The sequence below is a fragment of the Cryptomeria japonica genome, chromosome 3 (assembly GCF_030272615.1).
Source record: "Cryptomeria japonica chromosome 3, Sugi_1.0, whole genome shotgun sequence".
In the NCBI taxonomy this organism is placed as follows: Eukaryota; Viridiplantae; Streptophyta; class Pinopsida; order Cupressales; family Cupressaceae; genus Cryptomeria; species Cryptomeria japonica.
This window is the reverse complement of record NC_081407.1, coordinates 345,783,292-345,855,380: the sequence shown is the minus strand read 5'-3', so window position 1 is coordinate 345,855,380 and position 72,089 is coordinate 345,783,292. Positions and strand designations below refer to the sequence as shown.

The window sequence follows — 72,089 nt, the reverse complement described above, 5'->3', positions numbered from 1 at the left end:
CAAACATAGAAGCCAAAAGGTCCAAATCCAGAATCCCCATAATACAAAATGATGAGAAAAAGTCTTAAAATATACCCAATAAATTACAAAACATTGCCCAAACCCACTTGCGTGCTTTGTCTAAGCACTGGTAATTCCATTACAATATTCTAATCAACAATAAAGCTATCACATAGCAAGATTCTGCCAAGCGCTAAGCATGCATCTCTAAACTCTTAGTGATTGACTTACATACCTATGTGTTCCATTCTTGGTTCAAATTGGTGAGCAAAACTCCATGTCACTCGCAATAGACTCGTCTTCTTGATTGTGATGGTTATTCTTCCTCCCTTTGACTATAGCATATTTCTTTTATCCTTTCCAATTATGGACTAAAGCAAGAATACTAGCTTCCCATTTTCCCTTCCAGTAATATTGTCAAAGTTCTCTTAGCAAGGTTGTCTATGAATTTTTCTTACTTGGTTCAATCGACTCCCCCAATTGAATTCTCTTTCTCGAGCCCTCAGATTGCCCTCTTTTTTTTCTCCTCATGAACCGTGTCAAAAGAAATAGCTATTAAAAAAAAGGAAGATAATTTGATTGTAATAGGAGATAACAAATATCCCCCAAAATGATGGACAAGATTATAAAGACCCCCCCAGTTTTCTAATCGATTTCCCTATTCCTCTTGTATTTTCTCCAGTTATCATTTTTACCACTTGATGCACGTTGAATTTTTCTGCATATGTGGCACTCCTAGCTTCCTTAATGTGTGCTCGGATCTCTCTCTCACTCTACACACGTGCACGCGCGCACACATATATAATTCAATTATTTTTCAAAGACATTCATAATCTAAACTAAAATAATATATCTATTTGATTAGATACCAAATGTTGTTTTTGCCATTTTCAAATAATGTAAAAACAATTAAATTATTAAATTTTAAATACACGGATAATTAAGTGTCATGACATCCTCCCTCCCTTAAGACGTGCATCGTCCTTGATGCATTATCAAAGCAAATAATTATATAGACAAGATCAAGAAGTTCCATATCAGACATGAATAACAAATAATGGACTTTAATTTTCATCAATTATTAATTTCTAAACACTCAAGAAGATGAAAACATACACATTCATAAAAGCAATCATCATTGAGGACAAATTCTACGTGAGTGTGTGGATTCCATCACTACCATTCAGTTCATGAGGCTAGACTACCTCTCTCCAACAATGTTCTCTTTCTTTGTGTTTTGGTGTGTTGACATAACTATCACACTTATAGAAACAACACTCACAAATTAGTCCGTGTTAGTGTCCAAAATTCCAATTGAAATGAAATATTTCTCAAGAATTTTCTACTTATCAAATAACATTTAAATTATTCTATCACACGTACTTGCACTTACCTTTGTAGTTCCATGATTTGCCCGAGTCTTAGGTACTCTTTAACTTCACTCTTGTTATATCCTTTATTTCTATACCCACTTGAACTATCTTTAGTTCATTCATAAATATCAACACTTCAAATCAAAATTATTTCAAGGTTCAATATTTCAATGTATAAAGGTTCATATATAGATTATAAGAATTCAAATGAGAACTACAACATGTTTGATCACAACTTGATCATATATAAAGAATAATTAATCTATTATTCATATGTACCTTTTTGAGTGTGATATGTATAGTCGTGTACCTATCTCTTCCATGCATACTCGCATATCACCTGAAAGATTAGTAGTTTCACTTGGCTAACTCATGTGACCTAGGCATTATGCCCCATCTCATCAATATCTAATCATGTGACCTAGGCACCATTCCCATCTTGTCACTATCTAATCATGTGACTTACACATCATTCCCATATCGTCACATCATGCATATAGCATAAAAAAATTAATATTAACATCACATTCATGCAGACTCAAATGCAATCGTAACATCATTATACCAGAGTTAAGCTATATACACTCACTTCACTCAAAATTAAGCTCATAGAGCATCTATATCATTTTATGACTATCCATGCAATGCATCTCACAAATCAACATTTGGCATTCACATCAACATGCATTTCATTCAACATTATTCACTTCATGCATTGTATTTCATCTCTTAACATTTCACAAACAAAATATTTCTGGTTCAATTAGGATATTAATATAAGTTTACAAGATTGCCACATTCTCCACTATCTACTCCCTTGGACAATCTATCAATGTTCATCGTGAACAAGATAGGGAACGACAATTTCACATCATAGGACTAGCAACATAAAATACATTAGCCTAGTCACCATCGGAATGAAAAAGAAATCTCAAATGGAAAATAACTCATAAACAACTCAAAGTTGCAAAAATGTGTGAAAATCAATAGTAAATAAAACGTGTCCAAGAACCTTGAAATAAATGAATGAAAAATCTTTCCAGTGACTATTTATCGTAATAAAGTTCAAAAATTTCATAGCTAACCCTTATAACAATTCAAAATTTCATCAATAACCGAAAAAGAATCATCAAATTTGTAAAACAGTTTCACATAAATTGTGACTAACTCTAGTCACACGAGGGAGTAGAAGCTACACAACACCTTGCGTCCAAGGTGCGTTAGAGAACATGCCCATTCACACATCAAACGAGTCATAAGGTTTCAATGTTATGCATATCTATCAGTTGTTCTTAATCAAGAATTCAAATTCAATTTTAGACACTTATATAGCCTTAGTGCATTATAATGATATTACTATGCAAGAGAAAACCATCATTTGATCATGCATCTTAAAGCTTGATGTGTCTATCAATTTCTATTTACCGACTTTAACAATTTCATGCAACATGCAAGATGAAACAAACAAACACATTTATAATCTCTTAATGAGTTTTCATTTATTGTATATAATATGCTAAGTTCTTTTCCAAAGAAACTAATGAAAATATGAGATCAAAGTCCTTTCTTAAATGATCTATCACAAAAGGTTATGCTCTTTCTTGCATCACACATGTAAAATGCATCCATATTAGGATTAATACAAGCATAACTCAAACATTTAATTTGTGGATATTGTAAAAGTACAATCATCATTCATTACCTTAAGTGCATTATTCACCAAAATGCAATTCATATTTTCAAATCGTCATCTATGGATATGCTATTTAAGCAGACAATGCACAATCACAGTAATCAATAGAGTGCACAAGTTTAAGAAAACATTTCAAGGTTCTATCTAACCTTCACAACTCACAATCAAGCAAGGGCAATCAATTAATCACACACACAAAAAAACACGTACGTATAAAGTCTTAGCCAAAACTTGTATGCAAAAAGGGTTTTGCCCCAGAAAGCTGTTATTTTAACTTATAAGGGGTTTCAAGCAAGGGACACTTTGCCTTCTTGTCAGGTGTAACAACATGTAGGAGGCTCACTCCTTCATTTCTCAAATTGATCCACATTGATTCAACTATAGACTCAATCTCTAAGTACTTGCGCACACATACACTAAGCACTGCCTAATTGGAGGTTCATGCGATCGAGTGTCACAACTTAATTTGGTGAAGTCCAGTCCCTATTGCGGAACCTAGAGCTCTGATACCAAATATAAGGACCTTTGTATTATTAAAATATTAAATTTACATAATTACACAAAATTACAGACACACTTTATTGATTAAACCATTATGCTCAATATAGAAAAGAGTAGATAAATAATATTAAAAAATTGACATAAATTTAAATTACATGAGCCAAGAGATTGGCAAAACACAAGGAAATTATTTTAGTTACAAAAGACCATGAGGTTGATTACAATGAATATATAAAATGAGGTTGATAATCATCCTAATAGCGGCTCCTAACATCTATCTCCTACGGACATACCACTGGTGAGAACACTATTAGAGCGCTTTACCGCCCAACTGCAAAGCATTTACGCTTCCTCGGAGTTCTTCCCGACACACATAACTACCAACCCTGCACGAGAATGTTTAGCGACTCGAAACTGGCAAGAGATAAAATCTAGTGCAAATTAATGTATAAAGTTTAAGCATCATTTAAATTGGTTGATAAGACTTAGACCTTTACATCAAATTTATGACAATATGCCTCTAAGAGATACAAAACTTTTATTTGTTTATACCACTATACAATAACATGAATTGGAATATAATACCTTTTTACTAGATAAGGTAAGGAGCAACAGCTTTACATCGACAATAGAATGGATTAACCAAAGGAAATCATTAAACTAATTGACAAAGTGCGATAATGTAACAGTCTTATGTAATGCTATGGTTGTGGAAATTTTTTTCTCGTAAATGTGAACCGATTCCATCATTTTAAACACACATTATTCTTATGAAGGTTACTAGAGATGCTAAATGAAACAACTAAAAATATGCATGTGCTACCCAAACGTGCGTTGTTTCAAATATCTCGCATAATGATATCAAAGGGACATCTACCACAACATAATAGAAGGTGGATTTTTGTTAAAAACTAGAGTTGGAAATGCACTGGTAGATATAAATGCAAAAGTGGAAGCACAAACAAGGTACGTGAACAGTTTGACAAAAATGTTAATGTGATGGCCCTATGCAAAATGTGCACATAATGGATAGTTTTTTCAAAATATGGAAGATGATTCGGTTGCAATAAGAGAGAGCGAATATTCCCCAAAATGATGGACAAGACTGTAAAAATAATTCCCCCCAATCTTCTAATCAATCTCCCTATTCCTCTTCATCTTTTCTCTAGTTATCATTTTTACCAGTTGATGCACGTTGAATTTTTCTGCATACGTGGCACTCCTATTCCTCAATGTGTGCTCAGATCTACTAAGTGGTGCTTTTAATTCTGTTTCCTTATAAATTTCCACTTCAGACTACCAGGTGAGTAAATGATAATATTCCTTAATTAAAGCTCAATTACTCTTTATCAAGTAAGTGGTACTATGATACATGTTCAAAATGATACAGTCATTTATGACTTTTACTCATTAAATAAAAATGTAGTTAAACACAATAGAACATTTAATCTATATATATTATTTTTTTCCTCTTTCAAATATTTTCCAAATACAATCATAATCTAACCTCAAATACAATATCTATTTGATTAGATATCAAATGTTATTTTTTGCCACTATCAAATAATTTAAAACAATTAAATTATTAAATTATTAAATATATAGATAGTTAAGGGTTGTGGCATTCTCCTCATTCCAGGACACCAAAAGTGGATTTAAAGGACAAAGGGAAAGCCCCTATGATGGATGGTGGTCCAAATAAGGATGGTTTCATGCCTGTTAAGCCTCGGGCTAAGGGGAGGGCTCAAAAGAGGTCTTATTGGGATAGACAAAATGATGAGGGCTTCAACCATTTTGAGGTGTTGGAAACTTTGGCCTTGGAAGAAAGGATTTTAGTTGATGTGACTTCTAGGGCTACTATTTTGGGTATGGATGTTGTGCAAGAGCCGAGCATTATTTAGGAAGTTCATTCTCCAAATATATTTTGTGTCCAAGAGACTAAGCTTCCAGTTGATAGTATGCTTCAATGTGCCTCTAGTATTTGGCATTTTGGTTAGTGTTATTTTAGTGGTTCTTTGGGTTGTTCTGGAGGTTTGGCCCTTTCTTGGGACTCGAGAAAGATTGTTCCTATTTGGTGGCTTTCTAGTCATTCTGCTATTTCTGTGGTAACCTCTAGTTTGGAGTCATGGGGAGGTTTTTTTGGTTGCTAATGTGTATGCTTCGATTGATATGTGTGGGAAAGCTTTTCTTTGGTCTCATACCAGGTATGTTAGATCATGTGCTCCATATTTTCTTTGGGTTTTAGCTGGTGATTTTAATTCAGTGTTAAGTTTGGAGGAGAAAAGGGAAAGGGGGTTAGCTAGTTGGGTCCTTCTTCTCATCTCTTTTGTGAGAATGTGGAACTCCTTGCTTTAACTTATATCAAACCTTCTAATTGGCTTTGTACTTGGACTAATCCACAATGTGGTGAGGAAGCTTTTTTTGAACGGTTGGATAGATTTATGGTATCCTACTACTAGGTGGGTGGTGGTTTGGTTACAACTTCTACGATCCTTGACTAGAGGGGTTTTAATCATTGGTGAATTAAATTTTCAGCAACTTCTTTCTAAGTTCCTAAGAATCCTCCTTTTAAGTTTCAGCTTATGTGGCTTCGTGATTATTCCCTAGATTACTTAATGGTTTAGTGGTGGAGAGATGGTGGTCCTTCCTATGGTATTGCTATGTATTATTTTGTTAAGAAACTGTACTTTGTGAAATTTCAACTTAAATGATGGAATTGGTCGTTTTGTGGTAATCTTCACACTATAAAGAGGAATATTCAAGAACAGCCCGATGTTATCACTATTCAAATTCGAGATTATGGTTTTTCAACAAATTTAGGAAGAGTTGAGTCTCAGGTTGTGAAGGAGTTGGAGGAGTGGGAACTTTGTGAGGAGATTTTTTAGAAGCAAAAGGCTTGGATTAATTGGCTTCAGGCAAGTGATAGGAACACGACTTTTTTTCATAATTATGTGTAAGCTTGTCTAAATAGGAGTTTTATTTTATCTTTGGTTAGTTCGGAAGGGATTCGGTTGTCTTCTCTACAGGCATTGTCTCATGAGGCTACACAATACTATTCTTCTCTCTTTACTAAAGATTCAATTCTTGCTAAAGATGAGGAGAAATGGTTCTTGCAAGTTTTCCCTTTTTAATCACCAATGAGATGAATGAATCCTTAATCCATCCAATCTGTCTATTTGAGTTGGAAGAGGTTGTTTTTGAGATGCGCAAGGGCAAAGCTCCTAGTTCAAATGGGTTTCCTATAGATTTTTTTTCAAGAATTTTGGGATTTTATTAATTGAATTTTCTAGAGGTGGCTCAATAATCTCATGGTAGCAAACAAATGCTTCAAGTCTTGAATTCTACTTTTCTTGTCCTTATTACTAAAAAGGACGGAGCTAATCGATTGGATTTCTTTAGGCTCGTCACTCTTTGTAATGTGGTGTACATAATCATTTTTAAATTGATTGCAAACCGGCTCAAAAGTTGGCTCATATCTTTGATCTCGAAGGAGCAAGGGGGATTTGTGGCTAAGAGACAAATTGTGGATGTGGTGGAGATTTCTTCCAAACCCATCCACTCTATGGTAGAGTCTAAGGAGAAATCTCTGTTCATCAAACTAGATATGGCCAAATCTTATGATAGACTTAAGTGGCATTTTTTGCAAAAGATTTTCATCGCCTTTGGTTTTAGTTAGGAGTGGGTTAGTTGGACGATGAGTTGTGTTACTTCTTCGTCCTTATCTATTGTTATCAATGGCAAACCTTCTCAATTATTTGGGGCTTCTATGGGTCTTTGCCAAGGCAACCCTCTCTCTCCCTATTTATTTATTATTATGGTTGAAGGCCTGGGTAGACCTATTAAGTCTTGGGTCTCCCAAGGATTGATTTGGGGTTGGAGCTGGGGTAATGGGTTGCCTACGCATTCTCATCTCCAGTTTGTGGATGACATTGCATTTATGGGGGATGCTCATCTTTGTGAAGCTGAATCTTTTAGGCGAACAATGGATATTTATTTTGTTGCTTCAGGTTACAAAATCAAAAAATCAATGAGCACAAATATTCTATTTACTCTGTCAACACTCTAGAACCTATTTAGAGAAGGATTGCCAATATTTTGAGGTTTCTAATTGGTTCTCTCCCTTTGCCCTATTTGCGTATCCCTCTAGTCATTGGAAGGCTACTTAGGCCATTTTGGTAGGACTTTTTTGATAAGTTGTGTCAGAAGGTTAATCACTGGACTCATCATTGGCTATCCACTATTGTTAGGATGACTCTTCTTCAATTTGTGATCTAGGATCTTCCTATTTACAAGAGTTTTGTTCCGGCGGCTCTCGTGTATTTCCTTAAGGAATTTGATGCTTTCTTGCACTAATTCCTTTAGCGTGAAAATTTGCATGCTTCTAAGTGGAGTTTAGTTAAGAGGGAGTTTGTGTTTAGTTGAAGAAAGAGGGTAGCCTTGGTTTTCGTTTGACAGTCTTGAATGGGCAAGTTCTTGCAACTAAATTATATTGGCGATGGTGTACCAATCAAAATCAGGTTTGGGCTCACATTCTCACACATAAGTATTTAAAAGGAGTTAACATTTTGGATGTTCCTCGTTTTCCTTTAGAGGGAAGGGGTTCTATGATTTGACACACTCTAAAAATAGGAGCTCATTTTATTAAGAGCATAATTTTTTTGATTTGCAACACCCTCTCAGAAGCTATTTTTTGGTTTGATTCTTGGGATGGTCATCCTCCTATTCTTTCCAGGTATCCACACTTACAACCACTTTGTGATAATTTTACTATAGCTGGTTGGAATACAGTCATGAATTATAAGACTGCTAAGAATATAGGTTGGTTGCTAGTTATAGATGGAAGGATTCTTGTGAATGGTCATTCAATGGGTTGGAGGAGGCTCGCAATGAGTTGGCTTAGATTCTTGCTTGTCATAAGTGCAACTCCTTGGCGGGGAAGGACATTTTGACCTGGGATAGAGATTCTTTTGGTAAATTACTTTGTTTCTATGGGGTACTTGGAGCTTGATAGATAGCTATTTGGAGGATTAGAGGACCCTTGGTGGAAACAAGTGTGGAACAATTTTTATTAGCCCAAGTGTAACTTTTTTTCATGTGGCTAGTGGTTCAGAATCAATGTCTTACTTGGGATAATTTGTGCAAGTGGGGCTTCCTTGGTCCCTCTTTGTGTGTTTTGTGTCATAATATTAAAGAGTGCGTCTCTCATCTATTCTTTCATTGCTTTTTCTCTAAGGAAACTTGGCACTTCTGGTGGAGCGTTTGGAATTAGTGTTGGTGTAAATTATTTCTCATAATTACACTTCACTTAAGTTGACTTAGGATAATGCCTCTCATAGTAGTTTGGATATGAGATACTTAGGGAAGTGTGCACATAGGGAAGTTGCTTGTAGGATAAATTCCACCTTTTGTGTTCTTATCTTGTTGTTAGATTCCAAGTTTGGTGGGTGATCCACCTCTTGTAGAATATTTTATTATTTCACCTACCTACCTTCACCTACCCTTGTTTCTCATTGGGCCATATGTCATGATTGTGTGCTCACATATCCATATGGCCTTGCCTTTATATGCAGGCTCATCTTCCTTGTATTGGTTGATCTAGTTGATCATATTTTGCATTTTTATGAGATTACAATTTGTTCTTATCTATCTTCTATCTCTCTTGTTTGTGTTATTCATTGAGCTCCTGATCTTGGTTATTTTTGAAAAATTCTTACATGGTATTAGAGTCATTGGGGCTTCATTGAGTAGTCTTTTTGGAGAGATCTTTGTGTGTTTTATTATCTAAGGAACAATGAAATTTGGGAGCATCCTATGCCAATTTCGACCTCACCATTGAGTCTGTGAGGCTATTTCCATGAATTTTGAGTATGGATTCACCTATTTTGGGTGAAAGTGCATTTAGGGGCATCAGAGAAAAAAATTAGCCTATTAGACTATACAGTACAATTTTTTTAAATATATATATATATATATATATTCTACGATTTTTTATTATTTAAATTTCTTATTTTTCAAAATTGCAAATTTTTATTGATTGTAAAAGTTTTATTATTTATAAAAATAAAAGAAAATGGTTTTTTTGTTTGTTTGGGGGGGTGGGGGGTTCGTTCACCCCCACCCCCACTGTACTTGTCCTTTCCACCATTGTTCTGCACGATTATTCCTGTACATCCTTGACAACCTTGGTTTCTACTCCTCGCATGCATCATCCTCCAGAGTCACCTCCTCATCGCTCATTGTGCTCCCACCGACTCGTGCTACCTACCGCCGATTCTTGGCCCGAGGTCCACCTCTACCGCACTTCATTTTCTAGCTGACCACTACATCGTGACCCCCACCGCCGCGCGCCATGCCACCCGATGGTTCTTCGCATGTTGGAGCCACCACCACCAATAGACCCCCTGTCTTCCTGGCTACCGCTCAAGCCAGCTTCTTGTCACCACCGCCTGTCTCTACTCTGCCTTGTGCACAACCCCAATCGAGGCTGCCATGCGACCTATTTTTTGCCATGGAAGCACCACATGGTGCAACTTGATTTGCTGGATTTGTACACATGGCATCCATCTCAACTTGTTCGTACATGTTACACAAGCACCACATACGTAAATTGTACGCACAACTAGCTTGCCACACAAGCATATTAAACCCCCATCATTGTGCCATGTCATCAACCTTACAGGTCCACACCAACGCCATGTCATCATGTCCGTACGGGCACTCTAGCACACAGTCAGCGATTCGTACTTTGCCACGTCATTATTTCGTATAGTTGAAGTCAACATTCCATACAACCACGCATGGGTATTTTGCCCATAACGACCATATGACCATCAAATTTAAGCTCATGAAATGTTGACGTTAGCATTTTTGTCAAAAAATTTGACCCTTCTCTAATGAGGTTTTTGACTTTGCAGTCTAACTTTAAAGGCTCATATCTTGGTCATTTTGAGGCCTTTTTTGGTGCAATTTTTTTTATTTGGACTAATTTTTCATGCTCTCCACAATGGTGTGGTTAGTTCCTAATTTTATTGGACAAATTTTTCAAGATTTTTAGATTTTCACAACTGTACTTGTCTAATCCTCAATTCTGCAACTTCTTGGGCTCCGTTTAGGCTCATACAACCTCCTTTTCAAGTGCTGTTTTTTTCAAAAGTGCATAATTTTTCATTTGTATTTACATGGTACTATCAGTTTTTCACCATTTTGAGTAGAAAGTGTAATTTTAGTATTTGGTCCTTTTTAGCCTATTTGGTACTTGTAATTTGCTTGGATCTCAATTTAGATCTCTTGCATTATTAGTCTTAAAATTAAAAGCCCACTTTTCCCTTGTTTGCAAGTGGCCCATTGCACTCGCACTAAGTATAAAGTGTTGAATCATCATTTTTTGGAGGGGGAGGGGTTCTTTGATTGAGTGAATTTGGAAGGGGGGGTGTCTTGTATGATTGTGCCTCTCTCTATCTTGTGCTCTTTCATTTTGTTGCTATGGGTTCTCCTAAATTTCCACTTTTAACTCCACGTAATTATGCTTCTTGGAAAATTGATGTTTGGAGTAAGTTAATGGAAAAATGATTAACTCACTATATTGATGGAACTATTACAACACCAACTAATCCTAAAGTTGATCCTAATGCTCACATGGAATGGCTCACTGAAAACATTATGGCTCTCGAAACTTTGAGGAAGTATGTATCAAAGGATCTCATCTTTCACATTGAGAAGTGTACAACAATTAAAGATGCTTGGGATATCTTGGGTAAATTAAAATGGCTAAATTGATGAGATTAAGGGCTATCAACTTGATAATGATCTCACTATGTTGGATCCCAAGAATTTCGATACAATCCAAGACTATATCACCAAGGCAAATGAGCTAAGAGCGCAACTTAAGGATTATGTCATTGACAAGAAGAATGCACAGTCGGTCTACAATTTGTTGACAAAGCTTCCTTCAAAATATGTAACATTCATTTCTAGCTTCCAAACCCATCACTTAATAGTGGGTAGTTCTTTCACTATGCCCTCATTTGATGCATTCATAGAAATGTTGATGTTAGAGAAATCAAAGTTGATGAGCATGGGGATTCTCAAGTCTTCAAACTCCAAGGCTTTGGTGGTTAATCAAGGGAACCAAAGGAATCAAGGGCAAGGCAAGAACCAAGATCAGTCTAAGCCAAAGCCACAACAAGATAAAGCACAATCATTCTCTCTAAAACAAGGCAATTCTACATCCTCACCTAAGGGGAAATCATATAAGGAGAAGATTTTTTGTGCATATTGCAAGAAGTCAGGACATGATGAACACCATTGTTACAAGAAGGATATTGATTAATTGAAACATCTTCTTGAGAAGAATAAAATGAATTTTCCTTCTAGAATGTCTACTTTAGCTTCTTCTTCCAAAGAAAAGGAATTTGATAAAGGAAATGATCACACTTTTGGGACAAGTAAAGGACAAGCTCTTTGTGCTACTACAAGTCATGATTCAGGGAGATGGCTTCTAGATTTAGGAGCTTCTCATCATATGACATCTTCACGGACTATGTTCTCTTCATTTGAACCTTACAACATGCCACAAATTTTGATGGGCAATCATACATATATGAGAGATTGCATTGCTTTGCTTGCGTTGCATTTGTACATGGGTACCTAATATGACATCGTAGTCGGGACCCATCTTGCATTGTTAGCTTGAGTCTACATTCCCCTAAGTTGCACTTAAAGGGGGGTGTTGGTGTAAATTATGTCTCATAATTACAGTTTACTTAAGTTGACTTAGGATAATGTAGATCTCATAGTAGTTTGGATATGAGACACTTCGGAAAGTGTGCACATTGAGAAGTTGCTTGTAGGAGAAATTCCACCTTTTGTGGTCTTATTTTGTTGTTACATTTCACCTTCGGTGGGTGATAGATACCTCTCGTGGAATATTTTATTATTTCTCTTACCTACCCTCACCTACCCTTGTTTTTCATTGGGCTACATGTCATGATTGTGTGCTTACATATCCATATGGCTTTGCCTTTATACACAGGCTCATCTTCATTGTATTGGCCGATCTAGTTGATCATATTTGGTATTTCTATGAGAATACAGTTTGTTCTTATCGATCTTTTGTCTCTCTTTTTTGTGCTATTCATTGAGCTCTTGGTCTTGATTATTTTTGACAAATTCTTATAGTTAGGCTTGCTAGCTTGTCTCCTCTTTGGCTGAGGTTTGGGCCCATTGGGGTAAGCCCCTTGTAAAGATCTCATTTCTTTAGGTCACCTATGTTCTAGGACCCACTCTCATTATTTGGCATATTTGGTTGGAGAGGAATCATAGGTTTTTTCATGATGCTAGGATGGTTGTTCAACACTTGTGGTTGAAAATTATTCACTCTTTTCGTGAGACTGTCTTGACAAAGTGTGACTTTGTTTGCGGTATGGATCTTGGAGATGTTGATATTTGCAATTGGTTCATGTTCCCTCTTCATGGTGATGACCCTTCTCTTGGAGGAAGGAGTGGTAGGTAGGTCACGAGGAATACATGCAAACATCATTTGTGAAAGATCAATTGGGAGGGTCGATGGACCCCTCAGGGAGTTTAAAAAATTAATATTGATGGCTCTTCTCGAGGGAATCCTGGTCATGCTGTTATTGGCGAAGTAGGGTGTGATAGTGCTAGAGATGTTCAGTTTCTTTTTTCTATTTATAAGTGCCTTCATATAAATAATTACATGGAGGCTCTCACCATTTTCTATGTTATAGAGCGTTGTTGTATTTTGGGCTGGAAAATGATTATTTGTGAATCTGATTCTTAGGTGGTGGTGACTTTGCTAAAAGAGCAACAACTAGATGATATCAGTTAACACTTAGCTTTGGTTATTAGACAGATTTCTAGGTCATGTGACTCTTTGGAAACTGTTAATTTTATTCACATTCAGGGAGTGGAATGGAGTAGTAGATTATTTGGCCAAATGAGCTTTTGATCGAATTTGGGGTTGGAATATCATGGATAAGGAGCAATTATCTTGAGAATTTTCTCACATGTTGGATCAATTAGTGGATATAGACAAGGTTGTATAGTTCTCTTTTCTCTGCTAGACCGTTGACCCTTCTTGCTTTGTGCTTCTCTTGTTTTAATTAAATTTTTACCCATATTTTGATGTCAAAATAAAAGAATTAATCTTTAACATTAATATCATTTATTACATATTAATACAAATTTAATCTTTGTAATGAACATGAAATTACTTTTTAGTAGAAACAATCAATGTTCTCTTTTTAAGAACATTTAAGAATGCACAATAAATAGAGTTCGATATCATGGACACATTACATTAATTACCATGGCTGCAATGAATGCCTCTGATATTTTGTCTTGAAATAGGTTTTGAAGCAAAATTGGGTCATATTTACATAAGGCATGTTTTACAGAGATTATTATTACATATGCTTGCCTTCTCTCCTTTCTATATAGAAGGTAAGATTTTGGAGAAGTTAAAAATTAAATCATTACTATTCAATTAATTTATTTGTTATGATAGATAATGCGAGAAGTGTTTCATGATAATGGATTTTTCTCTGTATTTTTATTTTGAAGACAATTAGATAATCAATTTATTAGTCCCGCCTATCTATAGGCGGAGACTAATGTTTTCATCTCTTTCAATTAATTTTGCTTCGTAAACTGTGTCAAGGATTTATTCTAAAGTTTATCTTATAGTTTAGGGTAAATTATTTTTTAATTTCATTTTTCTTTCTACTTTTAGATTTTTCTGATTGGTAGGATACTTTTTCCTGGGGTTTTTCTTTTTTTCTTTAAAAATGAAAAGAACTGACCAATCAAAGGAATTTATTTTTTCTTCCTTATTGAGAAGGGCGACCTGACTTCGGCCATCAACGGCGTGCAACAAATGAAAGACCATTTGAGCATCGGTAGTCGTTAGATTTTTTTTAAAATTTTCCGTTGTCGTTTTCTCTTTATTCCAGTTTCTTTGTATTCCATCATCACCGGGTTTCTCCATCATCATTGTTTTCCGTATATTTCTACCTGTTTTCTGTGACGGGTTGCACTATTTCCACTGTTGCGAGAGAGTTTTCACTTTACTATGCTCACTTACGGAGGAAAGACTGGTGTGCCAAAAGGATAGCATTTAATGAAATATTTTAATTTTTAACTTTTAAGATTTAGAACTTTATATTATTTTTTTACATAAGTATCACATTGTTTTTTTTTGTCTTCTATGAACACGGAAGGGATATATTTTCAAGTTTGAGAATAATTTTTTTTAATTTTTTTTTTAAATTTCTTTTTTAAAAGCTTTTATCAGTGAAGTAATAAATATAATATATTAATATTCGTTTTATACTTAAAATTTTTAAATAATAAATTAAATGTTTAATATTTTAAAAAGCATATTCTTATTTATTTTAATGATTATTATATAAATAATTAAGTGATTTTGAAATGCATATTATATAAAAAGTTAATAATATTATTATTTAATTTTGATAGATATATATAGAAAATAGTAAATTAAATATAATTATTCTTTAATTATATATTTAAAACTTTCACATAAAATATTGTATGTTTCAGATTTTTGAAATTTTGGTTTTTATTCATTTTAATAGTTATAATATTATAGCATCTATAATATATAATTAAATTATTTTTAAGATATATATATTATATGAAAATATTCAATAATACAATATATGAATATGAGTTTTATATTATAAAAATAATAATTAATAATTATATATTTAATATTTTAAAAATATATATTCTTATTTATTTTAATCATACGAGACACACACATATACATACATACATACATACATGTCATTTTAAGAAATATATTAAATGTAAGTTTTTACTATATATATTTAAAAAATAATAATTTTTTAGTTATATGAATAAGATTTTTGAATCTCTTTTATTTTGATTTATTTGAATAGTTATAATATTATAGCATATATAAAATATGATTAAGTGACTTTATATATAATAAAAAATTAGTAATATTATTGTTTCACTTCTAAAAATACAAATAGGTAAATAATTGTAAGTTTATAAGAAAGATAACTATTTTTTAAAATAGTAATATGAAAAAAAAATATTATGAATTGATAATTTACTTTTTCAATAGGTTTCATTTCACTTTTAATTTTTTAAGTATTTTGGGTTTACTTATAATTTTTAATATAAAAAATAAAAATTTTGGGTATACTTGGCATATGGATGTTGACTACTACACCTTACATCTATTTCCTCCCTTATTTTCATTGTATTTTTTGTTTTTTACTGTGATTTTTTTAAATATTTTTTTGTATTTTTTAGTTTTTAATTATGATTGTATTTATAATTTTAAATGTAAAATAAGCTCTTGAATCTAATAAAAAGTCAAAGAAAGAGACTATTTCGAACAATCAATAAAAAATAAAATGAGAGTCTATAGTCAAACACAATCAAATAACAATTACACCCCAATATAGAGAGTAATCATAATAGAAGCATATAAATACATTGAAAATGATAGATTATATCAACTCAAAAAATCAATGAAAGCTAGATTATATCAACTCAAAAAATCAAAGAAAGAGACTCGCCTTCAAACATAAAAAAAAATTAACAATCAAACAATCAAATTACAATTAATAGTCTAATAACAATCAAACAATCAAATTACAATTAATAGTCAAACAAATATTAGCAATTACCGCCTTCAAACAAAAAAAAAAAATTAACAATCAAACAATCAAATTACAATTAATAGTCTAATAACAATCAAAGCACCGTTTCATTGTTAACCATGTATTATCTTAACTAGCTGCAAATATAGAAGGGTAATTTTGTGTTTATAGATGTCGTTTCCCAAATCTCTATTTTAGCAATTAACACAAGAAATATTATTGGCCTAGAAGAACACGGTACATGTGCAGTAAATACGAACAATTTACATGAAATATTCTTTTGAATACATGATGTATCCATGTTGTTTTATCCTCTCTATTGTTACAAGTTTTCTTCGTATATGGCTGCAATGCAAACTTAACCATTAAGTTCTAACCATTAAACTCTAAATCGTGAAAAAATTTGAGTAATTCTAATTCGTCTATGTCTTTACAGTATAGTTAACTATCTCTCACAACAAACATTCGATATTTATACTACTTAATTGTTCTCAACAATTCACTGCATTGCTAACAAACATTCGATATTTATACTACTTAATTGTTCTCAACAATTCACTGCATTGCTAGCATGTTTTTAGCTAAAGGCAGGGACTCATGCTGTCTCACAGCTCTTGTTGCTGCTGCTTCCATCAAGAAGCAATCCTCATTTCGTCTAGAGAAATTTTACTGGGGAGTCTCTTCGCAAAACTATACCTATATTTGTCTGAGCATCTGGCTTGTCTGAATTTAACATCCATCCACCTAAATCCCCAAAATATTATGCCAACGAACAAAATGACAACTACAAAAAGTTTTTAAACTGTTTTCTTTTGGAGGCTAAAACTGATAACAAAATTGGGCGATTTCATTCCACATTGCTTTTTTGTTTACTGTGCATATATGATCAATCTCGTTCACATGTTGAGACATGATGGCGTTGGAAGCAAGAATTGGGAATAAACCATGGTTAACCACAATTAATTGCCGTTTGACACCAGACCTGTGCTGAGTGAAACTGTGCAGGTGGTTTTTTGAGAAAATATTTTAATTGAAAACTCCACAAAAAAGCTGCAGGTTGTTGAAGAAACCACGAATTATTTGCATATTATTGAATTGATTGTGAGTTTTGTCTGTTTTCTCAAAATTGAAAAAATCACCTTTACTCACTCATAAATACTAGGTTGTTTAATTTTGGCTTCATTTTCACAGTTTTTTACTTGAGAATGAAATTTGTTTAGAACATAGCTAACTAAGAATTCATTGATCAGGGATTCAAAGAATTGTTTTCTTTAAACACTTATGGTGTACCCTACGGCACATCTTTTCAGTCGTATTTAGTTTTTCACATCCCTTTAGACATCATCTGATGTGTTATTAGTTTTTTGGTTGTCTTTTGAAAAAAACACCTCCACTCACTTATGCGTACAGAGATTTAAAGTTTTACTTTCATCTTTTACAGTTTTGAACTCCAGAATTTTTTTATTAGAGAAAGTGAATGGAAGAATTTGAGATCGAAGATTTGAATAATTGTTAGTCATCAAACAATTGGGATGTACGCTAGGGTAAATCATTTATTAGTTGATTTTAGGTTTTCACATTATTTCTAGCATTTTTTGATAATGAGGATTTGATCATCTTGCATGAGGTATTTGCTGATCGTGACTGCATTTAAAGGGAGAACCAGGATATTGAAGTATCGATTTCACATTTTGACTTCTTGTAGCTTGGAGGCCTCATAGGCTAATTGTGATTTCAATTTTTTGTTTTGTACTCTAAATTATAAGTTATACCTCATTGACCGAGAATTTGAGTTTGGTTGGGAATTTGAGGGTCTAGGCCTGAGACAGTTTTAATTGGCGACATTGAACAGATTCTATTTTTATTTCCTATGTTTGTTTCTATTTCTACTCACTGTACTTGGCATTAAATAACAATAATAGATTTTTCTTACCTTTTTTCAGATTATTTTAACTTTTTTTATATTAATTTAGGTTAAATACAGAGATTATTCGCTGAGTTTCATAACATTCAAAAAACACCTGCTCTCAGAGAACCCAGCATAACATAGTTCCCTCAAACGACTGGAAACCTTTAGGCTTATGATTTAGCCATTTTATCAGAGACATCAAAAAATTTAATAGTCTGGAGAAAAAAGGACTATAAACGATAATGGCAGATTTCCAACTGCCTAGAACCAGAGTATTTAAACATGAAAGTATGAAGCCAAAATAAAATATATACAAATTTATGATTAAGTATCGGGTAGGGAAATTGAAGTATCAATAGAAGAGGGCCTAGCTTGCAGTGGGAAGGTCGGGTTGCAGCGGCTCCAATCTTGCTCGACCACGACCCACGCTCCTACGACCTCTGCTCGAGCCACCTCTGCAACTCTGCTCAGGTTTTGTTTCTGCTTCTGCAGCTTTCATAGGCAGGATTCCATTCATCTTTGCAAACTAGAAGAGATCCTCCTCTTTTCCTTGAGCCTCTGGGTCGTCTCCTAAGAATCTCCACTTGAGATAGCTCAGACTTACGCTGGCAAAGACTCTGTGTCTATCCAGTTCTTTACCCTTCAGGTCAAGTAGGAATGGATAGTATTTGATGAGCTCTCCGTGGGCATTGAAAAGAATCCGGTTGCTTGGCCAGGGTGCGCCAGAGTCATGGAGGGCCTTATTCAAGATTTCTTGAAATTCTTGGAGAATTTCCACTGGAAAGAGCTCCCTGGTGAGATTCCAAACCGATTGCTTGGGTAGCTTCTGGTCCAACAGAGAAGCCACAAACCTGGAGGAGATGCTGGTGTTGTCTCGCGGGTATTCATCCCTGCTCAAATGGGCACTACCCAGAATCAATTTGACTGCAAGTAAAACTGGAGGATCCGCATGGATAAGGAGACGCTTAAGTCTCAAATCTATTATCCTTTTGAAAGAGACTTGGCGAGTGGAGGCACTAAGTGATATAGGAGTGTTTGCGTCGAAACAAGAGGTAGGCCTTGGGTAAACACTCATGATAAAACCAAACGGAGGCTCAGAAGACATGGTGGCCGAAGGAAAAGACAGGCGAGAAGGGAAACCAAAGAGAAAAACCAGAAGATGCAGGAAGGAAAGAAGGAAGCGAGAGGAGGACGCTTCGGCAAGAAAATCGGGTGCACGACTCAACAAGTAATAATGAAGATTAGAGGGGCAATAAAGGCTCACGTGAAGGTGGCGGAGAATAAATGCCCAGATCGAGCCAAATCTACTCAAGTGCAGATAAAAGGATTAACCTGTGGACAACTCATGCAAAAGGATTGAGTGACGGTGCTCTCCAGCTGGAGCTTCGAGAATCCCATTTTTGTGGAGGCAAAGTTTGATTTAGCGGTTTGTTAGCAAGGCTAACCCGGACCCACCATGAGCCCTAGGTTTAAATGAACACTTTAATTTGAAGAAAGGAGATAGCTGTTGGGATCAACCGCCAAAAAAGAGCGGGTCATAAGCGTTCAAATTTAAATTTTGCGATCCACCAACCTGCTAGCAAAGAGCGGCCCCAAAAACCTGTATGAACAAAGCTTGTTAGCTTGTCCGATCTGCATTACCAGTAAGTTGAATGCCCTGAGACCACCAATGAGTGAAAGTGCCTTGAGCTACTGATTTTGATAAGGCATCTGCCACTTCATTCGCTTCCCTGTAGATATGTTTTGCCTCAAAATGTTCAAGGCTGTTCAAATTTTCTAGGATTCTTTCCAATAATGCTTGGAGCCTCCAGTTGGGGGTTTTCTTTTTCCTTATAGCATTTATTACTATCTTCGAGTCTCCTTCCACTGAGACATTTCTAAGGCCATGGTTGATGCAGTCCTTCAAGCCAAGTAGCAGAGCAGTGAACTCTGCTATGTTATTGGTGTCTGGAGGGATTGACTTTGCCATTTTCCCAATAACTGCTCCTGTTTGATCTCTGATAACGTAGCCTATTCCGGAAGGGCCAGGATTGCCTCTGGAGGCCCCATCAAAGTTCAATTTTACCCAATCTGACTTTGGGGGGGACCAGATTGCATCTTTTCTTGCCTTGGTTTTTTGGCAAGAGGATGAAGGGATAATAATGCCTTGCCACTTTACATTGATATTTTCATCCCATGAAGAAAAAACTTTGGACTGGTCCAAAGAAAAGGTTGTTCTGCAGTTAACTGGGTCCACTATTGCCGATTCAATTGAGTTCAAAATTGATTCCTGTCTCCTAGCTTTGCCTTCAAATAGCCTGCGGTTCCTTTCTTTCCAGATTTCCCAATGATGGAGACACTTCCAAAATTTGGCTCAGAGAGCTCTCCTTAATATGAAGGGGCCAACTTTGGAAAAGAGATTTGATTTCATTCGGCAAGGCTATGATCAGATCCAATTTGGCACAAAGCCATCTCCAGCAGTTGGAAGCAAAAGGGCAATTCAAGAGGAGGTGGTTCACTGACTCTGATTGAGCTTTACATAAAATGCATCTTGAAGGACCTTCATAGCCCATTCTTGTGAACTTATCTGCAGTTAGAATTTTTTTCCGGACTGCCAACCATGCAAAAATGCCCGCTTTCGGTATGACTTTGGAACTCCAAAACATCTTCAAAGGGATATTGTGATTGCTTTGCTCTGCAAGGCTGACTAGAATTCTGTATCCATCTTTTGAATTATACTGTCCTGTTTTGGAAGGCGCCCAGATAAGAGGGTCTTCTCCTCTTCTGGGGTTGATGTTTCTTGCTTCTAGATGACCTAAAAGTTCATCTAGATCCTCCCTTGGAATTGGCAAGCCCTCCATTGATTTCCATCTCCAGCTTTGTGGGTTCAACATGTCAACCATTTCCAAATAGTCTTCAACTCTGGAGCCCCAATTCTGTTTGAACCAGTGTTCTGTAACAGGGATATGGATTAGATTTGCCAGAGGTGGATAACCACCCCAGGAGTCCTCCCAGAATAGGCTAGATGAGCCCTCATGAATATCCCAAGAAATCGAATTTGAAACCAGATTTCTACAAGAGATAATGAAGTGCCATGTTCTGGACCCCTTGGGGAAATTGCCTGATCTGAGGATGTTAAGATAATTCTGATCTGGGAGATACTTTGTTGCCAACATTCTAACCCAAGAAGCATTAGGGTTTTTGATGAATTTCCAGACTAGTTTAGCCCCTAAGGCTATATTTTGCAGTTTAAAGTCCTTGATGCTTAGACCACCCATTGGTCTGGGCTTGATAATTTTGTCCCAAGCTATTAAAGCAATTTTATGCTTCTCTTCGGTGTTTTGCCAGAAGAAATTTCTCATCTTCTTGATTATGAAGGAATTGGCACTAGATGTTAAGGATAATATAGATAGTAGATAAATTGGAAGGGCCGAGATCACTGCTTGGATCATCACTAGTCTTCCCGCCCAAGATAGCCATTTGCCCTTCTAGGAATTTGCACTTTGTTCAACTTTAAGTTTTAAGGGATCCCAAAATTTAGAGTTCCTTAGACCTCGATCTATTGGAATGCCCAAGTAAGTGCATGGAAGACATCCTTCTTTGCAGTTTAGAATTCTGAGAATTCTGGTCTGTAGTGAGATTGGAGTTGTGAAGAAGTAGACTTTAGTTTTATCCTTATTTCTTAATTGGCCTGAAGCCCTTCCATACATCTCTAAAATCTGATTGAGATGGGTGGCTTCCTTTACATTTGCTGCCCCCAAGAGAAGATTGTCATCTGCAAACTGCTGGTGAGTAACTACAAAATCTTTAGTTATTTTGATTCCCTCTAACTTATGGTTGACATGACTAGCTTTGATTGCCCTTCCCAGAGCCTCCCCCATTATTATGTAAAGAAAGGGAGAAAGAGGATCTTCTTGCCTAATACCCCTTGAGAAAGAGAAAAACCCCGCTGGTTTACCATTAACCAGAATTGAAAATTTGGGCGTTGAGATGCACTCAAATACCCAATTTATCCATTGATTATCAAAGCCAAAAGCTTGCATGGTTTTACAAAGAAAATGCCAATCTACACTATCATAAGCTTTTGTAATGTCTAACTTTATTATCATACCTGGCCTATTTGTGCTTTGGAGGGTGTGGATTGCTTCTTGCGCTACGATCACTCCATCAAGGATTGAATGGCTAGGAACAAACCCTGTCTGTTCTTCTGAGATGATGTTGTTCATGAGAGGCTTCAGTCTGTTAGTCATCACTTTTGAGAGGATTTTATAGACTGTGTTGCATAGGGAAATAGGCCTATAATCTCCAAGATTTTCTGTTTTCTCCTTCTTTGGAATGAGAGCTATGAAGGTATTATTTACTTCTTTAAGAATTTTCCCTGATCTTCTTGAGCACTCTAGAGCTTTTGAGATTTCCTAACCTAAGATATGCCATCATTTCTTATAGAAATCTGCAGGGAAGCCATCCGGCCCTGGTGCCTTACCAGAGGGGAGCTGGTTTAGAGCTTGGAATACTTCTTCCATTTTTATTTTCTCATTTAGCATCTGATTTTGTTCATCTGATATAATCTTGGGGATCCCAGACAACAACTTTTTTTGGTCCAGTAGATGAGATCCTTCATTGTTGTTCAGGAGATTGGAATAGAAGGAAATAATCTCTTCCTTTATTTCCTCCAGGTCCTCTGAGATTTGGTTATGTCTAGTTTGCAATTTAGATATCCAATTCTTTCTTCTTCTGATTTTTGTTACGTTATGGAAAAACTTAGTGTTTTTGTCCCCCATTCTGAGCCAGTTCTCTCTAGATTTTTGCTTCCAAAAGATTTCTTTTTTAGAGAGGATGTCTTCATACTCCAATAAGAGGGACCTTTCCTGTTGAAAGGATTCTTGATCCATACCAGCCAAGATAATCCTGTCATTTAGGGCTGCTAATTGCTCTTCTATAAGTCTTTTTGATGAGAAAATGTTTTTAAAATGCTGGGAGTTCCATTGGAGCAGTTTCTGTTTGACTAGTTTTAGCTTTGCAATGAAGCAAAAAAGTTTTGAACCCTCAAATGATCCTTCCTTCCACCAATTTTCTATCAGTGTAAGGAAATTTGGCTCTTTCATCCACATATTTTCAAACCTAAAAGGAGTCCTGGATGATCCCCGAGTGCCTTGTAAAGAGAGCAAAATGGGGTAGTGATCCGAGCCTGAGCAAGGGAGAACATTGCAAGAGGGAGTAAAAGGAAAAAGAGTCAAATCCCCTTGCCAGAAAAATCTGTCTATTTTTTCTGCTATATTACTGAAACCTTTCCTTCTGTTTGTCCATGTGAAGGTGTCTCCTGAGTCTATTTCCAGAAGGCCATTCCTTTCAATCCAATTATTGAAATCCTGCTGGGCATTCCCTAAGCGAATGATTCCTTCCCTCTTATCTGAAGCACTCCTGATAGCATTAAAATCACCCCCAATAAAGACTTGTTCTTCAGATAAGGTGGACAAAACTCCATCTCAAGAGGACCATGTGAGTCTCTTTTTGAACGAGGACACTGGGCCATATACATTGATAATGAAGAAAGAAGTGTTTGACTGAAGATGAGTGGTTTTGGCAAGCATCCAATCCCTACTAGATGCAATGCCTTCAGCTTTAATTTGAGAGGACTTCTAAATTATCATTAGTCCTCCAGAGGCACCTTCTGATGCTATTGTCATTTGGAGAGAAGCTTGGAATGAGGAGCTAATCCCATTTCCAAAGGCAACTGCTAGCTTTTCCTCCAATTTAGTTTCTTGCAATAGGATTAAGTCTGCACTGACCAAAAAAATTTGTCTTTTGATCACCCTCTGTTTGTTAGGGGCATTGAGATCCCTAACATTCCAAGAAAGGATTTTCATTGTTGTTCAGGAAAGGGGTTTCCCTTCCCTACTTTCCATAGATCCAATAGTTTAGATTGATTCTCCGCCATTCCATCCTGAGATCTGGTCTCTATGAAAGACTTGCGGCCCTTTTTGGGTGGGGTTGAACCAAAATCCATCTTCTCCATGCCCTCCTGGTTCTGATGGAGCCCTAGCTTCCTTTTTTCCTTGATCTGTGAGTAGAGAACTGCCAAGGAGGTGTCCAATATTGCATCCTGGTCTTCCTCTCCTATCATGAGATTCTACAGAAGATTCTGAGCATCGTGATCAAGAGGCAAATCCAGACTGTTTGACTCAAATGGCGGGGAGAGCAGAAAGGGGAAAGGAATTTCCGCTGAGAGGTTAAAATGATGCTTGGGGGGGGGGGGGGGGGACGGTCTGAAGAAGGAGAAATCTCTCCCTCTGATAAAAAAGTCTCAATATTCTCCTCCATGTCTGCTTTAAGATCCTCTTCAATAACCTCCTCCTCTTGTAATATTTTTGAAAGATGAATATTTTTCCATTTAGTGGATTTTGCTGTGTGGAAGGAACCCCTGGAGTTCTTGCGCTTAATGCAACTTTTCCTTTTGGAGACCTTAGTTGGAGGTTGTGAGAAAATATTGAAGGCTCCTTTGCTCAAGGCAGGGTTTTTTTTTTGCCCAAACAAACTTCTAACAACCTTTTGGGATTGAGGCTTGGCAATCGGTGATAAAATGAGAGGTGGTCAATTAACAAGGGAGGGTTGGGAACCTTGAGGAGTGAGGCGTGAAGACGGGGGATCCAGGCATGCAGGCTTATTTCTAAGACGCAGACAAGAGCAAGGAGGGTGGAGGGCCAGGGAATCTAGAACCACAATTGAGACCGGGAGAGAAGTTGAGACACTACAAAGGGGCTGGCGAAGGGGCTTTGATAAAGCTTGGGCCGATACTTCAGCTGCTAGGTTCGGTGCAGTATCCTGATCCAAGGTCCTCTTTTGAGAGTTTGGGCTAGCAATGAGTGGTTCTGGGTGCTGAAGAGGGAGGTTGAGGGCTCCCAAAGATGCTGCCAAGGAGCTATTATTAACTATTTGGTTCCTTAACAAGCATTTGCCAGGTACTCCATTACCCAATCTTATCACCTTTTGTTTCCATCTGCCCAGTTCCGAAATGATCTCAAGCTCACTATAAAAGCCTTTGGAGAGATCAATCTCTACATAAATATTTGCTATATCCTCATTCTGACCTTCAAAGAAATTTGCTTCAATCCCTACCAGAAAACCAAGCGCATCACCAATCTTCAGGGGTGACTCTAGGCACCAAAACTCGGATGGAAGGCCTACTAAAGATAGTCAAATAGGAGTTTTCTCAAATCTGTGCTGAGCTGGATCAAATCCTAGTTTCTAGTCAAGGAAGTGGAAGGTGGAGCCTTGAAAGAACAAAGGATTGCCTTTTGTGATTGCTTTTTTTAGTGCCGCATCCACATATTCTATGAACAAGAAGTCATTCTGCATTTGTCTAACTACTATAAGATCCGGGAAGGAAGATTTCCACCAATCCAGAATGTCTTTGCTTGTCCCACCAGTGCCACACCATTTCGCAAAGAAGGCATTCTCCTTGAGGCAGGCGAGCGAGGGATTTAAAGAATTTGATGGAAGCACAAACAGTTTGCTTCCCATAGATTTCCTGGACCATTTATGATCCTTGCGCTCAAAGGAAGGTTTAGGCCATGAGGAAAAGGCATTTCTGGAGCCTGTGGCACGCGAACCCCTGTTGGGCAAACCCATGGCACGCGAATCCCTGTAGGGCAGCCCTGTTGTAAGGGGAAGACGGTTTTGCAGTCTTTGGCAATGAGGTTGCTGCTTGGAAGAAAGAGGTTGCTTGATAGAAACAAAACTCTTTTTACAGGTTGCAATAGGGATGCAGTTTGAACCCGTCGCAACTTTCTTTGCCTAGGAGTCTAAGCTTTGAAACTCCGCAGAAGAATTTGGCCGAAAACTCTAAAATTTAGTCTGCTGAAAGGAACTCTGGAAAGGGGGGCTTCCTCGGAGGTTGAGATTATATTGGTGGCTCGGAAAAAACTTACGAGGATGACGATTAACCAGGGTTTGAGGCCGCGACGGATTTCGATTCCTCGGTCTATTTTGGAGAGAAGATCTATGGGGAAGGTGAGGAGGGAAGAGACCACGAGAAGTCCAGCCATGGTTTCTCGGAGCAGCCATGGTATATCTTCAGATAAGGGTTTGATTTCCTTGGAGGATCCTCGATACTGCTAGTTTCTTCAGATGAGCAGATATTATGATGGCATTTTTTTTAACTTTTTCTAGTTACCTTTACCTACTTATTTTTTCTTTTACTTCTTGTGAGTGCAGATGAAGTTTGCTTGGATGAATATAGCAGGAACCGGAGAGTAATTTTTCAAGGGTCTTTGGAGCAAACCATTCCACAAGAATTTCAACAGTATATTGAAATTCTTTATGGTTAAGAAACCAGCGAAGCGTCTGAGGAACTCTTCGAGAAATTAAGTTATTAACTCTCTTGCTGTGAATGGTGATGAGTTTGACAAGATTACTTCTAGTTGTCAAGTATTCTACAGATGAACACTACTCCAAAGAAAACATTTAAAGTGTTGTACAGAAACCTTGCATCAATTATCTTCAGGAAACCCTTGTATATTCAAATCTGTAGGTATGTTTTGGATTGCTCTGCACTTCCAAAAGACAAAAATTACATAATTCAGAAGTTGACGAGTGTTAGTGTTTTTTTAGGTTGAGATGGCTGAATTGCATGCATTGAGAACAATTCTGCAAAGAGATTTTGTGGAGAAGTTGCACACAAGCTTCACTTCTGATGTTTTCTCTCTAATTCAAAATTCAACACAGGTATTGATGTAGCGATGCATTTCTTTTAAGACTTACATTTGAGATATACACAATCAATGGTGATCAACGCTGCACAATTTTGTGGGATTCAGAGGCCCACCTCTCTAAACTACTAGATGAACTCCATGGTTGCAAGCATAAACACGATTGGTGTCCCCAAATCACTATTGTGGGAACCAAACTGCCCTTGTTGCTGGTAGGGAATTGCCCATGTGACTTGCAAATTGCCCATGTTGCTAATGAAATTGCTCCCATTGTATATAGGTGATGTAGAAACAACAAAATATCTTATTTGGGCACTAGGACTCCGAAGACCCCCAAAAGGCTCCTAGGCAACACAAGATCCCCAACAAGGTCATCAACCTAACTAACCTTTGAAACAAGTTTTCAAACTCAAAAGACAAGAAGGGTATGAGACCCACAATCTACACTAAACTAGGCATAACTTAATATATGATCTGTTAACAATTGGTTTGAAACAATCTTTTCCAATGATCTTAAGCTACACCAAACCATTCTTATAGATCATAAAACACCAATACTTATTTTCACTAAAAAACTACTATTGAAATGCAAGCATTCATTTACACAAGATGCGACAAAAGAATGTTTGATCAAAGTACGACTTCCAATATCATATGGTTGAGATCACATCCACATGACCATTGAATTCCCATCTTTCACAACATCCAATATAAGGCATAGCATTATTAAACCATCATTTTCTACCACTAGTTCAATTTAGAACTAATAAAAAATAATGATAGTTTCATTCAAAACAAGATTCAATTTCAACTCATTTCAATAAAATGACAAGATTACAAAGTGGAGATGTCATCCCAAACATAGATGGATTGCACACCAATATGAAGATGGGAATAGTACACAATCACAACCTTTCCATGTCCTTGCAAACATCCTCGAAAACTACAAGTTACAACTTACAACAAGGTTACATCTACTTCAATATGACAAGATATGATACTTCAGAGCCAACAAGACTTATTGAATTGCCTCACAAGCTCCATGTATATTGCTATGAATTCACCAAGCAATCAATGGTGATCAACGCTGCACAATTTTGTGGGATTCAGAGGCCCACCTCTCTAAACTACTAGATGAACTCCATGGTTGCAAGCATAAACACGATTGGCCTCTTACACATAACATACAATTTTTTTATATCAAAACACAATTGGAAACATCAATCCAATTGACCAAGGAAGTGGAGGGTAGTAAATACGAGTGGCTTTCCCCTTGTTTTTCAAAACCAGGCTAGGAATAGAGTAGATTGAGTAGGTTTCAATAGCAATTGCCCTTTTGGGAGCAATTGTGAATGCAACATTCCTTTTTAAACATCCATACAATTGTTGTACAAGCAAGCTCAAGGTGCAACATCCCTTCTCAAATGTAGTGCCGATTAATCTTATATTTATGTAATACAATACACATGTTGAAGTCATTATTTATTTTATAATTGACTCCTGTGTTTATTATTACGATGATAACATCTTTTCAAACATTGCATCTCCCAATTACAATTCATTGACTTCTAGTCTCCTATGAGTATTCTCATTCCCTACACAATCAAAGTGTCCACCTTTTCGAATGGCCCTTAAGATGGGATAAGCCAACATTTACATACACACGGCCATATTTCACCTATACAAATTCACCACTCTTATTCATTTACCATCCCACAAAACAAAGCACGGAAAGAAGGTTCATTTCTCAAAATCACACTTTTTTAGTTTTCTTCAAAAATGTTAAAAGTCTAGGTCTACCATTAAAGAAACCTTTGATTTCTTAAAAAAAAATTCACTAGGGATCTAGCCTATAAACATTCCTAAAAGTATCCTCTTGTCCCAAAATTTGCTCAACAAAGCAAAAATACAATCACATATATATTTTTAGGAAATTTGCAAGAGTTTGGGTACAAATTTACATTTTTGAAACTAAATTAAAACTACTTAAATCAAGGAAAGTGATTTCTAACAAAGAAGCAATCTTTGGAACCAAACATCAAATACTTATCCTTCCAAACATCAAATACTTATCCTCGCACCAAGATTTTAATTTCATTTATTGAAGTTTCCTACTCATTAGAAAGCTTAAATAACAAAGAACAACACCTCAGGAAACAATGGAAAACGATGGAGTGCAATTCTTTACCCACAATAAAGCCTAGCAAAACCTTAATCCAATATTTTAGTTCCAATTGATATCCCCAAAATTTTTTCCAATGCAAACCACTAGCTCCCCGTTTGCTCTCTTCCCAAATTAGAAATTGCTTAAAGAAAAATATGAAAATGAAATTCACTTTTTCTTAAGAGGTAAAACCTAACTCAAATATTCAATTTCCTTTTCCAACAGACATATTTCTTTTGGCTCATATCTTAATTTCAAACAAATATCTCATCTCAATCCCAATAGCTAACTTATAAGTCTTTATGCACCTTCTAGACAATTCACAATTATCCCCGAGAAATACATGTAGGAACCTCATGTTGATACATGATAGCTTCGGTAAGATAAATGATTGAATCAGAGATAAATGAAGTCTCTCATTCAATCATCTATCTCATCGATAGACTATAATAGACTTCACTTATTATTCCTTTGTTCTATCATCTGATATTACTATTATAATTGCTCTCCTTATATATATGGTGCATTATCGGTTTTACCGATTATAATCATACAAACTGATGTTAAATTTACGATCATGCTAGGATCATATTTCATGATTTGTGTTAATATATAAACATTGCAATCTAACAATAAACAGTAACCTTGATGCCACCAATTAGTTATCGGGCTTCATTGTTATGCATTGACACCGATTAATATCGGCATTCGATTGGTTACGTATTGCAAATGAAAAGGCACGATCAAGTGGCATCTTGATCGACCATGTCTAATAGACATGTCCAAGTATTAGTATGTTGGTATTCACAAGCAATAACCAACCAATACAAAGCAATATATAATTTGTAAATAATTGATACACAACTACAAGATGAAGTGGAAGGGATAGGCACTTGTGGGCCTTACACATATCTATACGTGGGAAAAACCATTTTGAATGAAATACCTGGAAAATCCTTTTGAATAAAAAACCCCACCTTACAAAGCAGTGAACCAATGTATTCCAGCAACATTTCTGTTACAGTACAATATTAGGATTGTAGCCTTAACATGGAGATCACCATCTTTTTCCTTTGGAGGAAATCTTGGAGCATAACCCTTACATTGAATCATCCACTCTTTGTAACCTTAACCCAAGCACCGAAATATATGCTTATGGAAAACCATGTACCAAAACCACACTCCAAAAAGACTTATAAACTTGGTTAAGATTTCAATTCCACTTTGTAACCTCCCTCTTACATGCTCTTATGTGTGTCAGAATTTCCCATGCACTTACAATGGCATAGATGCTCTTATGTATTCTTACAACGATAAGATTGTTATGAAATCTCTAAGAAATCTTTAGATTTATGTGCTAATTTTCACGTCTTAAGGGTATTTTCTTACTTCATCAAACATATTTTTATACTTTTGACAGGCCATTTTTATGGCCTTTTTCTGTGACAAATATCAGATACACACGGTCTACATTCAAATGTACATAAAATTTCATCTTAGTAAGAGACACTGCCTAAAACAAAATGAAAATATCCTTCTAATAGTGTATGAGAAGACATTCTTATTTCATTTTTTACTTTACTATGGATGTCACAGAATTTGTGGATATGATGGAATACATTATTACATATTTATCTGAGAAAATAACTTACACTTATGAATTACAGCAGGTGTGTAAAGGAGGAGAAAAGATGCACAAGGATCAGATATTGAAGTTGGCCAAGGGCTTCCGAGGGAGGGCGAAGAATTGCATACGCATTGCTAGAGAGCGTGTGGAGAAAGCCCTTCAGTACTCCTATAGAGATCGCCGAAACAAGAAGCGTGACATGCGTGGTCTCTGGATTCAGAGGATCAATGCTGGTACGCGCTTATATGGGGTAATTTTTGGACATTGTACTAAAACTTGCTAGAGAATCCAATAGACCAAACTTGATCCAGATTTGTACAATGCATACCGACTAACAATAGAGCCATTTATTAGAGGGTGTACTAGGTTTTTTGCATTATTTCTTCCAACTCGAGGTTTTTTACTTTTTATTAAAATTATATTCTTTCCCATGAAATTTTGTAATCACAATCTCTCTCTCTTTCTCTCTAAACAAAAACATGATTTCTTGAAGTAACAAGATTACAAGTAATCTTTTCTCAGACAACTGGGAGTTTTGTAATGGTGTTTGCTTGTATACAGGAAGAATTATTGCAATTATACAGTTAATTGTTTTATCTCTGAAACCAAATTGAACTTACACTAACATGCTAATAATTATCATTTAGTGTCAATGTGTATTTGACAACTTGCCATGATTTCTGCTAGAGCTTCAAGTCATGAAATTGTCCTGAAGTTTTTCTGAGAAGCTAAGGATATTTTTTTGACCCTCAAATCCTTTTCCTGTATTTATTTCTTGAGTTGTTTGTCGCTCCTAAAGGTAATGTCACACATGTATACTCAATTCATAAACCATGCATGCAATAAATGCAACACTTCTAATTATAGGGATGTCGATTAGGATTTTAAATGATCAATATGACCCTTGTTTAGCTTTTTAGAAATCTCATTGGGATTTTTCTTCATCACAGTAATTTTAATTATGACTAGCATTGGCAGATTGTTGATATTGGTCCTAAACAATCGCCCTGTGAAGTTCCTTTCTCAAGTCTTGGGCAGCATTGCATATTTTTGCTTTGGAAATTTCTAATGTCCAGTAGCCATGTAGACATCAGAGACGTCATTAATGCAATATTGAGGAGACTGATTGGTAATTCTCATATGTCCTAGTCTCCTAGACCAGGATATTTCCTGAAAGCTTTGATGGCTCACCACACATCTGTAAAGGTTGTCACTATGTGCTTGCACCCATGGGCCAGGTCTTATACATTCAAATATTCTAACATTTATGATGTGATTTTGAGAGACAGAAGGTATCAAGTTGCCTTACCTCCTTATTTCTGTAAGAAGGGATTCCTGCTCTAAGCAAGAGCTCTGCTTATATGGGCATATTGATATGCATTTAGAATCCTAAAGTCCATCTGGCTTTGTTTTCAAAGTGTTGTAGTGTTTAAGTAGAAGAACCAAAATAAAGAGTTACCAGACAACAAGTAAAGGTCACATTTGAAGCTTTGCCATTATTCTTCATCAGAACAATTTGTTTAAAATGTTGCAACAGATTGTTGCTATCCACGAGTTTCCATATTTGCAATATAAATTCAGATTCTTATGTTATTGTCTCATGGTTCCAGTAATGTCTTTTGAATGCTAGGTCGACGTCCCTACACCCAACTACAAGAGTAAGAAATGGAAGATTAAACTGGGGGGCTTTAACATATTAGATCTTCAACCATTACTGAAACAACCTAATATTCCTTAATGTTGCTCTCTTCTCATAGATGAGGAGACTGGTATTATTGAGGTGCGTGCCTCCCTTCCTTGATACAATGTTCTTTTAGCTGAAAAGTGCCACATTTCCATGGGATTGTGGAATGAGAGTTTTCTCGCTTTTGTGCGAATGTACCTCAAACTGTATATGGATAGGGTCATGCCTGTTTGGTTTTCTAAGGTTGGGTCATTCTAGCAAGAAGTGCCTCACTTACCCCTAAACCATAGCCTAACTGGTAGGAGCTTTTAGGTAAACATTAAAGCAGAACTTGGAGAGAGCATGGTGGCAGGCTTAAGTGTGTATTATCATCATGGTGGCAGGCTTAGGTCTGTGTTATTGTACATGACCTGTGTAAACATTTGATTGGTTCAACCTTGATTCCAATTATTGTACATGGTATGGTCACTATGTATTATTGTTTTGGCACGCTTAGGTCTGTATTATTGTGCATGATCTGTATTATTGTTTTGGTTTGTTGTGTGTGTGTGTGTGTGTGTGTGGTGTTTGGTTTTGTGGGTCTGGGAGTAATCAACTCTGTTAATGCAAAGGTGACTAGTTGTGATGATGGTGCCGCATGGGCACAAAGGCTGCTGAAGATCTCTGCCTTTTGTAAAGTCAATGCTAAAACCATAGTGGAATTGTATAAATCTTAGAGTATCACTGCGGTGCCATGTGTTACTATACAAGCTTGGATTGGTCATGTAGGATTGAGTCTGCTCATTCGAGGGTGGATTAATTGAGGGACCATTCTTTGGCTAACAGGTGGAAAACAAGGAGCATTCTTTTTTTTTGCATCAAAATCTCCAGAATTATTAGAAATTCAAGTGACATGTAGAGGCATATTGGGACAGTGGGGAAACTGCAGCACTGCAGGATGGAAGTTGAAGCGTCAGTATTCTTGTAGTTTCAGTTTTCTTGGACTGTAGCCACTTGGCAGAATTATTTTTCAGTTATTGACATTTGAGGAAGGCCAAAAATTACTGCATCAGTTTTTAGCATCTAAAGCTTCATTCTAAAAGGGTTTGGCTGTGGATTTTGACAGTTGGGGTTGAACAGAGAGAGATTAGTTCGAGGCCATGTTTGGTGTTGAAATTAGACTTTCAAATTTAATGGAAAACTCAGAAACTGAATCTTAATTGATTTGCTGTTTAGTTTAGTGACTTTCAGAATTAGGCATAAACATAAAGATGAACAATAATGAAACACGACACGCAAATACCCTGGGAAAACCTCCTAAGAGGAAAAACCCAGCAATAAAGACCCACAGGTCTGATTATGCATTCAATTCCAAAAGGTAACAATGTGTACTTAGCTGCAACTTAGATCTGAGATCTGTATTCTGCACACTTGCATAAATCTGATCTGCTTCTTTATCATGAACAGGTTTGCACTAGGTTCTTACTTCCACAGGGAATAAGTCTGTCCTTTCAAGTGAATATATTTGCTTCGGGTCTGTATCAGATCTGCACCTTGAAGAACTTGCTATCAACAGCAACAAAGTATCAGATCTGCACCTTGAAGAACTTGCTATCAACAGCAACAAAGTATAAGATCTGCACCTTGAAGGACTTGCTATCAACAACAACAATATTCGCTATGATCTTGAACAAATTCGCTATAATCTCCTTGAACAGATTCACCAAGTTCAGTAACAACTTTCACACCTTTAAAGCAGATATCCTTTTTCGCTGTTTTGTGTGTGTGTTGAATGGCAAATGACTATGTTATATATAAGTTCTAACGTGCAAGTTTTCCATTGGGGTCGGCCCCATATTTTGGCGCCCATATTTTATATTTAACCTTCACACGTTACCTTAATTGTTCTGCCCTATTTAAGGGTCACACGCTACATGGGAATAGGACCCAGCTGAGTCTCCACGTTACATCAAGAAGAAGGGCCCAGCCCTATAAGGATTCGAATCCTTATTTATTTTCTTCACTAAGTTACAATAAACTAACATTTGGGAGTTCGGGTTCTTCACTTTTGAGTGGTAGAAAGTGAACAAAAAGCATAGCCTGACGTTTTCACGTAGTAATTAGGCATTTCAAAATGATTTCTTTAGGCAACCCCTATTTGTATCCATTTCCAATTGGGCATAAGTGGTATGAGAGTGATTTGTGGTTTTGCCCAAAGAATTCCTAATAATCTTGTAGTAAGAACACCAATACTATAATGGCAAATAAGGAAGACCCACCCAAATCTGCATAGTGGAGAATGAAAAGAGGGATACCATTTTTTAATGCTTAAATTGTAATTCTTGGAATGATGGTCTATAATTGAGAATAGCCTTTCTATTATTATAAGACAAATTCCACCATGAAGAACCCTTGAGCACATGAAAGATATCAATGTTTGCCTTGCTAGGGGTTTCCAAAGCTCTGTAATCCAACCGTGTAAACTATTGAAGTGGGGCCAAAAACCATTGAATCTTTCAATTAAAATGTGTTGCTTCAGTATTTTTTCTCTCGGGTTGACATATTTATCATGGTCAAAAACTAATTTTGGAACTTGTTCTACTATCGAAGTTCCCTTCCAAATCAATGATTTACAAGCTTTTTGTTGCAAATCCAAAATAGGAGATATAGATGAGTTATCAAAACTTTCTTAATCAGTACCATGGCCTCTACAATCAACTGATGATTCTAATTATTTCCACAGCAAGCATCATGGAATGATTTTTAGTAGTTAAGATTAGAAGAAGCCTCTAATGCAAATACATCCACACTAGGAGCAACATGTCATGAAATAGCTGTGCTAGAAAATCTCAAAAATATAAGTGTCCATAAAATTTGAAGAAATTCCACCATCTAGGTGTGGTGCTTGAGTGGGGGACTTTTAAGTAGATTTAATCTCATCATTGAGTGGAACCATAGATTCAAAAAAGGGGTTGACATTTATAGAGTCCTACCTATTACCCATAGCTTTGAAGGAATTTGAAGCCCATCGTTTGGATTGTTTAGTGCACGAGTTTGAAAAAATCCAAGCATGAAAATAATTGCAAGGAGTAAAAGACATTACCAAAATTTACTATATACATAGTAATTTCTATATTTATATATGATTTTTTTTTTTTGATTGGGTAATTGAAGGAATTTGTTCGGACCCTCATCCATACTAAATAGAAATAGAAAACATCCTCATTACAATTTAACACCTTGAATCAAAATCTAGGGAAATTGAGAAAAGACAAATCGCTACAAACATTTTTAGATTAATAAGAACATAAATGAGATACAAAACACCTTGCTAGAAAATCCAAAATATATTCACCAAAGAAAATAAATTAGGATTGGGTTCTCCTCTTCTTGGGGAGCCACGCCCACTAAGAGTCCAAGCCAATGGACTCCTTCGCTTCCAAACGAAGACTCTCAACTTTTGTCCATTCTACTCTTTCTCTTCTTGGTTGTAGTATCCAAAGACAAAAGAAAGAAGCCAATACCTTTTCCCAACCTTAGCGATGTCCAATTTTTTATTGCTAATCTTAGGCATAATTTTTCCTTCGTCCAATCCTTTGAATCTAGTCAAATTGTAGTTTTTCATGAGGATTATTTTGTCATTAGATTAGCTAAACTCTATTGTTGTATGACTTTAGGCATGAAAATTAAATTCTTTGACTAGACTTAATCATAGAGGCTTGCTTACCATAATTGATCTTTGCCCTTGTTTTCTCAGTCTCTAACTTCTGCCTTTGTTTATCTCTTGAGCCACAATTTGCTTTAGTTTTGAGACTACTTGTTTAAACGATAGAAAGGAAATCCCCATTAGGAGCTCATCCTTAAAGTAATCATAGTCCAAAGAATGTATATTCAAATCCTCGTCCTTTCTCCACTTCTCCACTTCTTAGAATGAATCTCACTCACAAGGCCAGGGTTAAAGTCGTCATGCAAGTGAAATCAATTCATCAATAGAGCATGGAAAGTTAAGGGTCAACTCTATGAGAGTGGGTTTCATCTCCTACTCTTCAAGCTCAACTTAGACTCGAGAATATTCCTAGGAGGATACCTTAACAGGTATTAAAATCAAACATAATGTACAACCAAAATGGTGATAACTGTTGTCATTTTATGACACCTTGGCCCATTGGTAAGAACTGATTAGAGATACATTCTATGGACTAGTGTTGCTCCAAGATTGACCAAGAGAAGACGATAGAATCATGAAGTGAAATGTTGTCTTGTCGGAAGTTCCTAGACCCTCTCTATCCCCCTTCCCCGGAACTCCGGACCCCTGAGATTTCGAAGTTCCTTCCCTCCTCTCCTTAGCTTTTCTTTCTCCTTCTCTAGAACTCCGGAACCCTGAGGTTTCAAAGTTCCTTGTCCTTATTTTCTCCTTCCCTCTCCGGAACTCTGGAACCCCGAGGTTCCGAAGTTCCTAGCCTTCCTTTCCTTCATCTCTTCTCCTAAGCTTCTCCTTTTCCCGGAACTCCGGAACCCCGAGGTTCCGAAGTTCCTTGCGTTGTCTCCTTCCTTCTTCTTTCTTCGGAACTCCGGAACCTCGAGGTTCCGAAGTTCCTTTCCTTGGCAAGTTTTCTCTTCCCCTAACTTCCGGCCTGCAACACTTTAGATGGCGTGATCAACACTCAAGGCCCTAAATGCTCCACCAACTATTATGACTTGTACACCTTTCCTAGAGCTACTAGAGCGCATTTATGAGGTTTACAGGCCTATCTGGGAATATTCTGGGGGTCATAAATACAGATTTGAGAGCTTTTATGGAAAGGCATGGGCAGGCTTGACTTTTAGCTCAACTTCATCCCCTTCTAGACATGCTTTGACCCCTAAAAGTAGGGCTTTTTGGGGAAATTCGACCAAGATGGTTAAGGTTTCCTACTTTGATGCAGTTGTTGGAAAAAGTATATAAGACTGTTATGCCTCATTGTAAAGGGTTCTCTCCTTGCTGCCTTGAGCTTTCCTATGCTCTTTCTCTTCTCTTGAAGACTTGTAATAATTTTTGCATTTCTGCAACTGTAAGTTTGGCCTTTAGCCTTTGAATGAATTGAAATTACATTCTTGCCTTCCTTCAACTTATGCATGCTATGTATGTTTTCTTACCTTCATCATAGGTGTATGTTTTGTGACTCTTCTCTCATTTATGCTGTGTTAACTTATTTCTGAGTGTGACTTGTGGGAAACCTTCTCATCTCTTGGCATTCAACAAATTCTAACCTCCATACATGCATTGGGGTCACTCATACAACTGAAGTTTGTGCATCTTCTGGGTTTTTTAGTGGATTCTTTGTGTCATTACGGGTAGGGAGAGGAACAATCTCTTCTTGGCGCATCACCTCCTTTTATTTCAAGCAATTCTCTCTTCCCTTTACCTCTACAAATTGTTAGGATAGGCCCAGGAGTAAGTTTTGAAGTGTTGAGTTGGTTCAACACCTGCACCTAGATTGAGAAGGAAGCTGGCCTTTTCCGGAGATTCAACCCCTTGCGCAAGGTCCCACTCTTCGGGGTTGTTTCCATGTTTCACAAGGTTGCTGAGTTGATAGCTCAGCAAGGGTGCGAGCTTTTGTGATAACAATAACTAACCCAACCTATTGACTTGGCTTCAGAGCTTGCCATTGAGCGAAGAACAACCAGCTATCTATAGGAGTTGAGTATTGTCAACATTGCCACACGAAGCAAGGTTCTCAACTTTGTTCATTTTGTTTTCTGATACAAACTACTTCTATTTATAATTCTTTTTTTGAGAAAACAAAGCTCTTAATCACTTTTTCTCACATTTAAAAGGCATCAGGTTAACTAGGAAATGCATAAAATTCCCAAAACATTAATGGACACATCCTCCAAAAGGATACCAAGTTACACAAAAGATAACTTCAAGTGAGCTGTTAAGGATATCAAAGAGGTATGTCTTTCCAATAATGCTTATTTAATGAAGCTGACTTGGACACTTCATTCAAAACCCTAACCATCCAGTTTCAAAATAATCTTACAAAAATTTGCAAGCCATGCAGATGTCTACTGCCTCAAGGAGAAAAATTGGGACAAGAAGAGCTCAGTATAGGTATGCATCTAACAAATGTAAATGTTATTGCAATTTCCAATTTAATGAACAAGTTATATGCAAGATGGTGTATTTAATATTTAGGTATTATGACTATGACAATAATATTGTTGTCTTTCTTTTGCTGCAGGTATGGAGGATGAACATGTATTTATTTCAATGTCATCCCTTTTCTTTTGAATGATGCATGTATTTATTTCAATGTTTATATCGATCTATTATCATTTACACTGGCACCGATTAGTTATCGTAGACACCGAATGGATCGGTTGCCATTTGTAAAAGTCACGATCAAGTGGCACCTTGATCGGACATGTCTTTTAGACATGTCCGACCAAGATGTCACTTGGTCGTGACTTTTACAAATGGCAACCGATCCATTCGGTGTCTACGATAACTAATCGGTGCCAGTGTAAATGATAATAGATCGATATAAACACACTCGATAATGAATCGGTATCAAAGCAAACAAGCCCGATAACTAATTCGGGTCAATTCTAATATAACCCGATAATGTTTGGACATGTATTAATTGTAATTCGATAATGAAGAGGTTCGATATATGAATCATTCATATGAAATATATATCTGCATTACCGTCTTTCTTCATTTGATGTAAACAGATAGGTATATGGTTTTATCTGATCGATGCTACTTGAATCAACACTCCCTCTTAGCTAGGGAAGATAAAGTTACCATATCTATCATCTCATTTCTTATAATGGTCAGGATTCCTTATGAGGTTTCATAATCTTACTCTACATAGGATTATACCATTCAATTATGAAGTATCACCTAAACATGTGATACAAGAGGTTAGTCAATTTGTAATGACATGATATCACCTAAGCAGGTGATATCAGTATTGCCTACACACGCAATACTAAGGATAATCATATGAAAATAATTAAATTTTCAACATATCCAAGTTGTGATAAGTGCACTAGCATTCTATTTCAAATGTAATATCACAACACAATCATGGCACATCCATGACATACTAGAGATCCTATCACGATAACTGGTTTGAACATCATAAGATCGTCACCTTATGATGTTCCCATACAAGTGTACAATATTTGAGAAGTCGTCACTTCTTGAATATGAACACAGGGGGTTACACCCATAGAAGTCCTAACACGACAAAGAAGTTTACACATTAAACATCTTATTGATATGCAAGTATAGGTTACAAAACAGATTACCTTTCTATCATACCCAAACCTTTTCTGAAGTGATCAACCTTCACTCTGGAAAGGGGTTTGGTCAGAATATCTACAGTTTGGTCTCCTGTATTCACATACTCCAATTGGATCACATTTTTGTCTACCATATCTCGCATGTAATGGTATGGAATCTCAATATGCTTGGATCTATCATGGAACACTGGATTCACTGAAAGTTTTATGTAGCTTTGATTGTTGCAATGGATAATAGTAGGCTTCATAGGATCACCAAACAATCCCACAAGTAACTTTCTAAGCCACACTGCTTCTCGAGCAGCCATGGAGGCCGCAATGTATTCGGCCTCGGTGGAACTTTGCGCTACAAAAGACTACTTTTTGCTGATCTAGGATATCATGGTTGATCCCAAACTGAAGCAGCACCTAGAGGTGCTTTTCCTGTCAGTGACACTTCCAGCCCAATCTGAATCTGTGAATCCGTGTAGATTAAGATCAACTTTCTCATACTTGAGACCAAGATTTAAGGTGCCTTGTAAATATCTCATAATGTGTTTTACTGCAACTAGGTGTATCTCCTTTGGCTCACACATAAACTGACTCAAAGCATTCACTGCATAGCAGATATCTGGCCTTGTATTTACTGAGTACATAAGAGACCCAATCATCTGCCTGTATAGAGTGGGATCAGTAGAAGGTGATTCTGTTGCTTCTTCTTTAAGTTTATGAAGATTGGTTTCCATTGGAGCGGTCATGGGTCTGCAGTTTAGCATTCCAAATCTCTTCAGGATGTCCAAGGTATACTTGCCTTGGTTTAGAATAATGTTATCAGAATTCTGCCATACTTCCAACCCTAGGAAATAATGAAGGAATCCCAAATCCTTCATATCAAATTCTTTGGATAGATCTTTCTTGCATTGATCTATAAGGTGATCTTCTCCTGTGATTAATAAGTCATCAACATATAAAATCAATATTAGCATATCACCTTTGTTCTGTTTGTAGTAGAGATTAGGATCTGCATCATTTTTAGAGAAGCCTAGCTTTGATAGATATGTGTCAATTCTTTCATACCAGGCCCTGGGAGCCTGTTTAAGCCCATATAGAGCTTTCTTGAGTCTACACACATGAGACTCTGCATGATGAATCTCAAACCCTTCAGGTTGCTCTAGGTATACTTCTTCAGAGATCTCTCCATTAAGAAAAGCTGTCTTTACATCCATTTGGTGTACCTTCCATCCCTTTGCTGCTGCAATGGCTAGCACAGTCCTTACTGAGGTATATCTGGCTACGGGAGCAAATGTCTCTTCATAGTCTATTCCTTCCTTTTGAGAGAACCCTCTGGCTACAAATCTTGCCTTATGTTTTTCAATACTGCCATCTGCTGCATGTTTGATCTTAAAAAGCCATTTAGAAGAAACAACATATTTCTTAGTTGGCCTAGGAACAATCTCCCATACATCATTTTTCATTATGGATTGATACTCTTCAGACATAGCATCCTTCCATACTTGATGTTTAAGGGCATCAGTTACATTGTCAGGTTCATTTTTAGATAGATCATTCATAAGAGCAACATAGCTAGTAAATTTATTAGGCTTTTTGCTTTCTCTAAAGATTCCTGAAGGAGCGACAAACCTCTGAGCTTCTTCTACTGTTTTGGTGGCCCATGGTGGTCTTTTCTTGAGATTTCTAGGTGAGTGTTCATTTTCATTTTCAGTTTCATCTAGATTCTCCCTCTGAAACTCAGGAGCAGGATCTTCATCTAAGTTAGAAATAGGGACATAGATTTCAGGTTCTATAGAGCTCTGAGCTCTTTTGAAGGCTAAGTCTTCCTCAAAGATTACATCCCTACTTAGTTTAATATTTCTTTGACCAGGTACATAGATTCTGTAGGCTTTTGAGGTTTCACTATATCCTACAAGCATTCCTCTTTTTCCAGAAGGGTCTAGTTTTAGTCTTTTTTCTTTAGGTACATGGATATAGACAGGACACCCAAATATCCTAAGGTGGTTGATATATGGCTTAATTTTAGTGAATACTTCCTCAGGAGTTTTATCTTCAAGATGGGAGTGTGGGCATCTGTTCTGTATATATACAGCGGTGCTGGATGCTTCTGCCCAGAGATTTGTGTTAAGGTTTTGATCTAGAATCATGGCCTTGGCAGCTTCGACTATATTCCTATTTTTCCTTTCAGCTACCCCATTTTGTTGGGGGTTATAAGGTATAGTAAGCTCCCTCTTAATCCCATTATCTCTACAAAATTCTCTAAACGAATATGATGTGTATTCTCCCCCATTGTCAGTTCTTAGGGTTTTAACTTTGTTTCCTGAGTAGTTTTTAGTTAGTGATTTAAATTATTTAAACCTAGAGAGGATCTCTTCTGATTCTTTGCATTTCAGAAAGTAGATCCAAGTCTTCCTAGAGTAGTCATCAACAAATATTACATAATACAAGAATCCCCCTAGAGAGGGTACGGACATAGGTCCGCATACATCAGAATGAACTAACTCTAGAACTTTACTAGTTTTCCTAGTACTATTTCGGAATGTACCCTTGGTATTTTTACCTAGGGCACATCCTTTGCATGCCCCTGAATGATCTTGTTTTAACTTAGGTAGACCTGTGACAAGGTTTCCCATTGAAGATAAAGCCCTAAAATTCAGATGGCCTAATCTTCTATGCCAAACTTCATTTGCATTAGTGGCTTCATGGATTAGGGCTAGGTTGGGTTCTGTGCACAACTCATACAAATAGCCCTGTCTTTGTCCAATGGTCTTTGCCTTCTTGATGGAAGAGTTCTTTGGCCAAGTCAATACTCTATTGTCCATGAATGTCACTCTGTATCCGTTATCTTCCAATGCCGATATAGAGACTAGATTCCTTTTGATGCCGGGGACATATAGTACTCTTTCGAGCCGTAAGGATATGCCTGTCTTTAATTTGATGGTGCAGGTTCCCATTCCTCTGACTGGATGTGTGGAGTCATCTCCGATGGTTACTTCCTCATTACTCTCCTCTGTCATGGAGTCAAGTACTTCTCTAAACCCTGTGATGTGCCTGGATGAACCATTGTCAATCACCCATGAGTTGATCTTGTTAGAAGCTTGGCTTGTGAGTGCTGAGTAGAATACATACTTTCCAGAGTCATCTTCCCCTTTAGTCTTTCCTGCTTTGGCAAATGTAGCATGTTGCTTGGTTCTTTCCGGGCACTTTGCAACATAGTGTCCGAACTGATCACATCTGTAGCATTGGATGTGAGATAAGTCCTTCTTTGAAGTGTTCTTGCCTTGACGACCTTTTCTCTTCCTAAACTGCCTTTTCTTGTTTTGCTTGGTGGAGTTAGTGTTTAGGACTTGTAGGTCTTCATCTATATTCTTATGTTTTATTCCTTTCTTATTCATTCTAGATTCCTCTTGGAGACAGTCATCTCTTAGTCTTTCAAACTCAGGATATTTGTCCCTTGCACTGATGCCCTGGACAAATGTTTCCCATGCACTAGGTAACCCATCTAGAGCAATGAGTGTTAACTCTTTGCTCTGGATCTCATATCCTAGAGTTGCTAGTTCATCTCTTAGAGTTGAGATCCTCATGAAGTAGGCGTTTACTGTCTCTCCTTTGTTCATGGTTATATGATTGATTTCTCGCTTCAAGGCCAGAGTTCGACTTGCATTTGATATCTCAAATGTGTTCACAAGTGCTTTGAACATTTCAAAAGCTGTTTCATGTTTCTTTATAATGGGCATTATGTTATTTCTCACCCCATCAACAATAATCTTGATTGCTTTTTCATTTCCTTCTAACCATGATGTTTTGTTAGGTTCGGTCTCTGGTTCCGTAGATTCAGTCTTGATAAAAGTTTCGACTTTGCTCTCCCTTAGAATCATCTTGATTCTGAACTTCCATGCGGAGAAATCATCACCCACACCAAGTCTATCTTCGAATCTCATAGCATTGGCCATTAGAGAAATAGAATGCTTGATATAAACTAGTTCTTAAATTTTCCACAAAATTGAATAGCCTTAGGTTCGATAAATTGGCTCTGATACCATGTAAATGTTATTGCAATTTCCAATTTAATGAACAAGTTATATGCAAGATGGTGTATTTAATATTTAGGTATTATGACTATGACAATAATATTGTTGTCTTTCTTTTGCTGCAGGTATGGAGGATGAACATGTATCGATTTCAATGTCATCCCCTTTCTTTTGAATGATGCATATATAGTAAGGTAGTCACGATCAAGTGGCACCTTGATCGGACATGTCTTTCCGACCAAGATGTCACTTGGTCGTGACTTTTACAAATGGCAACTGATCCATTCGGTGTCTACGATAACTAATCGGTGCCAGTGTAAATGATAACAGATCGATATAAACACACCCGATAATGAATCGGTATCAAAGCAAACAAGCCCGATAACTAATTCGGGTCAATTCTAATATAACCCGATAATGTTTGGACATGTATTAATTGTAATTCGATAATGAAGAGGTTCGATATATGAATCATACATATGAAATATATATCTGCATTACCGTCTTTCTTCATTTGATGTAAACAGATAGGTATATGGTTTTATCTGATCGATGCTACTTGAATCAACAACAAACAGGTTCATCCTGCTTTGTCAAGGACTTGTGGCACATTAATGATAGCAGAAGCAATTTGTTGTGGTCACTTATTTTGAATGAGGACATGCTAATACAATCCTGAAAAGAATCATGAACTTGAGTCCAAGCGTATCACTCTTGTAAGTCCCATGCCTTCACTTGCAGACTCCTCCATGAAAAACAGAAATTTAAAAAGTCATTCAACTAAAGGAAACAAAAGATATGCACTAAAAGGCCCCTTTGGCTTTAAAACACTAAAATGGCCTTTCAAAAGTGCTTTTAATTTACGCATTTCACTTTTCCACTCTCCTCCACTCTCATTTTGTTTTTCCAGTTTTTGCTTGAGAGGAGCTAATTGATCATGTGCAAGGATTAGTACAGTTTAATTTGCAACGATTAATGCATAGGAGGAGCCGGCAAGGAGTTAGATTTCATTTTAATACAGTTTTTAGCATCTAAAATTGATAAATTATTAAAAGGAACTGATTACAAACTACAAACCCTTCCCTCTTTTCTTCTTCCTTGATTCCTCTCATTTTTTACATTTTTTCTATTATAAAAATCATAAATATAACATGTACAAAAAACATACAAAAATCGTAAAACTAAATATATATATATATTTGCAACCTAAAAGGAGGATTTTAAGTTTGGAATACCACATAGCATCATATAATAAACAGAACCACCATAAAAATTAAAACAACAATGCCAATTAGTCAACTTGAATGTCATTATAAATATTCATCGGTCAATATTAAAATAATAATGTCAACAATCAATGTCATATGGGTATACTTGTGTAATGCAAAGCAAGAATGAACGAATGGATTTTGTATTTTGCATTCACGATGAAGTTAAATGAGTTTTCTTTAGTGTTCAAATGCTTTACAACTCACTTTTAGGGTGAGGAATCCTGTTTTAATCAAAGTCAAACCCCAAAAAAGATTAAAAAAAAATCCTTAGTGTGCAGATTTATTTGTCCAGGGTTTGCATGGATTCTGCAGTATTGTGAACCCTAAATTCGAATACAAATCAGCAACCTAATTGATATACATGGTTATGGATCTATGGGATATCAATCATGCATTCTCAAATTTACAAGACACTTCCTTTGTTCAGTCAACGGCCATAATTTCCATGTGTATGCACCAGTCTTTGCATGAAATCTTAATTGATGCTTGGCCCAACTGTTTGTTATAAGCAAGTCATCAAGCTTTTTTGCAATCTAGCTGATTTCATTTCTTCTATTGTATCAAGTAAACATTCCAATGGCAAACCTCATGGCCATATTAAATCATATTGTAATATTGATATAATGGCCATCTTAGTCATTTAGTTAGTATTTAAAAAGTTCCTTTTAGGTCTTTCATCTTTAATTAGTTTTAGAAAGTTTTCCTTATGTCTTCGTGTTTCTATTCTCGATCATTTCCATTATGGAAAAATCGTCTAGTAATTTTCTATATAAGGAGTATTCCTCTCCTTAATAACATCGAAATATCATTTCATGGTCTTGACAATTAATTTTTCAGAAGTTTTTGATTTGTTTTTTTTTTTAAATCAAAAGTGTATTCTCAATAAGAATATTTCAGATGGTTTCAAAAAAAAATTCGTGGGTTTTTTGATTTTTCCATCAAAAAATCATGATAGGTTTTTTGTGCGAGTTTTGAGAAGCTGATCTTGGTGTCTCTGGATAAAGGGAGGGATGGGAGGCAAGCTGATCATGTTGGAAGGACTATGGTAGAAGGATTATGGTAAACTTTGTCATATCTAGAAGTTCTGCAGAATCAAGGAGGGTCTCAGTAGCAGGCTCATGTTGCAGAGTGTTTTGAGGAAAGGAGGCAGCGTTTTATGCATTCATGGCCAAATGACCTGTAGACTATATCACACCTTTTGTAGGTTAGTTAGTAGGATGACCATTAAGGGAGGGTATTAAAATAATATTGCAATTGTAAAGGGGAAAATTGGATTTGGCAATTTGCAACATAGAGGGGAGAATCACCAAATCAATTTCTCTTGGAGCCTTTACATTCAAAAGAGGGAAGGGAATCCACTAGATTTAGTTACAAATCAGACAAGGACTGCATACTGAGTGGATTGGATTGATTTTGTGAATGTTTTTCCTCTCTTTTGTAAGTTGAAATGCTGATTTAAGGTAAAATGTTGAAAAATGAAAATAGAACTGAGAAAATGGTGAGCTATAGATGCGGGATCGAGCTGGGCACTTGGAATTAAGCAGTATAAACCGAGTCGGATTTGACCCTCGAAGAAGCTCCCAAAAAGTTGGGATGAGGATGCGGCACCACGGTCCTCCGAACTTTTCGTACGCCAAAAAAGCTTGATTTGTCTCCGAGAATGAAACTTATTTTAAGAAGTACAACTCTGTACTTGTTTCCTGCACACAGAAAGAAAGGTAAATAGGTTGGGAATAGGGGCTTGCCTTAGGTCAAACCTTGGTTTTGGAATTAACCATGAGATTGAAATAAGGATAATTGAAATGGCAGTAAGGAAAGGTTCTCCTTTTGAGGGAGATGCTGAATTATGATTGAAAATTGAATGGTGATACCTCCTTGTGAAGTTTTGCTTGCCTCCACATGGAATTAGGGTTTCATGAGATAGGATGTAAATCTCCACTTCAATGCTTGAATGTGACTTTATTGCTGCTCCAAGGCTTGAAAGAAGACTGAAAATGCTCAATTGCTTTTGAATACTTGAATGCTTAATCTCACGTGTGCTTTTTCTAATTGATGGATGTCAAATAAGAGGGGAAATCCTCTTTATATACTTGTCTGGAGGGAAAATTGATTAATTTTCCAACATGAGCCAACACGGAGAGGGAATTCCCGCTCATATTTGAAATGTGAAAATGGGTTAAAGGGGCCCCAAAAATGAGGGGGACCATGGCATGGCACCATGGTCCTATTGAGGACTAGGGCACCACGCCTTGGTCCTACCCTATTATGGGGCAAGGATCAAGTGCCTTATGAATAGGAAATGTCAAAAAATGATGCAATATGGAAGGGGCATGAGCATAATCAGATCCCAAGCAGGTGCAAACACTAAGGTAAGGACCCAAATGCAGTCAAAATTGCAAATGGGTGCAATTTTAGGACGGTACAATAATATTGATATAATGGTTATCTTAGTCATTTAGTTAGTATTTGGAAACTTCCTTGTCTTTAGTTAGATATAGGAAGTCTCCTTTATGCCTTTCATTTTTCTATTCTCGATCATTTCCGTTATGGAAAGATCGTCTTGTAATTTTCTATATAAGTAGTATTCCTCTCCTCAATTAATAACATCGAATTATCATTTTAGGTCACTAATGTCATTTTCATGAAGATTTAAAAAGCATGGAATTCTATTAATTACTAGACACTATCTCCCATTTTTTAGTATGTTACTTAACTAAATTGTAAATTTGTTCATTCCATGACCTTGATTGTTGTTACCTCATTGCCACCACTGATGTACATGGAAACTGATTCATGGGCATGACCATAGTTGGAACACTCGCAGAGTACTCGGCGAGTTTTCTGAGTTTTTTATGCTCTGCAAGTTTTTGTGACTTAAACTCGCTGCAAAAACTCGGTGAGTCTGCGCTAAAAACTCGGTCGTCTGGGAATAAAGAGAAAAAATGGCAGAAAACAAGTTATTTTTCATTTCTTGTGTTCTATTTTGTTGAGAGGGGGAAAAAAACTCTTCCAAACCCTTGACTACTGATTTCCATCGATTTGAAGCGGATTTGAGGCAGATTTCAAGTGGATTTGAGGTGGTTTTTCAAGAAAAATCATATTGCCATGTTGTTTTTTTCTTTTTCTATGCTTTTTAAAAACATTTTATTTATTTTTTGTTGCATCTAGATGAATAGAAAATCATTCCTAAGTAGTCAAAAATATTTTTGAGTCATCGGAACAAGATTTAACACTATTTTTGACAAGTTTTGTTGAATTTTTCACTATTTTTTTGAAGAATCTCTAGTTTTTCAAAAAAAATCAAACCCTAATAGTTTTTTTTTTTTAACTTTGAATGATGTCTAAAATTATTTCAACTAATTTAGATAGTTTTCTAAATTGTTTAACTAAAATATTAACTTTCTTTTTTCACTTTGTATGTGTAGGTTAACTAACCATTAATTATGGCAAATTCTAATTGGCCACTAGAACCATGCCCATCTGGATATGTAGGCACCTGTCCTAAAGGTTCTAGAGATAGGGCTTGGAGGTATGCCTATAAAGGACCGGAACCTGGAACAGTGATTTGCATAATTTGTGAAAAAATACTTCATGGAGGCTTAAACCTCCTCAAATACCACCTTGTAGGCATAGACAAGCTTGATGCTAGAGAATGCATTGGGACTACTGCTGAAATAAAAAGAGAAATGAATGTCCTACTTTCAGCTAGGGAAGAGAAGAAATTGCAGAGGGAGAGGGTAAAACTAGCCATGAGATCAGCCATAGTTGATTCTCAAGGTGCTTCTATTGACATTGAAGAAAAAGAAGAAGCACTTCAGGGCATAGTGGGCTCTCGTCGTGGCCCACGTATCTGCAAACCCAACACCACTTCACCCATCGCTTCTGCTTCCTCTAGTAGAGTACCTGGCACTGCTTCATCACCATCAGGGACACAGTCCATAGGTAATTATTTTGTGCCCAGGAATACACTTGGAGCACAATCATCATTAGAGGCCATTGGATGGAATAGGGAGGCACATGAGAAAACAGACATTGCATGTGCTGATTTTTGGTACTTCAACAACATCCCATTCAATGTGGTAGACAATCCTTATTGGCTGAATTTGGTGACCGCAATGACAGTTTCAGTAAAGGGGTACAAGGTCCCTTCTCGCAAGGATTTGAGTGGGAGGTTAGTAAATAGTCCACTTGATTTCATTTTTAATTTTTTTTAGATTTCTTGTTTATTAAATCAAAATTGTGCACTAAGACCTAATTTCACTTTGTTCTTGTAGGTTGCTCACAAATGCAGTTGATAGGGCAAAAAAAGTGGTGGAGGACCAAAGAAATGAATGGAGAAAATATGTCTGCACCATTCTTTCTGATGGGTGGACATATGGCAAAAACCGCACCATCATTAATTTTTTGGTTGCTTGCAAGGACAATATTGTGTTCTTGAAATCGGTTGATGCCTCTAGTAAGGTGAAAAATGTAGAAACATTGGCTGGAGTGTTGGAGCACATTGTCATGGAGGTGGGAGTAGAGAATGTGGTGCAATTCATCACAGATAATGCAATAGCATATGTGGCAGCAGGTAGAATCCTTTTGAATTATCACCTTTGGTGATATTTTCATTTGTTGTGGCTTTGTTTTTCTTGGTTGTATCTTTCTTAAGAATAACTTCTTTTGTAGGTAGAATCCTCCAAGATAGGCACCCTTTTTGGACACCTTGTGCAGCACGTCCTTGACGTTCTTTTGGAGGAAATAGGAAAACTTGATTGGGTGACTCCAGTTGTGGAAGATGCAAGGAGGATCACCCTTGGGTTCTACATTTGATGAGAGAGCACACCCAAGGGAGAGATTTGGTGAGAGATGGTGTCACAAGGTTTGCAACAATTTTCTTGACGTTGCAAAGCATTCTTGCCGCATTGAATTCTTTGAAACAAATGTTTGTGAGTCAAGCATGGCTAGACTCACCTTATTCAAAGAAGGCTGAAGGAGAGGGTGTCGCATGCATAGTCTTCGACAACCATTTTGCACAAAGGGTTGCAGAGATTGTGAAGGTAACTTCAAAACTTGAATTTTTAATTATTCTTGATTCAAGTCTCTCATTACTAATTTGTAACTTCATCAATTAATCTTTTTGTAATTTGTATTTTTCAATTGTAGGTGTCAGAGCCCTTGGTTAAAGTTCTCCGCTTGGTAGATGGGGATAAAATCCCAATGGGGTATATTTATGAGGCCATGGATAGGGCCAAAGAGTCTATCAAAAATTACTGCAAGGGGGATAGACTCAAATTTGATCCCATTTGAGAAGTTATTGATAAGAGGTGGAACAATTAGCTCCACCAACCCATTCATGCAACAGGGTACTTCCTCAACCCTCGTTTTAAGTTCGGAGGTTCTTACTCAGATCCTAATGGAGAGGTCATGGAGGGCCTCATTACATGCATTCAGAGGATGATACTTGAGGTTGAGGTGAGAGACCTCATTGTGGCCGAACTCCAAAATTATGAGGAAACAAGGGGTAAGCAATTCTCTTCAGAGCTGGGCATAAGAGGAAGAACCACTCAAACCCAGGTATAACATTTGCCAATTGGATTTTGGGATCTAAAGTGATTGATAAATTGATAAATTATGTTTTCGCTTTTCTCTTTCCTTTCTAACTCTTCAATTTTTTTTATTTTGCAGATGCTTGGTGGCAAAGTTGGGGTGGAAATGCCCCAAATTTCAAAAAATTGCCCTCAAAATCTTATGTCAGCCTTGTAGTTCATCCAAATGTGAGCGCAATTGGAGCTTGTTTGAAGCCATCCACATGAAGAAGAGGAGCAAGTTAGCGCAAAAACGCCTCAATGACCTTGTCTTTGTGCAATATAATCTTCGATTGCGCGTAAGGAAGGTAGAGGAAACAGTAGGTGGTCCAATTTACTTGGATGATATAGATCCTTACAGTGATTGGACATCATAGGAGCAACCTCCGTTGTTTACAGAGGATGACATCACTGATTTGGAGAGGCAGGCTATGGAGGAGGAGGGGGGTGGATTTGGTTTCACGCTAGATGACATTGAGGAGGATGAGGAGGATGAGGAGTCATTGCCAGTGCCAAGAGCAGGTAGAGACATAGCTTCATCCAAGATGAAAGACGAGCCACAACTTGAGCTAGACATATTGAGCGAGGAGGCATAGTCACACTCACGAGTCACGTCACGCCCATAGCCACAATAGACTTCTAGGACTAGACCCTCTAGTTCTACGGCTACCTCTCCCCTAGTTTATACTAGAGTTGGGAAGAGGAAGATGTAATTGTAATGATGTATTTACTTTTAATTTTACAAAAACTTTTTACTATTTTGCTTCTAGCCATCAACATTCCTCATAAGGATGTGATTTTGCACCCACTTTGCATTTAAATATATCTAGACTCAGCTTGTTTCTTTTGTGTTCTCATTTATTGACTCATTGGATGCATCTTCTCATTGAATTTTGCAAAAAAAAATGCATTTAAAAAAAAATTTAAGCGTGTTTTTAAGTTGCTGAGTACTGGCCGAGTTTTTCCTGAGTTTTTTTTTCAGGCCTTGGTGAGTTTTTGCTAATGGCGAGTAGTTCAACTATGGGCATGACAATTCTATATTCACAAGTTTGCTAGACACTTCTTTGATCAATCAACAGCCATAATGTTCATGTTTATCTAGACTCAACTTGTTTCTTTTGTGTTCTCATTTATTGACTCATTGGATGCATCTTCTCATTGAATTTTGCAAAAAAAAAAATGCATTTTTAATTAAATTTAAGCGTGTTTTTAAGTTGCTGAGTACTGGCCAAGTTTTTCCCCGAGTTTTTTTTTCAGGCCTTGGTGAGTTTTTGCTAATGGCGAGTAGTTCAACTATGGGCATGACAATTCTATATTCACAAGTTTGCTAGACACTTCTTTGATCAATCAACAGCCATAATGTTCATGTTTATTGGCCTATGATCCCATAGTATTGCCTTTCTATTGTTTGCATGACCGCCTAAGATGGCTAGCTCCGTTGTGTGTGATAAGTGATCAAGCAATTCTGAAATCTAGCCGATCCCCTTTCTCTGACTTTGATTTCTGTTCCCATTGCCACCACTGATGTACATGGAAACTGATTCATGTGCATGGCAACTCTATATTCACAAGTTTGCTGGATGCTTCTTTGGGCAATCAACAGCCATTTTTGTTGTGTATTGGCCTGTGATCCCATGGTATTGCCTTACTAATCTCTGCATGATCACTCAATTGATGGTTGGTCCAGTTGTGTGTGATAAGTAAGCGATCAAGCTTTTCTTCAATCTAACCATTCCCTTTCTTCAATTGCATCAAGTAAACATTTATGTGGAAAACCTCCATATGCACAAATACCATCTTCAATGAAGTTGTTAAAAGCGTGGACTGTGCTATTAGTTACTGGACTATCTCCTTTTTTTCATTTGGTGACTCAACCAAATTGTTGTCACCAACTGTGTTTTTTAGTGCAGTCCAGTTTGATAATTCCTTTAAGTTTTTCCAACGTGTTATATAGATTGACACGAGTCAAAATTCTATTTAATTTAGTCGGAACGAAATCAGCTTTACTCTCCACATAGTTGCTTGTGAGGCTTGCAAAAAATATCTCAATGATGCATGGTTGTTGCTCCTCCTGCATTTGTATTAGCTTCTTGTTAGGTGAAGCTGATATGCCACCATTTTCATGGAACAACTTTGTAGAAGTTAGCACCTTGCATTCTAGTTTCCTGCGAAACTTACCAGGACACGCTGCAGCGTTTGCAATAGTTTTCCTGAAAAAAGATTTTTATTTGAGTGGCTTAGTCCTCCTGTATTGCAAACAATAATCTTTCATGGGCTAGCTGCTATATACTAGATGCGAGCCCTGCTCTTGGGCTTGCTATGATGTCCTCTCTATGTAAAGATTGTAGTGGGTGTCCTGACTTGTTGGATGGAATTAAAATGCATAATTTAAGACTATGCACTGAAAAAATATCTTAACCACCTCTACTTTATCAACGCATGCTGGCTATAATGAAATTATGGGTCTCCATCCTATCAGATAAAAGGAGTAGCTAGAATTCATGACAAACACTTGCTGGACACTGTTTGGTCAAACTCTCAAATGTAATGTTAAGCAGAGAAGCAAAAGGCTCCCCGTCAAAGAACACCAGACGGAATGCTCTAGGATTCTCTAGGTTATGCATGCTGAATGCACATACAAGAGATAGTGATAGAAAATAAATGTTTTTCCTTCTAAGGTAGTCAAGATATAACATAAAGAAGTTGAAAGAGGTGGATAGGGAAGTTAATACGTGGTTATGCTTCAAAGCCAAGTTAGAAAGAAAAGTAGTACCTTAAAACTTTGGATTATGCTATATTTAGGCAAAAGTAGTACCTTAAAACTTTGGATTATGCTATATTTAGGCAAGGGCTTTGCTTGATTCTTTTTTCAATAGTTTAATATTATTTGGAAAGGAAGGTGATTTGTTTCATACGATGGTTCAATCCTGTATCCAGTTGGCTTTATTTGCATCCAAGTATGGTCTAACCAAGTTAGTGTCAAACCACCTGCATAGCAAAGCAATTCATTGCTTATTTTTCCTTTGTTGGCTTCTGAATCTCACATGAGGTCTCAAGCACAAAATTCACTTCCGATGCTAACAAAAAAGTAGGAACATAATTTTAAGAAAAACATTTACAACATACCTCAGGTACTTCCCACATTTAGTGGTTATGATTAAGCTTCTAATTTTCAAAACTTCTTAACGGTGTTGGATCAAAATGGAATTTTACATCTCTGCCACTGGAGAAAATTGCCTGCATCATAAAGAATCATTACAATATTTCTTGGGATCTTCGCAGATCAACAAATGCATTGATATGTTTAAATTTCTTATGGAGAACAAGTTTTGTTCCTATGTATTAAATTTTCCTGTGGCTTCAACAATAGTTACATTTTGTTCAGTTTAAATTTGATGCCGAATTAAATGTAGGATATGCCCTCTAGTTTGACTATAATCCTGGTAAAGATCATAATGGTCTGCAACAAGTTTATTCATTTTTTTGGTCTTCCACAAGAGGTTGATGTAACGACAGTTATGTGTTGGGTTGTAGGCATTCTTATTTGGATTGGGTAGCCATAGAAACTAGTTACTTTACATATAAATGGCATTTCTGACTTCAACCTTTCAAGATGTGTTCTGCAGTTGCTTTGTATACTTAAATGTGTAGTTGAATGTATACAATTTCTCAAACTCTCTCTGATTTCAATAGAAAATGTTTGCATGGATGTTATTGATAGAAATAGTTATACCTCCTTCTATGTCCCAAAATATGGCCTGTGCTTTGAATAGCTAGTCTTTATAAGCCTCGAGTATGACTCCACACACATTAGGATTAGGATCGAAGAGAAGTCTTGCTTTACTGATTAAATTCTTGCATTCAACTTAATGTTTGAAATCACATCGGAATTTCCCTTCAAATTTTGAGGCATTGATCAAGGGGCAAGAGTATATGGTTTAACATGTTTGATGTTCTTTTCAAAATTCTCTTTGATTGTTATTGTTGTGGTGATGGATGATGATGCTATTGGTTCTTCTTTTTCTTGGACTGCTGATACAAACATGTGGCAAAGCTAGTTTCATCTGCTACTTGTTTCTGTTGAGGGTCTTCTCGTCATGTCTACTTATGTTTATATTTTTCTTTACTGATAAGTTTTTCCTGCTTTGGCTTTCCTCTCTCTAGTTTTGCTCCTTGTTCTAGGCTTTTAGTGCTTTGAAAGTCACTTCCTCAGCTCTCAGGGTTCTTGTTTTTACCCTACTACTTCATATTGTAACTGGATGTATTTACAAGCCTTATTGACCTATTGTGGTCACTCATGCAATCATATTCCTTTCTTTAATCACAAATATTTGGAGAGCTTGTGAAAGATAAAATATCAGTTGTATGCTAGCCCAGGTAAGTCATGATAACGATGATATTCTTTGTGAGATTTTGCAGGTGAACTATGGGGAGTTTATGCATGGATTGATGAATGAAAATATACAGCTCAACAGAAAGGTCCTCTCAGAGCTTGCCATGCATGAACCTTACAGCTTCAAGTCGCTAGTGGATATTTCCAAGAATGCTTTTCCAGGGAATAAAGCTCAAAATTCTACAGTTACAAAAGAAACCACAGCTATGAGCAATTGATCGATGCTTCTCTAAAGTTACTTTAAACTTTAATCTCTGAGAATGAAATTGTATTTTGTAATGCCAATGATGTAGAATCCATGGGATTAAGAAGTCTTTGCCATCTTGTTGTGGCATTGAGAAGATAATGCACACCTAGAGCAGCTAGGTCCCCAGTTGCTTGGTATGTATGTATTTTGGAAAAACTGCCAATTCCATTCAAGTTGTAAAAGCCCAGACGAGACGTTGCCTGGGATGAATTGGCAGAGTATAAATTTCTAGAAGTTGTATTTTGATGCAAATTTTGTTGGTAATAAGTGTAAAATCTAATATTCAGGGCTTACAAATCAGAATGTGTGGCAGAGATCTAAACCTGTTTGGTAGTTTCTTTTACTTAAATCTCAAGCACACATTTAAAGAACTGTATAGCAAAGATAGGTAATTTTGGACATGCTTATAATTGTGTTTCAAGCTTATTTTGTGTGTTTGAAGAGACAGATTTGCAATGCTTTTGATATGCATAATTACTTCGTGGAAATTCATTATGAACATTATGAATTCAAATTATATGAAGAAAATTTAGGGCTCAGATATGCATGATTTTCATTGATTCCCTGAGTTCATAATTGTGGAACTATTTACCCATTGGAGATTCAATTTCATCGAACTTCAACAGAGACAAGTAATTGGAAGATATAATTACAACAGGGTAAATTCTCAAATTATGCGATATAATAGTTCTCCAAAATAGTAATAATACATCTAAATAATAAAGCAAGATAGGTTTTATCCAATTATAAATATTACGTAACAAATGCCCTCTTTATCTATGACATGCAAAGTGTTGTTTGAGCATTGAGATCATTTATCTCGAGTAAGCAGTTGCTGTGTTGTATGCCTATTTAGGAGTAGTGAAAGTGAACTAAATTTTTCAGCCGCATAGTTGAAGTAACAGTGTTTTTCAGCTGCGAAAACATGCACAGTGAACGAATTGTGGAAAAATGCAAATAAGCTGACAAGGATTTTTATCAATTTAAGTTTACATTAATTAAATAATAATTTTATACATCCTAAACAAATCGATAGCTCTGATTGTCGCATTGGCTTGTATGAATAAAGAACACTTAGTTTTGCAAATTGAGCATGTGTTAAAACACAAGCGTGAAAACAATATTCCAAGGAAAAAGGGGAACTTCTGTGAGTATGCAAGGAACATGGAAATTTGTAAATATCAATCTTTTGAGGTTAATTTAGTTAATACATTCAGTTTTCGGTTTCGGTAATATTCCTGCATGTGGCAAGTAAAGTATTCTTCACTGACTATAAATAAAAATAAAAATCTTATTTGTTAAAAACTTGAGACCATAAATTTACGCCATTCTGACCTACCTTTCAAATCATGGCCCAACAGTGGTATCAGAGCTTAATTTGAGAAATATGTTGGAGGAATGGTTAAGGCACTGTTTGTTGCTAGAGTGTGCAGACTAACCTAGAGTACGTGAAGATGCATACAGATCATCCCATGCTGCAGTTATCGAACATTTTATTTTCTAAACTCTGCATGTGTCTTCTGCCTTTGTTGATTGTATTTTATCCACTGCCAATGCCAGTCTGCGAAACCAATATGGTTCGTCGCATACTGTTGTGAATCCCTGCAATGGTGGACAATTTTTTTTTGAAGTGATTTTGCATAATGAAAAGTTTCTTTAAAGGAGGGTAAAGGAAGGTGATGAAGCTGGTATTCTATATAATATTCTTTTTAAGGAAAAAGGGAGAGAAGTGTAAGGATCTCCATTTTATTTAAGATATCAATTTACATAATTATATTTAAAACAATTTGTTCATTACGCAAGGACAAAAAAATTATAATACATTTTGATATAACAACTGCGAAACAATTATACTTCTTCGAAGTTCTGTATGACACAAAGAACCACCGACCTTGCACGAGGATGCATAACATCTCAAAACTGGCAAGGTGATGGAATCTAGTGCAACATAGTGTATCTACAATCTAAGATATCATTATATTGACACTATGATATGGAAGAGAGTGAATATATATATATTCAATCAATAAGCATATATTAAGAGATCAAGCATTTGAGTTGACTACTGACAAATAAGTTAAAGTAGAGGCTTACTTCTAAAAATTTACCCTTCTTTTGGCTACATATTCGCTACTCGTCCAACATACAAATAATACACATTGATCACACAACAATGTATATATAAGTTTGCGGAAGCATACATAGCATACATAAGCTTACAAGAGTATACGAGAAAGATCATGAGTATACAAGAGCACTCAAAACATACAAAAGCGTACATGAACATACAAATGCATTAGTGTATACATATCTATATGACCACTTAACAAGAATCGAACACAACATCTTTCATAGTTATTCTAAGATATCCATTACATTTGTCAAGAGACTAGAAGATCGTGTCAACATATAATGAAAAATGAAAACCATCACTATGCCACAAACTTCCAAAATATGACTCTCTTCAATTTAATATATGATAAGATCATCAAAATCATTGATTAACAATCTCATGTCTACAAATGGAAAGATAAGATGATCCAACCTTAATTGTATGAGATTATATGTGATAATTAAAGAACAATAACCTCTAAGATAAAGGATTCAAACATATCCTAATCCAACATGCCAACACTACTCATTTCTTATCATTGATGATTCATAAACTTCATTCTAATAGTTAGGGTTGTTTATTAAGTTAATAACAAAGAAACCATTATTGTCCTTCATATGGTATTCTCACCCTATATTTCATTGTGATGATATAAATTTATGGTGACTAGACACCTTAGAGTTTTAACATGAAAGATCCAAACTTCTCATTCAAGAAGTTTTTATCATCATTATTTAAATATTATAAACTTCAACAACAATCCTATAATCTTAATTCCTTGGAAATAATTTTACAATGTCATTGTACAAACCCCCTAATCAATTCTAAAATTTCACAAATAAGACATGATTATCTCAACTAAAAGCCAACCACATGTTAAGACATGAATACAGGATTGACAACCCAATTGGATGACACACTAAAATTGTCTTAATAATATTCATTATCATCAACATTCAAATTTTACAAGATGGTAATTTCCTTCATGAAGAAAGGACTAATTTATGTAGAAAATTATAGCTATATAATTAAGTGTGATCATTCCCTCCTTAGAAAATGACTAATTTGTATAAGATTTTATGAGAGTGCTACTATCTTTTGTTTTTCAGTGTTCATGACGACCTTAATGGCAGAATTATACGCATACTCACTCTTGATTTCAGATTGTTTTCAGACTATTTTCCAAGTTGGAGATTCTCAATGATGAAATATAGGCCTACACTATACACTATAATAATGTGCCTTGTAATAGATATCCTGAAAGGATGAAGAGACATTCATCAAAGATAACAGTAGGGGAAATTTTTGTCAGATTTGTTTGTAAAATTTTGGTTAAGCACGCTAAATATTTGACAAAATGCCTCAACGGAATGTGACCGCCTGGACTGCAATGTTACTGTCTACTTGCCAAAATTTAAAGAGATCTTAGTGCATGAATGGCCTACTCAATCAACAAAACAATTGAAGAATACCCATCCAGAGAAACTACTCGAGTGGGATGATCATGAAACCATGAAAAGATGGAAATTCACTGCTTAAATCTAGCAAGTAGAATGTAAAACCAAAGACAACCCTGAAGAAGATATGCGAAATGGTTTAAGGTAAAAGACTTAGAATTTAATTGCACATGTGGATTTCACTTGACCGCAACTAAGCTTTGCCCAATTGCGCTCACACCTTAACAGATTGTTTAAGAACAATCAGTGGTTAAAAAGAATAGAGCTTACCTAATCGAAGGACAAAAAGAAAATATTCCTCTTTGACTCGGCTATTGCAAAAGACAAGGACTAGATATTATGGAAAGTAGTGCTGAGTATTCATCAATGATCAAAGTTCAGAAAGGAGGAGGCAGTAATGCTAACACAGTATTTGGTTTGATTTGATTAAAGTAAGTTTGCTAATGTACTACTGCTTGCCATCTGCTTTTACAGAACGCAGATCTGATTCTATTTAACATGAACACATATAAGTCAATCTTCATATTTCTGTTGCCAAGGTCGCCATGTATGCACCTGTCTTTAATTATGTCCTTTCATTACTGTTAGAAACTATAATCCCAACTACCAATCTGCATTCACATGTCACCTGACAGAGGGCAGCTTGCAAGATTTAATATTTAAAGACTTTGTTATTAACCTTATCTGTTCAGATCTTATCAACTAACTTATACGTAGCCCATGTGATGCCCATGCTATACAGACCTCGAGTTATGATTCATAAATGAATTATATAGCAGTCCATTCATAGTTGTTCAATATTCTGTATATTGTAATGAGTTTGTAATTGGATCTCACCCAGAGCTGTAAGGAGATTGGCTAGGCTTAGTTTGCATTGAATTTCCCCCTCGTGCTACACTTACCAAGTTTCGCTCCACTATCACTTAGAACCATCCACTCCTCCACTAAGCACGAGTCATTATTAGCTTCCATACCATTTACTAGTTGAAACAATTAATAATCAACTAGATGGTGACTTCAAAATTATGAGGATCAATATAAAATTATTAAATAATAATACTCAAGAAAAAGGGCTTGTGACAAGAAGAAAGGGGGTTTATCCACTTCTACTCTTTTTCCATTATGGAGATTCAGTTGTCATTCTTCTCTCTCATTTGCTAGTGGGAATCTTGTGTGTGGCAGATTCAAGTGTAGGCTTTGTTATATGTTTCAAGAGTTTTTAAGTTTTTCAATTCGAGTTTATTCATGCTATGGTTGGTGCTCTTACATTCTAGACGTTGTAGATAACTTTTTGATGCTTGTGATTTGTGATCTTATATTACCGTTTTGAATGCTTCTTATGAATACACTTAATATTGTGGTGCAACTGATGATGTTTGTAACACGATTGTAGATATTCTTGGGTCAGAGACATATATTCTTGTTTCTCTTGATTACACGAGTGCTTGTGTCTATTGTGAGCAGTATGGAATAGGTGGTTGGATGTGAGCTTGGTGACTATATATTTCAGCTATTATTTCCAGTGATGATGTAGAGTTGTATTATATTGATACTGTTAGCGGAACATGCAACTTCCGCTCTCTTGTTGTGTGTGCCTTTATTTATGGAGAACACGTGCATGCTCCGTTTTATCTTACTCTAACTAAGGAAGAGTGCGGTTCGACTCTTGATGCCACTTTTGTTACGTTTCTTGTAATTTCAGTCAAGACTCTTACAATTCTTCAGAAATGCTCATGCATTTCCTCCTTAATTTTGGCTTTTACAAGAGTTCATTCTTTGTATAAAATCATGCTTTCAACATATTGTAAACACACAATGAATTAATATAATTTCATTTTTGCAGCTTTGCTTTTCTTCTTTATTTTCTGGAAGTTTTGTTTCTTACTTCCTAGCTAGGCCTGTATTCTGCTATGCAAAAAATTTAACATGGTAGAAGGACAAATTATTTGCAGGCAGATTTCTGAAGAATGGAAGCTGATGTAAACCTTTGTTCGTTCATGGGCCTTGCCTTCATCTTCTCCTTTGTGACACATCATTTCAGTGGCCCTGTCTTGTTTCTCTTTTGTCATATTATGAGGGAGATTTTATACTATTAGTGCTAATGCTTCTTGGTTTTGTTTCAAGTTTGATCAGTTCACTATTGGTACCTGTATTTTCGACTAGCAACTTCTTCTTGCATGGTTGAGTAGTGTCATTGGGTCACTCGTGCAGATTCATGTGCCACGTACATCTTCGAATGTCAGATGTTTTGCCTTTGTTTGCCATCTGATCATTGTTCGAGTAGTGTCATTGAGGGCACTCATGGAGATTCTTGATCTTGATCATCATCTTGGCTTTTGAGGAGGTTCTTCATTCAACACTATGGCAGTTATCATTCGACAGTTGTCCACACTTTTCTTGTATCACAAAGGATATTCTTCTGCACTTCATATAGTTGTAATTTTGAGGGAGGGTTTTGTTCCCACTGGGTTTTCCCTCTTTCCTCTTTCTTCTTTGCAATTGGGTTCCTGATCAAGTTTTGTTGCCAGGACCCATATCTCTCCTTAGTTAGCCTTAAGGGGGGTGTTAGCGGTGTAAATCGTGCAATGTCTAGCGATAGTTAATTCAAGTTTCTTGCAGTCTTCTCCGTGATTCATGGGTATCACTAATGATTGCATGATGTTAGCATAAGTCTAACAAAGGGAACACCACTAGTTATTTTTCATGCTCCACCTCTTTCATCATCAACCAGTTTAGTTCCACACGGCAGATCTGTCTTCGTTTCCTCCATAATTTCTTCCTTGAAGTGGTGGTTAACTTTGTATAAATCATGCATTCCACATAATGTAAAGACACAATGAATTAATATAATTTCATTCTTGCAGCTCTGCTTTTCTTTTTTATTTTCTAGAAGTTTTGTTTCTTACTTCCTAGCTAGGTCTGTATTCTTCTATGTAGAAAATTTAATATGGTATCAAAGTGAGGTTTCTAGGAAGAAGAAGCATTAACGATTATTTGCAGGCAGATTTCTGAAGATTAGCATCACCATGGAAGCTGGCGTCTATTTCTAGATGCATGCATATTCTTTCCCTAATTTTTGCATGCTCCTTGCTGTTTTTTTCTATATTGATTCTTTAAAATTGTACGTGATTTGCAAGCACCGCATGACGAAGATCTGGAAAATTTGGGGCTTTGTAAAAATTAAACTTTCAGAAAGTTTATATGAGGTTTTTCTTAATGCATTTAGTATAGGTTTCTTTCAATAAGTTTCCTAAATAAAATAGAAAGTTAAAGTTGCTATGCGCTCTTCCTCCAATTCCTTCAATTGACAGTCAAAAGTATTCTTTTGTTCTTAATTCCTGTCTACATGAGATTCCAATGTTGCAACTTTGTTTGCTCCTAGAGATTCTTTCTAGCAGGGTTCCTAACTACATGAGATTCCAGAGTTGCATCCCCGAATGCTTCCAGAGTTTCTTTCTAGTGGGACATTATTGAGCAATGGATATACAATGGCATCATCCCAACCGGAGGTCATCTTTGAAGTTCTTCAGCTTGGAACACATTTTTGCAGATTCATATCTTCCTGTCTTCAGATGATCAGTTTCCGTATTCAAAGACCATGTACCTATCTGTTCATCTATTTGAGCAATGCAAAATATGTACATTTGCATTTTCAAAGTATCCCAGAGGTACTCATGCAGTGGTTTCTATGATTCTATACAATCCCGTTGCAGTGTGGATTCGTTTGCAGTTTGCAGCTTTCTTTTTTAATTTGAATAACAGTTAGGAGTTTTTATCAATTGGGCTTTCTCCTTTCTTCTTTGTAATTGGGTTCCTGTTGAGGCTTTGTTGCCAAGATCCATATCTCTCATATCTCTCCTTAGTTAGACTTAAGGGGGGGCGTTAGTGGAACATGCAACTTCCGCTCTCTTGTTGTGTGTGCCTTTATTTACAGAGAACATGTGCATGCTCCTTTTTTATCTTACTCTAACTAAGGAAGAGTGTGGTTCGACTCTTGATGCCACTTTTGTTACGTTTCTTGTAATTTCAGTCAACACTCTTACAATTCTTCAGAAATGCTCATGCATTTCCTCCTTAATTTTGGCTTTTATAGGAGTTCATTCTTTGTATAAAATCATGCTTTCAGCATATTGTAAACACACAATGAATTAATATAATTTCATTCTTGTAGCTCTGTTTTTCTTCCTTATTTTCTGGAAGTTTTGTTTCTTACTTCCTAGCTAGGTCTATATTCTGCTATGCAGAAAATTTAACATACTTAGAGAATTTATTGGTCACATTGTTGATTGGTGCATTTATCAATTTTTGATGATTGAAAAGTAGTCCCAAAAGATTGGTATTTGAGTTTTATAGCCAAGGGACTACTCATATTGACCATAATTATTGCATATTGCAACATTGCATATAGAGTGATTGCAGTGATGATGGGATAGTGCAGATTCACTATTTTGAGAGATAGTCATATAACTTAAGTCATCATGGTTGATGATACATTCTTTGTGAATTTGACTATGACGGAGCTTTTGCTTAGAAAGTAGGAGTACTAATAGTTGAAGTTAGATAGTTCATAATAATTGACAAAATGACCCCAACAAATTTATGAGAGTTAATGAATTGGTAAGCTAAGAACACATGTGGTTCAACTTGGCTTTTCACAAACTGGCTTGAGTAAATTTGTCAAACTCTTAAGATTTGAGACTTGTTAAAGGAAATGGGATTAGTGCAATAAAATAGGTAATGTGGGTTTACCCCAACAAATATATGAGACTTAATGAATTGGTAAGCTAGGAACATAAGTGGTTCAACTGGCTTAAGTAAATCTACCAAACTCTTAAAGATTTGAGACCTGTCAAGATGATAGGATTAGTCCAATCAAAAAGGTAATGTGGGTTTATTGATGAAATCAATATAATAGTAGGTGAAGAACAAACATTTTTAAAGAATGATCAATCAATAGATATTTTTACCAAGTGCTTGGCCAAGAGAAGTTCGGACAATTCAAAGAACTGATTGGTTGAACCACATGCCTTTAGATTAAGGGGGAACGTAAATATGAAGCTTTATGGTTAATTATTGTAACACATTCAATTTTTTAGTTTAGATAACTTTCTTCTATAGAATAGATGAAATGTTCTTTACTGCCTATGAATAGAAATGTAAATCTTTATTTGTTGAAAATACATTTATTTTGTTTTATGCCGACTTGAAATTCTTACTAAACAAAAGTAACAGTTAATAAGTGGATGATGCTAAATTACAAGGTAATCAACTATGAACCATGATAATGAAAAAGAAATGAATGCATCTTTGAAGAGTTAAAAGAAGCTAATGATGCAATTATGGATGTTAAAGAAATAATTTTATAATTGAAAACTAAGCTTTTGCTTGTCCAAAGTGGATCATCCTATAGAGCTTTAATGTTGTTGTATGTTATACCTCAATGTTCAATTGACAAACACCAAAATGGGGCAAAGTTGATTGGAAGCTAAGTTATGCAATCTTGTAGGTTTATGTGTTCTTGGTAGTATGATGATAAGCAACTGTGGTTGTAGTGAAAAGAAATATCCTCTAGGTCAAAAGCTTTGTGATTGTGAGATTTTGCCAAGATCAAGAGGCAACGGAAAGCACAAATAAGAGAGAACAAAATAGATGATAGAAATAAACTATATTCTATCAAGATGAAAAATATGATCAACTAGATCATTAAGCATTCATAGTTTACAATGAATATGAGCCTCCTTATATAGGCAAGGCTATATGGATATGTGAGCACACAAACATGACATGTGGCTCAATAAGAAACAAGGGTAGGTAGGAAATAGGTGTGGGTAGGTAGGAGAAATAATATAATAGTCCACATGAGGTGGATCACCCACTGAATGTGAAGTGTAACAACAAGATCACACCATAAAAGGTGGAAATTCTCCTACACACACTATCCCAATGTGGCACAAACACCCAAGTGTCTCATACCCAAACTACTATGAAATGCATTTCCTAAGTAAATTTAAGTAAAGTGTAATAATATCCATGATGAATAATTATTTACACCAACACCCCCCCTTAAGTGCAACTTAGGCGAATGCACTAAAGTCTACAATGCAACTAAGCAATGAAAGATGGGTCCCGGCTACTAGGCCATGTTAGGTACCCATGTACAAATGCAAATGCATGCAAACCAATGCAATGAAATCTCTCACAAAGTGGGGAAAGAGAGAAAAACCCAATGGGAAAAAGCCCTCCCCCAAAAGAGAGATGAAAGCTATACAAGAGAACTCTCATAGAAGAATGTGAGGAACAAAACCCCAGGTGAGGAAAAAGTCCCCCCCATATGAGAGAAGAAGAAGAAGAAGAGAGACTAGGAAGCCCCCCCTCAATGTGGAATCTGCACCAATGATAGAAGCTCGATGTATGAAGAAACTGCTCCATGAACGTTGAACAACATTCCTCCCCTTAGGAAGAAACAAAACCAAAGGTGTATCCATGAAGTCTCCCCAATCATGAAGGGAAGATGTATGAAGAAAACTCATGATGAAAGGAATCTCTAAAAAATGCTCAAGTGTCCCCATGTCGATGCTAAAAGAAACCCCCTCCAAAGGTGGTAAACTGTGCCACACTGCTGAAAAAGGCACTCCAAGATCTAGTGGAGATGGATGTAGAACATGTCCCAAAGACTCACATGTCTCCTCAAAAAATAAAGAGACCTCCTCCAACTGCTATACATAAGTATCCACAATCATGTCAACCTCGAAAGAATGATCATGTAGAGAATGAACAAGAGGGTCAGAGTGTTCCCTCGCAACAATCGAAGAAGGATCACCTTCATCAAAGAGAAGATGAATGTCATCAATGATGTCTCCCAAATCTGCAATGTAGGATTCCATAAATAAACCTGCAATGTCTGTCAAGTAATCATCCCATGAATCTGAAGCTGGAAGACAATGAATATCCTGCTGCACAGAATCACATGAAGGCAAAACTGTCGCACTATCCGCATCATCATGTGCAATAGGTGATGTGATACCAATATGAGGAGATGAAATACAAGACTCAAGAACGGGTTCACATGTGAGAATCCCCATGTTCAAGTGCCCAAAGTTCTCCTAAAAAACTGAACCATCACAAGAAGTGTGATCATCATGTGTAGAATCATCAAATAAGAAATCGTCATCATCAACAAAATCTGAAAAGGAGTATAACCGAGATGCATGATCAACCACCCCAGTCGCAATGATAGCTCTAGTCTCCAAGTCTCTAATGAAAACTAACTCAAGTGTGAACTCCACAACTCTCTTAGTTGCGCCATGTGTGATTTGATAGATAGAAAGGAGATTGTTTGTCAAGTGGGGTACACACAACACATTATTGAAGGAGTTATCCCCAATGTCAATAGATCCTTTCCCAATCACATCCATGTATTTATGATTTCCCATCAAAATCTACGGCATGGTGCAAGGCTCAAATGTAGAGAACATAGACTGCGAAGATGCCATATGATGAGAAGCCCCTGAATCTAGAAGCCATCTCTCTGAATCATGACTGATAGTAGCACATGGAGCTTTTCCTTTTCTTGTCCCAAAAGAGTGAGTCTTCCCACTTGTAGAAGCCATGAATGCTTGCCCTTTTCCTTTTGAATGTGAGGAAGTGGAAGTTGATGAATCATCCTTCTTGTAGACATTAGGCAAATCAATGTTATGCTTTTTGATGATATGTGTGAGCTCATCAATCTTTTTAAAATGGCAACGACGCTCCTCATGACCAAAATTTTTACAATAGGCACAAGTAGGTCTCTCCCTCTTTGGTGAGTTATCCCTCTTAGAAGAGGATGAATCTCCTTGTTGTGGAGAAGATGGTTTTTTGTCCTTAGGCTTTGATTGCCATTTCTTCTTGTTTGAGTTGTCCTTTCCTTGATTTCCTTTGTTCCCTTGATTTACCACTAGTGCTTGAGACTTAGAAGCCTTAAGAATGCCCATGCTTATCAACTTAGTTTGTTCCATCATCAACATTTCATTGAAAGCATCAAATGTAGGCATTGTGTAGCTTGAACCCATTGTCATCCTATGGGTTTGGAAACTAGAAACAAATGTTGCATATTCTTGTGGAAGCTTGCCTATCAAGTTGAATATCAATTGAGTATCCTTCTTATCAATGCCACAATCTTTGAGTTGTGCCCTCAACTCATTTGCCTTAGTGACATAATCTTGTATAGTATCAAAGTTCTTGGGATCTAACATGGTGAGATCACTATCAATTTGATATCCCCTAATCTCATCAACTTGACCATACAAGTCTTGAAACTTTTGCCAAGCATCCTTGATTAGAGTACACTTCTCAATATGAAAAATGAGATCCTTTGATACATACTTTCTTAAGGTACCAATTGCCATGATATTTTTAGTGAGCCAATCCAAGTGACCAACTGGATCAACCTTAGGATCAATAGGAGCAACAATAGTTCCATCAATGTAATGAGTTAGTCCTTTTTCCATAAGTTTACTCCATGCATCAATTTTCCAAGTAGCATAATTATGAGGAGTTAAGAGAGGAAACTTAGAAGAACCCATACCAGCAAAAAGGAAGGAACATAAGAGCACAAAAGCACAAGAGACACCCCCCCAAATTAACTCAATCAAAGTACCCCCCAAAAATGGTGATTTTGGCACTTTATATGTAGTGCGTGTACAATAGGCCACTTGCAAAAAAAGGCAAAGTGGACTTCTGATTTCAATTTACAACTTTTCAAAATGAGATCTAAGAGACTTCAACAAATACTGCTAGTGATCTAAACTGAGATCCAAGCAAAATGCAAGTACCAAATATGCCAGAAATGGCCAAATATTGAAAGTACAATTTTTACTTAAAATCACTGCAAATAGATGGCAGATTATGATAGTAGATGAAAAAATATGCACTTTCAAAAAAAACGGCACCTGAAAAGGAGTCCATATCAGCCCAAACGAAGCCTCCAAAGTTGTAAAAATCGGGATTTCACAATTTCCGAAAAACCTATATCCAAAAATCAAAAAATTTCTGCACCACTATATAGATCATGAAATTCTACCCCAAAACAAAAAAAATTGCTCGAAAAAACGAGTCCAGATGAGTGAGATATCACTATTTGAAAATTGCCTGCAAAATTATAATTTCTGGAAAATTTCCGCCGCAGCGTCAAACTTCAAATGCCTCTAGATTTGGCCTCCGAAGTCCGATTTGGATGAAACAAAAGACAAAATTGACTTTCTTGGACCTCCTAAATCCAATGGTGACCTCATATTTAACCCATCAAGCTTCAATAATAACCTGCAATAGAAAGTTCCAAAATACACAATACCAAATAACATTAATTTCTCTCAATTAGCAAACCAATGACACTCTAATGGCTCTAATACCATGTGAGATTTTGCCAAGATCAAGAGGCAATGGAAATCACAAATAAGAGAGAACAAAATAGATGATAGAAATAAACTATATTCTATCAAGATGAAAAATATGATCAACTGGATCATTAAGCATTCATAGTTTACAATGAATATGAGCCTCCTTATATAGGCAAGGCTATATGGATATGTGAGCACACAAACATGACATGTGGCTCAATAAGAAATAAGGGTAGGTAGGAAATAGGTGTGGGTAGGTAGGAGAAATAATATAATAGTCCACATGAGGTGGATCACCCACTGAATGTGGAGTGTAACAACAAGATCACACCATAAAAGGTGGAAATTCTCCTACACACACTATCCCAATGTGGCACAAACACCCAAGTGTCTCATACCCAAACTACTATGAAATGCATTTCCTAAGTAAACTTAAGTAAAGTGTAATAATATCCATGATGAATAATTATTTACACCAACAGTGATAAGTATTTTTTATGGAGAGCATTAGGGTTTTAATGCAAGTGAGAAATCAACTTAAAATGTGTAAAAGAAATATTTGGAATTTTTTAAAATATTGATATCAAATAATTAATTGGAAGTTTTCTACTATTTTTGTTCCTTTTCTATGAGAGATTAAAGGTAAAAATGTTCAATACAAGTTGAAAATCATTCTTCAAGATTTATAAAGTGTGAGAAGAGATAGATGATACCAAAAGGTTTGAAAGTTAATAAAATTAAATAGTTGTTGTTTTGATTAAGGTAAGTTTGTTTTGATGGGATCATTAATCTAGCTCAAAAAATGGAACAAATCAAATCCAACTCAAATTTCCAAATGGGACTAGAAAAATTATGATTACAATCAAATTGCCAAGCAAGACGACACATTTGCAACCAAGTTGTCAAGTGTCAATATAGAACCCAAAGATCTTGTGTAAATGATACTAAGCCCTTCCTTATTCAACCTCACCCTTAACTTCAATGTGTGATTAAGAGAGAGATTTTCAAGACCTTTCTTCCTTCTTTGAATATTTTCAAGACTTTTCTTCCCTCTTTGAATAATTGTATAATAAATATTTTTGTGTCCTCAAACACGGCTCCCTAGAGTGCCCATCCATGGGCAAACACACTTAGAGGAATGTCTAGCAAGATATGCCAACCATCGAACAACCACCTCAAGAACAAATAGCTCCCACTTCAAAGTCAAAGGAATATTGAAAACCATGGATTTGAGAGGCTGAGCCATTGAATTAGGAGTTGGATGTGACACCAATGGGAACCATAGTAGCATGACACACCATATGGAAACCAACCCTGAGAGAAATCCCCTTGAGAGAGACACTCTATAGGGGAAATGAGAGGAGAAGACACATCAAAAGTGTCGATAGTAAAGTGGTTTTTGTGAGAATTTTGTGATCATGTGGTTGTTCATTTGTATTGAGAGGGTGAACAATCTAATACCAAGTGGTGGAGGGTAAAACATTGTCTACATGTGAGGGGGAGACCCTCGTAGTAAAGTGTTTAGTCCAAAACCTATGCACACCATAAAAACAATGTCCTCATGAAGAACCTTGAAGATATAATGATGTCAGAGCATCCCCAGTTCACAACAATCTTGCATCAACCAAAAACATTTTCCTTTCTATTTTGTTTGCAGTTTCAGTTTTCTTTCTGTGTGTCCCAGTTTGGGCTCACCAGATCCTGTGGAGTTGGATTATACTTGAACACTTGATCATCTTTCTTGCTTTCAAACCGCATCTCATTTGGATCACTTTCTGGCAAGATATCACTACTAGTTTCCATGACAGTTTCTTGTTATCGGTTGTTTCTTTGTTACCAGTTGCCTGAGGCCTATTATGGTGATCTACCAAAACCCATTCCAAAGCTTGCGGACCCTTGAGCGTTGATTTCGATGTTTCTTGGTGTGTGGTTGACCTTCTATGTTTCATCCTTTGGATTTTTTGGAGGAATCTCTTGGCGGAGGCCGACCTTGTTCATTTGCAGGTTAGGTCTTGTTCTTCGGGTTTTTATCCCTTTTGGGCTGACTGGATCCTTTGAGTCGATATATATTTGTAATCATGCTTTAGAATGTAATCAGTTAGAATCAATCAGAGTATTAGATAGATAGACTGTACCTAGAAGATAGATCTTTTGATTCAAGGTCCCAGTTGTGACCTATTCTACCAGGTCTGTGTGCCGATATGTTGTAACCCGGTTGGATGTAATCAAATTTCATGCAATAAAACTATCCATTCTGCATTGCCTCCATCATATCTGTGTGTCTTCGTTGTGTTTACTCTTGATGACTGGTCCGGATCAATCTCCTTGAGGTCCCTCCTCATTGGTGACTGCTTCAAGTGGTATCAGAGCAAAGTCTTGTTCCGGAGGTTGCGTATCCTAAATTTTGTTGTAGGGTAGCGGATTGCAGATCCGACCTGCAATTACAGAGGACTAGCGTGAATCAATGACATGAAGAGGAACTAGGAATGGTGGAGCATGTGAGAATGCAGACCCTGATGTGATGGAGATGTTGCGAGGAATAGCAGCCCGATTAGAAGCCGTGGAGACAACCTAGAGAAGAGGTCGACATATTGAAGATGAAGGAGAAGAAACCCAGACAGAACAAGTAAATCTACCGATAGTTGATCCAGATGAAGAAAGGTTTTTAAGGGTTTTGAGTAGGGTGAACACTAAATCCCATTTTACCCCACCAGAATATGATGGGAAGTTAAATTTGGATGAATTGATAGATTGGATCTCGGAGATGGAGAAGTATTTTGATTTTGAAAACACTACAGAAGAGAGGAAGGCGAAGTATGCCTGTACCCAGTTGAAAGGTCATGCATCTCTTTGGTGGGAGCATTTGCAAGTTGATAGACACGGAAGATGTAAAGAAAAGATTAATACATGAGATCGAATGATTGCTAAGTTAAAATCAAAGTTTGTCTCAGCGAACTATCAAGTGGATTTGTTCTGGAAGTTGCAGAACCCGAGACAGAAGGAATCTAGTGTGAAGGAGTACACCGAATCATTTTACAAATTGAACATAAGATCTAGACATGTTGATGATGAAGTTGAACAAATTGCAAGATATTTGAACAAATTACGGATGTCTATACAAGATGAACTCAGTATGATCAAATTGGAGTGTGTTTAAGAGGCTTACCAGTATGCACTAAAGGCTGAAGAGAAATTGAACAAAAGACATGAGCAGAGACAAAGAGGTAGAGGTGGAAGGTTTACCGGAGGAAGATTTTAAGGAGGAAGAGGATATACCGGAGGAAGAGGAACCCGTACAGATCAGAACAAGGACAAGGAAGTGAGCAAATAAGGTAATTCATACCGGAAGGATGATAGAAATTTCTACCGGAGGAGAGAACTAGATGGTTATCAGAATGAGAAATTTGGAAGACAAGACAAGAGGATATTTAGAGGAACTTGCTTTAAGTGTGGAGGAGAAGGACACCATGCATTTGAGTGTAAGAAGACAGAGGTTACCAGAAGAGCAATAGTGGTGAAAGAAAACCCCACCGGATCAGACAATAAACCGAAAGATGAAGAACTGCCGATGATGAGGAGAGCTTTGTGTCATACCGGAGGAGATGAAGAACCCTTGCAGGGGAAGAATATGTTCAAGACCAGATGTAAGGTATCTGATAAGTTTGTTATTGATAGTGGTAGTTCTAATAATCTTGTTTCAGAAGAGATGGTGAATAAGTTGAAATTGGAGAAATTGAAACACCCTAAGCCTTATTAGATAGCATGGATTTAGGATGAACATAAGTTGTTAGTAAGTGAACAATGTTTGGTAAAATTAAAAATTGGGAATTATCATGATCATGATGAAGTTTTGTGTGATATTATGCCTATGGATATTTTTCATTTTTATTGGGAAGACCTTGGCAGTTTGACAGACAGGCAACACATGATGGAAGGAAGAATACATACACTATTGTGGCCAATGGGATGGAGCAAACCTTGTCGCCTTTGGAAGAACCTTTGAAGAGTGAAGTTTGTACAAATACCATAATCTCTTTAGTAGATGGAAGGAA

The 72,089-nt window shown here is 36.5% G+C and overlaps 1 protein-coding gene across 9 annotated transcripts; it reads left to right on the top strand.

Moving 5' to 3' along the window:
* The first annotated feature begins 13,889 nt into the window (after positions 1-13,889).
* LOC131034831 (uncharacterized) lies at positions 13,890-55,423 on the top strand. Of its 9 annotated transcripts, none has more exons than XM_057966426.1 (3): positions 13,890-14,028; positions 30,675-30,881; positions 54,870-55,423. In XM_057966426.1, the coding sequence occupies exons 2-3, from the start codon at positions 30,696-30,698 to the stop codon at positions 55,059-55,061; spliced, it is 378 nt and encodes a 125-aa protein (XP_057822409.1). In that variant the 5' UTR covers positions 13,890-14,028; positions 30,675-30,695; the 3' UTR covers positions 55,062-55,423. The 9 variants fall into 9 exon arrangements, with proteins under 9 accessions (XP_057822409.1, XP_057822410.1, XP_057822408.1 ...); XM_057966427.1 differs by having other exon boundaries at positions 30,672-30,881; XM_057966425.1 differs by lacking the exon at positions 13,890-14,028 and adding an exon at positions 16,891-17,249.
* The last annotated feature ends 16,666 nt before the right edge of the window (positions 55,424-72,089 follow it).

Bases quoted from the DNA above. Each gene is read 5' to 3' on its own strand.
- LOC131034831 (XM_057966426.1), top strand. From the start codon at position 30,696: ATGCACAAGGATCAGATATTGAAGTTGGCCAAGGGCTTCCGAGGGAGG. The intron at 30,882-54,869 runs GTAATTTTTGGA...GAGATTTTGCAG, and splicing joins CTGGTACGCGCTTATATGGG to GTGAACTATGGGGAGTTTAT.